The 72089-nt window shown below is 31.7% G+C and overlaps 4 protein-coding genes, 1 long non-coding RNA gene and 1 pseudogene across 9 annotated transcripts; all 6 read right to left on the reverse strand.

Moving 5' to 3' along the window:
- Positions 1 to 7003: 7003 nt before the first annotated feature.
- LOC128036000 (uncharacterized) lies at positions 7004 to 8718 on the reverse strand. The gene is made up of 3 exons (XR_008192751.1): positions 8653 to 8718; positions 8138 to 8209; positions 7004 to 7142 (listed from the first exon to the last, which is right to left on the reverse strand). It is a non-coding gene; the product is annotated as an uncharacterized LOC128036000 (long non-coding RNA).
- A 4093-nt stretch (positions 8719 to 12811) lies between these two features.
- LOC105783982 (zinc finger protein ZAT10) lies at positions 12812 to 13918 on the reverse strand. The gene has a single exon (XM_012609710.2). The coding sequence runs from the start codon at positions 13813 to 13815 to the stop codon at positions 13024 to 13026; it is 792 nt and encodes a 263-aa protein (XP_012465164.1). The 5' UTR covers positions 13816 to 13918; the 3' UTR covers positions 12812 to 13023.
- Positions 13919 to 21271: 7353 nt separating this feature from the next.
- On the reverse strand, positions 21272 to 24263 carry LOC105784152 (mitotic checkpoint protein BUB3.2). Its single transcript, XM_012609951.2, has 9 exons — positions 24055 to 24263; positions 23846 to 23976; positions 23650 to 23732; positions 22963 to 23229; positions 22697 to 22772; positions 22466 to 22546; positions 21993 to 22071; positions 21809 to 21909; positions 21272 to 21703 (listed from the first exon to the last, which is right to left on the reverse strand). The coding sequence occupies exons 1-9, from the start codon at positions 24172 to 24174 to the stop codon at positions 21616 to 21618; spliced, it is 1026 nt and encodes a 341-aa protein (XP_012465405.1). The 5' UTR covers positions 24175 to 24263; the 3' UTR covers positions 21272 to 21615.
- Positions 24264 to 25925: 1662 nt separating this feature from the next.
- On the reverse strand, positions 25926 to 30673 carry LOC105783134 (vacuolar-sorting receptor 3). Its single transcript, XM_012608372.2, has 12 exons — positions 30110 to 30673; positions 28620 to 29312; positions 28415 to 28503; positions 28229 to 28298; positions 28074 to 28157; positions 27734 to 27810; positions 27571 to 27652; positions 27161 to 27243; positions 26999 to 27065; positions 26756 to 26884; positions 26549 to 26658; positions 25926 to 26400 (listed from the first exon to the last, which is right to left on the reverse strand). The coding sequence occupies exons 1-12, from the start codon at positions 30411 to 30413 to the stop codon at positions 26302 to 26304; spliced, it is 1887 nt and encodes a 628-aa protein (XP_012463826.1). The 5' UTR covers positions 30414 to 30673; the 3' UTR covers positions 25926 to 26301.
- An 8901-nt stretch (positions 30674 to 39574) lies between these two features.
- LOC105781185 (flavonoid 3',5'-hydroxylase CYP75B138-like) lies at positions 39575 to 44354 on the reverse strand (annotated as a pseudogene).
- Positions 44355 to 67081: 22727 nt separating this feature from the next.
- Positions 67082 to 71958, reverse strand: LOC105782947 (uncharacterized). Of its 5 annotated transcripts, none has more exons than XM_052625962.1 (15): positions 71381 to 71958; positions 70664 to 70694; positions 70016 to 70145; positions 69785 to 69865; positions 69505 to 69587; positions 69300 to 69409; positions 69086 to 69196; positions 68860 to 68966; positions 68458 to 68719; positions 68301 to 68378; positions 68146 to 68199; positions 67993 to 68082; positions 67802 to 67891; positions 67605 to 67685; positions 67082 to 67362 (listed from the first exon to the last, which is right to left on the reverse strand). In XM_052625962.1, the coding sequence occupies exons 2-15, from the start codon at positions 70680 to 70682 to the stop codon at positions 67333 to 67335; spliced, it is 1326 nt and encodes a 441-aa protein (XP_052481922.1). In that variant the 5' UTR covers positions 70683 to 70694; positions 71381 to 71958; the 3' UTR covers positions 67082 to 67332. The 5 variants fall into 5 exon arrangements, with proteins under 5 accessions (XP_052481922.1, XP_052481919.1, XP_052481921.1 ...); XM_052625959.1 differs by having other exon boundaries at positions 70664 to 70733; positions 71381 to 71957; XM_052625961.1 differs by having other exon boundaries at positions 70664 to 70804; positions 71381 to 71957.
- Positions 71959 to 72089: the final 131 nt, after the last annotated feature.

Consider the following 72089-nt stretch of genomic DNA (forward strand, 5'->3'; position numbering starts at 1 on the left):
AACCAATAATTTCCAGCCAAATAACAATCCACCAAAAACAGTCCCTAGACTTCACAAAACTAACCATTTAACCCCTAATTCTATCAAAATAACTTCAAACATTAGAATTTTCCAACAATGGCAAGTTCCACATGTAATACCCCAAAAAATTTTACAGTAAGATATTATCTTTGATATAATAAAATAAGGAAATAAAGCGACAAAAAGGGGAAATTTTGGAGTTATGTCAACATTGGGAAGTATATTATGACATATTAGTTCAAGAAAGGATTAAATCGTAAAAGTGAGAAAAGTTTTGTTGCCCAAGAGTAAATACTCAAAATTTGAGGGGTTAAGTGTAAATATGAAAAAGTTGAAGGACCAATGGTGTAAATATTTTAAGGGTGGTATGATCTAGAAACTAAGGAAACCAATGTGTAAATATTTTAAGGGTGGTATGATCTAGAAACTAAAACTAAGGAAACCAATGTGTAAATATTTTAAGGGTGGTATGATCTAGAAACTAAGGAAAATGGATGCATTAGGACCAAATTGAAAAAATGTGAAGAATTTTGAGGGACTAAATCGTAATTTTACCAAATTAAGTGATGACTCAAGGATGAATTGTAAAAGATCATAAAGGGCAAAATGGTCAATTAGAAGAGAGAAATCTAGAAGATAATGATGATTAGGGGTGAGCATTCGATCGAATCGAATCGAAAATTTTCGAGTTAATCAAGTTTTCGAATCTCATTTTATCATCTTAACTTTATTTGAAGTTTTCTCGAATCGAGTCGAGTGAGATGGAATTCGAATCGAATCGAATATATTTGTTCGAGTTAAATTTTAAAAAATAATTTTGGGTCCTTATAACCATTGTCACCCATCATAATAAAATTTGTCCACCTTAATCAAATTTTTTATTAACTTTCATCGCCTCATAATTTATTTATTAATTTTTATATATTGGTTAGCTTCTTTGCTTGCTTAGTTGTTTCAATTATCTTTAGATTCTTGTCACTATATATTTTGGAATTAAAATATATATTAAATGTAAAATATGATTTTTAATAAAATTATTTTAAAAATAAAATGTGAAATTGATACCAATATAAAATTTTAACACAAATATTTTATGGCATAATTAATAATTCAATTTTAATATAAATATTCAATATGACTAAACAATTCAATAATATAAATGATATAAAATGTGAAATTTAATTTAATAATATAAATAGTAGATATAAATAAAATTATTACTATTTATGTTTAGTGATTTTTTTTGGGATAATTTTGATTTTTTATTCGAGAGTAAAGGGTGAGAAGTAAAAGTTTTGGGGAAAAATAAAAAGTTTTGGGGAATAAAAGTTTGAGGGAAAGTAAATAGGGGAGAGTAAAATTTTGGAGGGAAAATATTAAAAAAAATTTTGAGGGGGGAGGGTTTGGGATAGATGAGAGGTGGGATGGGAAGGGAATAAAAGTTTAGGGGAAAAGTGAGAGAGAGTAAAAATTTTGGGGGAAACTAAAAGGTTTTGAGGGTTTTTGAGAGTAAAATTTTGAGAAAAAGTAAATGGGAGAGTAAAATTTTGGTGGGAAATGGATTTTGGGTAGATTGGTGGGTTGGGAGGGGAGGGGAGGAAAAATTTTGGGGGAAAGTGGGAAGGAGTAAAAGTTTTGAAGGAAAAGTAAAAAGGTTTGGGAGTTTGGGGTAAAAATGTAAAATATTATAGTTTGATATTCGAATTATTCGAATTCGAAAACTCAACTCGATTCGAACTCGGAATTCGATAAAAAATTCGAGTTGGTTCGAATAACTCGATTAACTCGAATAACTCAATTCGTTTAACTCGAAATTCGAATTTTTTTCAATTTTTTCAAGTCGAATCGAGTTTTGCTTACCCCTAATGATGATGTTGGAGATATTTTAGATTAATTAAATAAATATTAGTTTATTAATATTTTAATTTGATTTTTAAATGATATTTTTTATTATTTTATTATTTTATTTAGTATATATATAAGAAAAGGAAGATGAAGAATCATCCAACCCACCATTTTTCCCATGCACCAACATGAGAAAAAGAGAGAAAGAAAGTAAGTTTTTCTTTCTTTACAATTTGGTCCTTCCACCAAAAATTCACCATTTTCATCTAGAAATCAAAAGAATTTCCATATCCATCAAGAGAGAAAGATAACAAGGAGACTATATGGAGCTAGAATATCAAGTTAGATTCAAGAAATAGAAGTTGAAGGAGAGAGAAAATTAAGTTAAAGATTGAAATCAATATGACAAGATAAGAACATCAAGATTTTAATATATTTTTAAGTTTGATATTATTGAAAAATTATGAAAATGATGTTAATGTAAAGTTTTCGTATATATGGTCCTATGTTCTTGATATGTTAGTGAAGAGAAAATAGGAGAAAGTGATGAAAAGTAGTGTAGAGAAAGAAAATAAGGGTGTTATAAACATGGTAATAAACATCTTGCAAGAAAAGCTTTTGGACAGAACAAGAGGCTAACTTTGAAAAATTACAATAAATTATGGAAATCAAATTAGAGGATGAACAAAATATGGAATTAAAGCTTATTAAGTCTAGTTTCTCATAGAAGAAATGACGTAAGTAATGGAATTGTAAATCATGAGATATAATAAATTTGAATAAAATCATAAAAAAATTGAATAAAAATAATTAGAGGCTTAAATTTATATGTTTAAAATCCATAATGAGTCTATTTTCAATAGAAATAAACAAAACATCATCCAAATTCTGTACAAAGAGATAATTAATTTTTAGTGAAGAGGGGTCGGAATTGTCAAACATTGAAACAGGGGAAACTTTAAAGAATAAACTGTACTTATTGGCTAAACCAAAAATTCTAAAAATTTTATGATAAAAATATATGTGAGTCTAGTTTCAGATGAAATTTGCGGATCTCAATTCGAAGTTCTGTAGCTTAAGATATAATTAATTTAGTGACTATGACTCAAGTGAACAGCTTGTTATGAGTAAACAAGTAAATAGTTGTATTATGTATATATCAAGGATGTGGAATGGAGTGGAGGAGGAGGAAAATATATGTGAATATTCAGCTAATATGAGTTTATTTTAAAATAGCTAATTTACATGTTTTAGGTTCAGGACTAAATTGAATAAAAGTAAAATTTTAAGGGTAATTTTGTAAAATGTAAAAATGACCAAATTGCATGAAATGAATTTTTTATTATTTAAATTAATAAATTGAATGAAATATTAATTTAGATCAAGATTGGGTGGAAATTGAGAAATTAGAAAATTACCAAAATGTCCCTAAGTTTTGATATTTTTGTAATTTAGCCCAGTAAGTTCGTGTAACTTTAATTATATTTTTAAATGCTTGAAATATATGTTATTGAAGTGAATATGATTTGAATGTTCATTATATGAAAAGTGATGAAACATTGATATATTTGATAAAAAGAGGAAGAAATTCGATGGATCTCTGAAAAGGAATTAACGATAAAAAGGATCTAGCCCGGACGGGTGATCTTATCCTGATATAGCCTTCCCGAAGAATATGTGGAAAATGGATTTAGCCCGGACGGGTAATCGAATTAGGGTCTGAATTTAGCCTGGACTGGTAATTCAGATCCAAGCTCATTAGAGTAATTGTCATTGTAGGGGATTTAGCCTGGACTGGTAATCCTGACAATACTCTATGAGTTTATATTACAGGGGATTTAGCTTGGACTGGTAATCCCGCTGTAAGGATGAGGTTCTCTGGAGTGTGCTCTCTGAAATGGAAATGTGAGCACATGAATATGAATTGACGGACTCGGATTTGTACACTAAAAGTGTACCTCTGATAATCTATCGAATTTCTGAGAAATTCAACATGATAAATATGGAAAATAATAAGGGTAATAGAAAACATGGAATTGAATTATTATTGGAAATATATTATCGAATTTAATACCTAGTTTGGATTGAACGCGGGATTGAGTACAATCGTTCTGTGCCAAAGGATGAATTGACGGATAAGACCGTAACTGGGTTATGGCATTACAAATGTAAAGGATGAATTGATGGCAAATTACCTAAGTAAACCAAGGTTCAGAATTTGTTGCGGACTTTCGTGTTTACTATCTGTTTAGCTCTCATGAGCTTAAGTTCAGCCTTCGGGCTTCTGAAAACGATGTACTCATATCCGTATGGTGTTCTTCGAAAGTTGTTCTTCGAAAGGTAAAATATCGGGAGTTGTCTTGAATGGTAATATAATTATTTATATGATGCATTGAATTGGTAAGTATTTAAGTGAAAATATGCTACTGCTTATGAAAAAGTATTAAGATTTAAATTAAGCAATTTTCTTATGAAATGACTTATCATGTGATTAGTTCGGGAAAGGCTTTGGGTAAATGCACTAGCTTGTGACCATGGTTGATTGATATGTTTATGACTTGTGTTACATGCATATGTAACAAGCGTGGAAAGTAAAGAAATGCAAATGAAAATAAAGAAATTATCAAGAGTTAAAGTTATATAAAATCCTACTAAGTTTGGGATAATATGTTTAAGTGATACTGTGGATTTATTCACCTTGTAAGTTGATGAATATAGCTTCATGGGTATTGTGGTATTGATATTGGGTTATCCTTGATATGTATAGATTTCATATTTTAAAAGAACTAATATGATTAAAGACTACACGAGCTTACTAAGCATTCATTGCTTACATATTTTGTTTTTTATTTACCCTACAGATTATCGGAAGCTCGATTGGGTTAGAAACCTGTCAGAGATATATCACACTATTTATTGGTTTTATCGGTAATTTTGGATGATTTGATTCTAGTTATAATGGCATGTATAAGTTAATTTAGCCAACATTGGCTCATTAATATTTTGATTTTGGTTGGTTTCAAATATGAATGCTAGATGAAATGAAATGTCTGAAAATTAATTTGTAAATTTCGGTAATGCTCCGTAACCCTGTTCTGGCGACGGATTCAAGTTAGGGGTGTTACACCACAAATATCATAATTTCTCTAAATTTCCACATGGGTAATCTACTAAAGTTCCAAAAATATTAAGTTTAATTGAAAACAATCAAATTACTCCAAAAAAATTAAGCTTCAAGGCCGAATAGTGCTTACCCTTTTCTTTCTTCTCCAAATCGGCATGCAAAGAGATGAAGCTTTAATTTTGTTTCTCTTTCCTTTTTCTTCCCCCACAACTCTATTTGTTTCTTTTATTTTATTCATATTTTCATTTTTATTATAACTTTAACATAATCACTAATTTAAACATTATCACACAATTAACATATATTACATATATATAATTCCCTCATAATTATCCACTAACCAAAACTCATCAAATTAATGGACTATTTATTTAAATAGTCCCTTACTCTAATCCCACTTTTAAATTTACTAACTAATTACTAATTTATCACCCACTTAATTTAGTCACTGTACTTAACTGAACACTAATAATTAAAACTATCAAACTATCATTCAAATCACTTCTAAAATAACTCCAAATAGAATATTTATAAGTCCGATCTGCGAAGACGAAGTCCCAAAAATATGCTTCCCGACACCCCTGACTTACGGGTGATAAATATAGACTAACAACAAAATCTAACCTAAAAATAATTACTTAAATCTTTGGGTCACATATATATTTTTTGTTCAAACTATAATATACACCCATATAGGTAGTGTATTGTACTGGTCAAAATAATGGTCATAAAACATGCTCAAATTTGTCCAAAGCTGACCAAATATTGTTTGCCTACAAATTACAAATGCCACTTGCACATAAATTTTGCCAATTTGCTGAGGCAGCTTTTAGATCCAAACAACCACAAGCATCCCAAAGACTTGGTTGATTCACCTTCATTTTGCTTATCCTTACCATAAACTCATACTGTAGGATAAAATCAAATTTAGCCCCTAGACTTGACATCTTACTTAACATTTGGTTCACGTTAGTTTCCGAACTTGACAATTTTCTTTTTCAATTTGGATGCTAAATTTGGATTTCTAAATTATTTAAAAAAAATTGTGTTCTTTTAGATTTTACATATATTTAAAATTTTCAAATAATAATATATAATAATCTTAAAATATCACATCATCACATTTAAAAGATAAAATTAAAAAATTAAGTTTATCCTTAATAATTTTATTAAGTATAGTTGGCCACTTTGTTTAGCCTGCCAAACTAGAATGCCCACTTTTAAAATAGTAAATATAGTGAAGATGGAAACATTGATCTATTATATTATAAGCTTTTGTGTAACTGAGGCTGCTAATTCTTTAATAATTCATTTTTTGGCAATAAGCATAGATATTAGGTATTGATAGATACCTTAGCCAAAAGGCTGAGATAACAAAAACAAATTTATACTTATGCCACTTGGATCGAGTCAATTTGAATTTGAATTTTAAAATTTTGATAAATTTAAATTTAGATTATTTCGATTTTTATCATTCTAGTTAAATTCAGATTATTTTGGATCAATTTAAGTATGGGTTGAACTAATTCAAGTTATTAATTTTTGTCGAATCAAGTTGTGTCGAGTTTAAATTCTAATTAACCCAGCCAAAATTTAAGGCTCAAGTTAAGACTGCGAATTTAGTTATACTTCATTAATTAATTCTGAACGTAAAAGCATGAGATATTATGTTATTTCGTTCTCGAGATACGAGTATGTTTGATATTTATTTAATTATTTATTTTATATTTCATAACTCAGAAATATTAATATTTTATAAAATTTAATAACCCAAACAACGTGAAATAATTAGACTTATAGAGAGCAATATAAATCAGACATCACTGAATTAGTCAAATACTTAGATGTATTTTTTATTAATAAAAGATAATGTTAATAATTTGATTGGTACATGTAAATTAAAGTTTTAATGTAGAAGTAGCGGTCCATATATATTTACCTTGCCATTATATATGGCTTCAAATACAAACACATGTTTATATGTATATACCAAACCAACATTACATTTATAACCTCATTTACAATCCATCCACAAAATAACTATCATTTAGACATCCTAGATACATGCCGACACAAAAGATAAACATCACCACGTTTGAGTTCGGAGTCATTGTTGGATGCTGAATCGGCGATCAAAAGTGAAGTATCTAACCTGCGCATGGAAAAACAAAACTGTACGTCAACTAAAACTCAGTGGTATTTCTATAATCCGGATATTTAAAGACAAGAGATTACAAATGTATAATTGAAATATAAACACATATTAATATTTAAAAATCACAACTACTATATGTCAACTCTTTGAATTCATACATAATAGCATATCATTTCATACTATATTCAACTTACACATGCTATCATATATCATTTGTTTCACAAATATCCCAATTCTCGTACTTGCTATATAAATAGCTTTTCACAATTTGATTCACATTTCGTTTAAACAATGGGATTATCCATTCCATATCCACTTTATGAGTACATAACTCATGTATCTCATTTAATCACAACATATCTCATTTTCATGTTTCAAATCACTATCCCATTTTCAATTCTCATACAGTATCATCTAATATCAATCATAGAACTGTTTTATTTAATTATCCCTATTAACACGACTTGGACTAGGACGGATACACGGGTCCAACCAACACACCAGTTTGGCACCCTGTGCCTCATCGGATAAATTCGAAGTAATAACTGCGCCCAGCGCTATATAAATTTGACACCTAGTGTCTCATCGGTTAAATCGAAGTACATTGGCACCCAATGCCTCATCGACTTGAAGTCGAAGAAATCTCTGAACTCTTCCTATCTTATGGCATGCCATCTATATCTGTTTCAGCCTGATACAGTTAATAGGATTTAATTTCACATTTTGGATATAACCAATATCCAATACTAATTTTTCATATAATCACATATATACACGTGAATTAAATTCAATCTATAATAATCAATGTCCAACTTTCACATTAACACATATATTCATTTCAATTTAATAATCAATACATTCAGTATGTATGTACCAATTCAATCCATTTCAATCAATTATCAAAATGTCAATTACTCACCTCAACACTTACCATATGCATTAAATTGAATTATAACAATTAACAACTAAGTTCGGATTATAGAAATACTAACTGTGAATTCTGAGTTATTTGACGTCGATTTTATCTTTCCCCTGTTTAGTCGAGGATTCCGGTATGACATTAGCTACAGAATTAAAACAATTAAAATTCATCAATATAACATAACTCAATTTCATATTGAATATTTCAATTTTTACTCAATATTTGCTTAAATTTCAATTTAGTCTCTAAACCAAGACTAATTTTTATCTTCACATTTAATTCTATATTTTCATACAAATTCCACTTTAAACTAAATTTAACTTCCTATTTTCACTTAAACCCTAAATTTCAAAATTTCACAATTTAGTCTCTAATACTCAAATTTTACAATTTGTTCTACAATTTAATCTTTTTCCAGTTCTAACTTAAAATCTATCAATTTAATCCCTAATATTAAAATTATTCAACATTAACAATATTTAAAAACTTAATAATTGCTAAAATTTTAACATGAGTCGGGTAACCCTAGACACCGAGATTTCAAAAACATAAAAATTACAAGAAAAGAAGACTAAATTGACTAACCAATTAAACTTTGAAAATTTAGAAACTTGGCCGTGCGTCTCTTCTTTCTCCCTTTCTTTCTTTCTTTCTCTTTTCCTTTCTTTCTAATTTGTATGTCTTTTATTACTTTTTTTATTATACTTTAAATTATTATTATATAATATATATACATTTACTTAATTATTAAGTTTCTTAATATTATAATATATTTTAACTTTAACTATTAGAATATATAAAATAAATTTACACATATAAGTCACTAATACCGTCCACTTAATGGAATTAGGTATAATTGCTTTTTAGTCCCTTTAATTATTCTTTAATTTATAATTCAACTTTCACCCTATACACAATTTAGTCCTTATACCTAATTACTTTTAATTCAAGTAAATTCACTTAACCGAAACCTAATTAAGTACACAACTAGCTTTGTAAATATTTGTTAAAAATATTTATGAGCCCGATATACTTGAACGGAGTTCCGGGAATGCACTTTCCAACATTCCTGACTATCAGGTCGTTACAGAAGTGTTATCCATGTGGCAATCCACGTGTACATCAATAAAGTTAAAAAATGTTAATTTTTCATCCATTTTAGGGTGACTGACAAAAAACGCAAGTTTAAGGGTTAAAAAAATACAAAAAAACTAAATGAAGAGCTAAAATAATATTTTTTTTTTGTAAAGTTAGAGGATCAAAAAAATTATTATTCCAATAAATTTTGATCGCAGTTGGCAAATACAGCAATGTACGAAAACTTGGGATAGTTGCTATGCGACCCATGGCCATCCCAAGCATTATGGGCATTTGTCGTATGGTATTTGATAGGATTAAGGTCTCTATGGGCGTTAACTTTCAGTGCGATGCGTTTAGTTATTTTTTATCTCATATTACAGTATCGTTACAACTTCTAATCTCATTGTTATTATTGTTTTTATACTGATCGCAAGTAAATACACCGCCCATTCAAAAATGCCTAGAACATGTTCTGCTCAAGACATCTCAGGTTCTTATGCCGGGGATATGCCTTCTTTTCTTTTTAATAAAATTCTTCTTTTGGTGATAAAAATAATAAGATTTTGTTACCAGAATTCCACTATATGTGTAAGTCCTAGCAACGTCGCCTCCTCCCCAGTTTGTAATCTAAAAAAATAATATCTCGAGTAAAAAATCAAATATCAATCCAAATTAATGTGTAAGCAGGGACTTTAGCCCCGGAAATGAAAAATTTTCTAATATTTATAAAAATTTCAAATTTTATATTTTTAAAAAAATTCTAAAAATATATTAAAAAAAGTTAAAAGTTTTAAAATTTTTAAAATAATAATTTTGAGGACCTAATTAATGATACAAATTTATCATACTCAAATATTTTTTTATTTGAACAATTTTGAATATATATATTGTTTCAAATTTACGTGCTCTAACATGGAAGTAGTCATATTGTAACAATATTTTTATTTGACATGTTTAATTTTTTTTAATTTAACTTGAACAATTTCACTCGATTCGACTCGAATTTCATTTCACTCGACCTGATTCGAAAATTTCAAATTGAGTTAGGATGATAAAATAGAACTCAATTAACTCGAAATTTTTTCACTTGATTCGATCAAACACTCGCCCCTAAATTTATACATACGAAACTTTGATTGTGGTTCAAATGTATACATGAACCTTTAATTTTGATTCAATCATACACATTTAAAGAAATAAATGCACTGGTTTATTTTTATATTGGATAAATATAAATATTTCTGTATGCAATATATAAACATAAAATTAAATGATGCTATATCAATAATTATGTTAATGATTTATAAAATTGAATCAAATCAAAATTTTATATATATATAATTACAGATTAAATCAAAATTCACGTATAATTTTTAAGTTTATCCCTTGAATAAAAACGTGTAAAGAAAACTATGTGTGATTTACGTAACATTTTTCTCAATGTTTATTATGCCTTCCCGGTTTGTTAATGCTTTAATTATAAATAAATAAACACATGTTGGCACACCTTTTAAATTTACACACATTGTTAAACAAACATTTTACACATAACCAACTTATGAGCCTTATTTAATTTCCTCCCACACGCAATAAACACTAAATCTATATTATATTCCTCGAATTTCGGTCATTTTTAATTTAAATTCTCGTAATCTTATACGGTAAATATATTATCATATGTATTGTTATTTTAATTAATAAATTTAACAATTAATTTTTAAAGTAATAGAAACTAAATCTATAGCTCACGTATAATGCGGGGTTAATAGCTATTTAATTGTTATTGTTGGGGATCGACCCGATTAAGTAACGAACAAGTAAAAATTGCGGAAGAACGAAGAGTACAAAGATGGAGATAACAAACTAAATCTCGAAACCCAAAAAATAAAGAACTCTCAAAACGTAAACACAAAATTCTCTAAAAGTGTTATGAGTTCTAATCTCTAATGAGTGTATTTTCTAAGGTTGTAAAAAAGCTTATTTATAAGCTAAATTTATAGGTTAACAAATAAACAGAGTTTAACCGAAAAATTATTTCTCAAATTTGACTGAAATAAGAGTTATACTGAACAATTATCGTTCTGGTCAAAACTAAAATTTTGGAATTCGAGAAGTATAAGAACTGAATTTGACCAAGTTATAGATCATAGAAATTAAATCCTTAACTTACAAGTAGTATAGGGACTAACTGCTTTCTACAATTTTTTTAGTTTTTGTTATTCGAGTTTCATTAAAGCTATAACTTTAATGTTTAGGGTTAAGATGAAAAATCAAGTTAAAAACTCCGGTCCAGCATGGTCAGTATCCGATCAGGGAGAAGTAGAAGAGTTCCTGAAGTTGAAGTGTGTTAACGTAGAGAACATACGGGCGTATAAGACAACTGGAAATTAAGGATTGTTTTATTATTTACGTAGAGAAGTAGAACAGACAAACCCTAAAAGTAAACGTGTCTACCTTGAATGTTTCAGTGTTTTGTGTTTTGCCATGTCAGAATATTCAACTCCCCTTTTGACGGCCGTGTTTGTGGAAAGGAAAATGAGAAGGAAAGTAATCAGGGAAAAGAGAGAGGGACTAAGATAAGATTGAATTGAGAATACAAGGCTTCTTCCACCCTTTTTCTTTTCAGGATTAACGGTAGGAGTTTTAGGGTTGTATTTTTTGAACAATCTCATTATAAGTTCTAATCATATCTCTATTATTTTTTCTCAACTGCACTTAAACGCACTCGAATTTATGTTATCTTATATTAGTAACAATGTCCATATTAATCGAGTTAAAACTCAATCGAAAATATTATATTTCATTTTTAAGTGTTTTTTCAAAGGAGTGTTGTATTGATCTGAATTTTCAAAATACAATCCCACTAAGTTAAGTTTTAAGCTCGGAGGTGATGACTTAACTAAAATTTAATAGGGAGTATCTAACATGTCACGAATGTCAATCACCTAAGGCACGCAAAAGGCGGTGCAAGAAAAAGAGAGTATTATTAGGTGTAATTGTAGGTTTAGTCCCTTTTTTATACTTAAATTCAATATTTAATCTCTATATTTTTTTAACACTAATAAAGATGAGGAACGAAAGTGATAAGGTTAGAACCCAAATTAAATGAACATTAAGCATTCAACCCATTTGTAAATTTATTATTGATTGAATCAATATAATTTTAATTTTGTAATTCAATAACAGTTAAAAATTATTACTTTAATAATTATCGAAATCAAATTATGCAAAATGAAAGAGACTAAAACTGTAATTAAACAGATATGATGATGATGATTATGATCCACTGATCGTGCCAACATGTGCATTAAAAGCATTAAACCACATGGGGATGGGGTCGAATGATAGTTAGCCCATTTTTATTTTTCAACTGTGAACCATATCTTCCCTAACATGGCTGCCTACATCCCTTGCCTGCTGTCCCTTCGCTGTGTTCACGCGGCAAATTCTTCTCAATTTCCGGTTGGAATCTTATCAATAGAGGCAAGCAGGAATCTTGGCACTGAAAATAAAAAATTTATCTCTTCAATAAAATTCTGAAGAAGTTTAGTTCTGAACCCCCAAAAAGTTCTGGTATCGATTGACTTTTTCCTTTTCACGGCATCCCTGGGAAAGTTGAAGAATAAATAAAAGATTCATTCATATCCATAATCGTAAATGCGAGTTTCAGAAAATGATTTGTTTATATATATATGATATGAACCAATGAATTGGCAGCATCTGACTACAATATGGGGATAGATAGATCATAGTTCATGAACAAATGAACAAATTCACTGTACATAACAAATTCATCGAAAACAAAATACAAATCCCAGAAAAAATATTGAAAACTAAAAACAAGGTTATCTGAATTTTTCAATTTAATTCTAAATCTTATGCTAATGAAGAATCCAGTTTCTCTTTCTTGGCGATCAAGAAACGTGGTTTCTTGGTCGGCAATGGGCTTTGGACCTCTTCTTCATCTGGGTACATTTGACTGAACTCCGGCAAGGCCGGCAAGTTGAGGTCAAAGTCAAAGTCGACTGCACGGTGGTTGTGGCTCAACGCGCCCCCATCCGAAGAAGTCACCCCGCTAACGCTAACGCTACCGCTGTTGTTGTTATTTTTGTTGTTGTTGTTGTTGTTGTTGCCACCTTCGTAGTGGCAGCGTTTATGACCACCCAAGGCTTGGCCTGTAGGGAAACTCTTGTGGCAGATGGAACACTCGTGAAGCCTACCGCTGCTGGTGGCGGTGGTGGCGGTGCTGGTTGTTGATGGGTTATCGACGTTGGCGGCGGCGGTGGTGGTAGCGGCGTCGGCGGAAAGGGGTTTGCGGTGGCTGGCTTTATGACCGCCCAAAGCTTGATAAGAAGGGAACGCCTTGTCACAAACACTACACTTGTAAGACAACTTCAAAGCAGGCGGCGGCGGAGGCGGTGACGACGAAGAGGAAGACCGACGAATAACATCAAGATCAGCACCGGAAGAGCCGCGAGCGAGCATGATGAGACAAAGAGCGAGGTACTCTTCTTCGGTGGTGGGTTGAAGTTCAACAGCAGCAGGAGAGTCGCCACGTTGTCGCTTCGAACGCTTGCCTTTCTTCCATGTCTCGACGTAATTGTTGTCCACGTCATCGTATTTGTTGGTGAAAGGCGTCGCCGGCGAGTTCAGAGCTTCAAGCGCCATATCAAATACTTCCGAATCCCTTCGAGTTTGAGAGCAAAAACAGAGAGCTAAAAGTAAGCTTTTTTGGAGGGGTTTAATCTGTGGGGTGTGGTGTGAGAGACTGAGTGAAAAGGGTAATATATAAAGGGAAGGGAGGGTGGTAGCTAAGAGGGAAGTGAAGTGGGTCAACTACGAAGAAAAGGGAAGGAGGGTGTATTGGGGGAAATAGTGTGGGGGGATGCTCTCATGAGGTGGCGACTATGCCTTCATATGACTGCTTCCAAGTCAATTCAATGCTACTAGTAACACGCCTCCCCTTATTAATTTCCTGTAGAATTAGTGTCTAAATAAATCACATGTGAGTTTAACTGATTAATATTTAAATTTAATTTGATAATTATTGAGATGGATTATTGTATATTGCAAAATTATACTTTTACCCTTATTATGTAAAAGGAGGTTAATTACAAACGAGTTCAAATTTGAACACCTTAATTATGTCTTAAGTTGAGTATCGAGTCCAAATTTCAAATCAACCTCAAATTGGTCACTATACAAACTCGTCTCTACTTGATTACACCTCTATCCAGAATTCGAGAGTTCAATCTAATTAATACGATGATTCGAGTTTGAGATCACTCCAACCCCAACAATCCAAGTCTAACTAATGGATGTAAACTTAAAAGTGAAGAATTGATTATAACCCAATTGGGGTTAATTTACAATTTAGGGGGTACATGTGTAATTAAGCCGCCGCAATCAATTTAGAAAGGGTAAACGAAACCGCTCGAGTATGGGGGGTCTGTTAGTGCGTGTCCACCACGACTCATTTGGTCAAAATCTGATCTCAATTTGGCTTGTAAGGTACAAGTGAATTTCAAACTCTTTCCATATTAATTTTCATAAATATCTTGGCGTCTACTTTTCTATTTATTTAAATTTATTTTAAATAATTATTTTTTTATAAACTTCCCAAACTATATTACCCTAAATTCTTAATTATTTATTTATTTACTTCAAAAAAAATTAATAAATTTTGGGGAAGTTTTTAAATTTTACAAGTAGGTTAAATATTAATTCGTAACAAAATATCCTACATTACTAGAGGCGGTTGTGTGAAGACGTGAACCCCAATTGTGCAATCCCTAGCCCATTTAGACGCTGCATCTGTCTCTATGTTCGTCGTCCTTAGCACATGCCTGATATCCTAATTTGAACTTGTCAATCCCTCTTCATCCAGTTACAAATCTCCAAAACCATCTTACGAGTCCCCACCCTCCCTGTTCCAAGTATTGAATTCACTGCAATCTTGCTATCACTCTTTATCCCACGCTATTTTGATCCCATCCAAAATCGCTTGAAGTTCAGCTTTCAATACCAAGCTCACCCCTAAATTACAACTATAACCAACCACCCAATCTCCCTTACGGCCTCTCACAAAACCCTCAACCGTAGTATTACCAAACTTAGCATCAACCCCACCATTAGTATTCGACTTAACCCATCCAATCAGAGGTTTTTCCCAACACACAGAACTTCGTTGCTGTAACATCGCCCAAGACCAACTAGTCATGACAATATTATCTGTGCTAAGATGTTGGTCAGTGAATATCACCAAGTTCATACCTTTCCACAACCTTCATACGACATTAGCAAACATAATTTCCCACCTTACCCCCTTAACTAACAAATTATCATCATTCTTAGTATTTATCATAAACCAATGTTCAAAATCAAGGGTAATGAAACCATTAGACAAACCATGGGGAACTAACTTTTTCCAAACTGCTTGCGCTGATGGACAAGTTCTTAGAGCATGGTCAATATTTTTCTAACACATTGCCACACATATAGCATGACCCATCATCGGATAATCCCCTTCTGATAATTGTAATATATTTTAACCTTGACCAAAATCCCGTATAATTTATACAATATTATAAAATGTAAAAAAAAAAACATATATATATTAGTATAAACATGTATGTATATATTTAAAAATAAAATAATATCAACTTTTTAACTCTATTTGTGGAAGTGTCGGGACAAATTCAAAAAAAAAAAAATTTATTCGTTATAACTGTAAAAGCACTTGTCTTAACATTCAAGAAATCTAATTTGGCACCAGCATAAGTTCTTTGTTTCAAATTATAAATAAATAAATAAATAGGTTCCATTTCTTCTTAATTTCATCTTCCCAATGAGTCTCCATGTTGAAGGGTTACTGCGTTACTGGCCAACCAAATAATATTTAAAAAAACAAAGGGTGTTGATGACGTGGCTAAATTTAATTGGTTTAGGGTGAAATTGTGCTAGATTTTGGTAGTTTACGATACATGGCTGGTTGGTGGCATCTAGAAAGACAGCTCAATTAAAATCCCCAGAAACATCCATAATTAGCCACGTGTGGGATCTGGAAAACCCATCTTCCGTGTTTTCTAGAATAAACTAACCTACCTTCTATTTTACTCCCTTTTTGAATTTTCCAATCTTTTTCAAACATCAAGAAATTTCTCTATTAAAGGGGTAATATCAGTTTCAGTCCCTTAATTTGATGACTACTTCAATTTTGGTATTAAATTTGTCAACCACATCCATTTTTATCCCTAAATTTGGATTATTCCGTCAAGATTTAAAAGAATGATTTTTTTATACAATGTTTAAAATTATTCATAACCTCTTCTCACTCGTAAAGAAGAGGATAAACGCACTCGAATTTATGTCCTCCTACCCTGTTAACAATGTTGTTCTAAATCAAGACAAAATTTCAGAGTACCATATCATCGAACTTTTATATTTTTCAAGTTCAGAGATAAATTTTGAATTAATTGCCAAGTTTAAGTGCCAAAACAGACCCAAAAAAGTACATATTTTTTAAAAATTGTTGGTATGTATTCTTTTATCAAAAATAACTTGATTAATATAAATTTATTTTAAAAAAATTAGATATGTGTTTTAAATTTTAATTATTTAATTTGGATTTTAATTTTAAGGCTAATTTAGAGTGATGGGTATTTATGTAAATTCAGAGAGGAGTGGAGCTAAGTAGAGTGCAGTAATAGAAGAGAGTGGGGAGCAACAGTGGCTTAACAGAATGCGAAACCGACATGCCATACGGCACGCAACGCGCTTTGATTGGGTGAGACTTACACGTGTCACCTTTTTAGGTTCCTTTTTGAACTAACTTTCACATGTTTGAAAAATACTAAATAATCATCACATAACCGAACTACTAAATCTTTCGATGCCGTCCATTTATTTGGAATCTCTACTTTCACGCCACGTGGATTTCTAAATCTTCTCTTTAACACGTGGCATCTCTATCCCCCCCATTCTTAATTTCGCCAATCCACCCCAAAACTATGGTCTAATTTTTAATTTGGTCATTCAATTCCAAAACTTTTTAATTGAGTTCTCAAAACATCAATTTAAGCCCTTGTGTTAGATTAGTTGCCAATTTGGGCATTGAGTTCTAGCTCGGGTTTGACATTAAGCTTATTTAAAACACATGAATCAAATTTTAAATACTTATATACTTCTTTTATAGACGAGTTGTATCTAACATATTAAAAAAGTCAAATTTTGTTATTAGTCCCTATATTATTTTAAATTGTTGATTTAGTCTTTGTACTTTTTGAATTGGTCAATTTTTTACCTATATTTTTTTAATATTAAATTTTCAATCTTGATCCAAACTGTAGAAGTTAAAACAAATTCAATTGTATATAATATATATGATTTAATTCGGTTAATTACCCGATTTTAAATTGAATTAACTGATAATCAAAATTTCAAAAAATCATTAATCGGCCATCGACCGATTAATCTAATTAAATCGGTTCTGTCGGTTAATTCAGTTTCAACCGAACTATGAACACCCTTAACTTTAATAATTCAATTAAAATATTTTAAAGTTTATAAATAAATTTAAAATGTAAGTCATAGTTTGAGGACCGATAATGAATTTACCCCTTTTTTATTCGCACTTGGAAAGGAAGTGAGAAGTGGAGAATTCTAGCGGCTCTAAAGTGTGTTGGATTGGTTTTAAGTTGACGTGTGAGTTTGGCAGTGACGACTGATGTGTAAGCTGGTATAAATAATAGGGTTTATCCAAATTACTTCTATTTCACATTGGTATTAAAAATTAATAATTTTTCTAATTTGATCATCGATGAAATTAAATTGGGATTTCTTTAAATTGTGATTACGTTGATCATCTGAAATTTAAAGATTCATATAAAATCTAAAAATTAAAAAAAATATGTATATAAATTTTATATTTGTTTAATCTTTAGGTGATGTCATGACATAATCTAGAAATGCCCGTCATCACATTTTAGCGAAATCTAAGTTCAGTGATCAATTTGAAAGAAAACTATTGAATTTCAGGAATAATGGATCTGATTATCAAATTTATCGAACAAACTTTACACTAACCCTAAATAATAGTATGAACTTTTGAAGTTCATTATATATTTGACTTTGAATTATGTAAAATGGGCAATTAAATAGAGAAAAATATAGTAAAATCAACAAAAGAATATTTTAAACATTTTGTGTTGAAAATAAGTGAAATTCTTAAGATTCTAAAGTATGAAAACGTTTTTTAATTTTAAATACAATGCCTCACGATATGCTTTCTAATTATATGTTCTTTTTGACATAATGCTTAAAATTACTTATAGTCCCTCCTCAACCCATAAATAGGAGGACAATTTGCTTCAATGCACTCGAACTTACGTCCTCCTGTATTGGCAATAATACCCATAGTAATCGAACTAATACTCAATCGACTAAGAAATGGAAATATAAATTAGCAATATTTACAGTAGGATATAAATAGTAATGCAAAAATGATAAGATATGGTCCACGTAGACATGTCATAATTTCAGTGAGTTTTGGCCAATTGGATCAGCATTAAGGAAATATGAAATGAATGCCAACAGGGTTACACGTAAATCAAACTGTGTGCTACCTCCATGGTCTTTAAGTTACGGCATCTATGGCCTCAAACAATAATAAACCATACCATAATTTTTGAACTTAGCATTTTTTTTCCAATTTGATACCTAAACTTTGTTGGGTCCAATTTAGTATCTAACATTAACACTTTTTCTTAATTTGGTATCTAAACTTTTTTTGCCCCAATTTGGTACCTGAATGTGACATTTTTTGCCTTAATTTGGTACGTAAATTTATTAAATGTTATACAAGTTACACAAAACACTAGCAGTGTGTTTCTTTTTTTGTTATGCTACAAAAATATTGTCGGAGGAAATTCATGTTAAAAATGGGTATTGAGCTATGCTTAACAATTAATATTAAATATGAAAAAAGAGAGTTTTAAAACCCAAATTAAAAGAAATTCATTGTTTTTAATTAAATAAATAAAATAATTGAACATATAATACCAAAAATATCATATCATCTCATCATATGTTGATTATACATTGATTATTTTTCTAACTCATAAAAAGATAACATTGTTAGTATATTGGAGTAATTTGTATAATGTTTGACAAGTTCAAGTACCATTTGTTCTTGTTGTGAAATTGTGACGTTCTTTCTTCTTTTTAAGACGGTTTTAAGAGTTCAACTTACATGTGATTTTATCATTATTATTTGAATTTATTGTGACCTAGGTTGTGTGATTGAATAAAGGTAAAATAAAAATTCACATCATCACTTTAATGGCAGCAATTAACGGTACTATCAATTTCGAATCATTGATAACATTATAAAAATAGAGGAATCAAATCACACCAAATTAAAGTAAAGAGATCAAATCCCAAATTTCAATATAGTAAATAGACTAAAACAGCAATTAGACATTTTTAAATCTAAGCCTTTAAGTAATAAAAACAATAATTTAGGCCGGATCCCATTAGTCTAAAGTACCAAAAACAAAACCGCCCAGCTCTGGTCTAACAAGAATCGAGCTTGGTGTGTAGTAAAAAAATGAATTACAAATTTTTGAAAAGGTTTACTTTACAAGTTTGGGATTTTTGACAGGACTAAACTATAATTTTACCATCTTTTGAAGCCAAGATCTTTGATCAAACCTTATCGAAACTAAAGGAATCATGGGAGTAATGAAGAAATGTAGTAGTCAGCAATGTTTTAGAGTGAAAGCATTAGAAAAATGTATGAAGTAAAAGGTGATGAGGTCATTCCTCACATAATCACTTGCATCACATGTGAAACCTAAAGAAGAATGGGTTGCTAAAGTTGATGGGTCAAAATGTGAAATTTGATTTTCATGGAGGCTTTTGGATCCATAGACTTTGACCAAATGGGGGTTTTGTTTAATCGGGTTTTAAGGAGACCTTTTTGGTATTAATTTGACTAAAAATCCCATTTGCATGTAATATTATATCCATACATAATTTACTTGTACAAATGAATCTGTTTGGATAAGGGAACACCACCCATCTTACCCACTCTACATCACAGGCTGCTATGCAATGGATTTGACCTAATGTATTATTCTGTACTTGGGTTGAATTTTAAATTAGTTGGACTAATAAAATGTCTTGATTTGAATGATAGTGTAATTTGAGGATTATTGAAAAGTTTTGAAATTTATAAATCAATTTAAAATTTAAGAGAGAATATACTTTAAGGTGAAAGTAGAGTACAAGCTCCTGTATTCTTGAAAATTGAGCAAAACGATTATTTTATATATTATATATCTGACCCATTTACCCAAACCCACTTCTTTTATCAAATATTCTAAATATTTCTAACAGAAGGAGATAATTGAAACGTTTTAAAGTTTATGTATTAATTTAAAATTAAACCCATAATTTAATAGTTATATATGCAATTAACTTTAAAGGTAATAATAGTACTAAAAAAGTTTAAGGTAAACTACACTAACTATGAGCAAGCCTTGTTTTAATTATTTAACTAAAAAATTTATAATTTTGATCACTAATATTTTCGAAATTGTTTTTTTTTTTTATCAGCTGATGGTTAAGTGACCAATGAAACTATGATGTGATTAGGTCTAATAACAATTTAATCCTTAGCTTTTAAATAATGAGGTCTTGACCATGTTGAAAAGGTTGAGGCTCGAAGATTTTTATCCAAATTTATAAATTTACCATGAGTGAACTTTGTCCAAATTTACTATAATGTAAATCACACTTGATTGTTGACTTCCGATTTGAAGTCAACGAATTTATTAGTCCAAGTAATATTTGGGGCTACTGGGTTTAGATGGTTAGGGTTCACAAAAAGAGAGAGCTCGTTTTCATTGTGGTTAAAAATATTCGCTATTTGGCTTGGTTTTTTCTTTAATTTATAAAAAACGTGTTCAATGAGAAATTAAAAATTTATCAAAATGTGCTAGCAGTTTACTTTTCTTTATGCTACAAATCATCTAGTAATATTTTTCAACAGAAAGTGGAATATGATTCAAAAAAAAAAAAAAAAACTGGAAATTTTTTTATGTGCTTGGTAAGATTTATGAAAAAGTGAAGAAAAAAAATTAACTCATTTCATTCATTTGCTTGGTAGAATTAGAATAATAAGATTTAATTTCATTTAAGAATAACGCACGCTTTAATCTCACTAATTTTCTCTCCTCCTATCATTCCAATTTGGAATGATTTGCTTTTACACGCTACGATGAAAAATAATAAGTTTTCTCTTTTTTCTTTCCTCTCACTTTTCTTCTTACCAAGCATACTCAAAATGTACTTTCTTTCTACTTTTCTACTTGACCAAACACACCCTAAGATCATCGAAGACTTACAAAGTGTTCAACATATCACATTTCTCAAATTACCATAAATTATATAGAGATCCTTACTTGGCTATGCCGGAGGGTTAGGGTACACTTTTGGTTTCGGCTTCACTTCTATTTCGTTTACACTTCGAACAAAAATGGCATCCGGTTCATGTCTGCACACAAGACAAAGGATATTAAATTAGTGCTCAGATATTTCTGAACTATATGGTTTACTTTGAGGTTTTTGCATTTGAGAGAGTGAGTGGGAGTTGTCTTACGGCTTCTCCCCCTCTTCAAACGTGTAACTTGATGCCACAGCCAACAATCGTCCATCTCTACTGAACGAAAGAGCTGCAATGCTCGTTGGGTACTTTGAGTACTGCAAAAGATCATTTAAAACTGGCAGTAAACTATCGGGCTTTCACTGTGAAAATAAGACTACAGTTCAATTCAATCACTTACCTGATACAGCCTCTTCTTATTGTTTCCATCCCACACATTAACAAAACCATCACAACCTCCAGTTGCAAATGTACCATAGCTGCAGGTTGAAAATCAAAGCAGAAATTAGCAATTGTGCGCGTCGGAAGGAGCAGATATTAATTATTTTCAAGATCAATTTTTAAGCTTTCAGAAAAAATCGCTTAGTTGAGCCTAACTCGAAAGCATTACCAACAAACTGTAACCTCGTGTCTGAAATGCTAAAAGATTGGAAGTTGCTAGTAATACAGATTTGCATTTTATTTATTTCTTTCTCAGCAATATTTGAATCAAATAAGAGAAAAATGATCAATCTGTTTTGAAGGCTTCCAATTACTAATTCTCATCTGTCCATATCAGCTACTCAAACACAAACAACGGAAGGACAATACTTGCAACATCATATACTTTATACCATCTTAGCATACAAATTGAGGACTAATACAGAAACTTACACAGGATGGAATGCAATAGCATTTACTGGATATACAATGTCCCGTCCAGCCTCAGATTTCCGATGGCACTTAAAGGCATATCTACAAATGATCCAAAATATCCATTAATAAAAGCAAAAGATAATGAAAAGGGGGTAGGATCAGCTGAAGAACAGATCCAAAGTTCATGTTATACACATAACCAGCATATACCTCAAGATATACTGCTAAAAGGAAATGACAGATACGTACTTTTTGGCTTGACTGGCCTCTGAAAGATCAAAGAACTCCATTGCCACCCGCCCTTCAACCGAACTAAGAGCGTATCCTGCATAAAAACTTTTCTAATGAGAAGCAACTTTACCCAAAATAAAAATGACAGAAGAATAAATGGATTACATATCTAAACATCAACGACTAATGATTTATTTAAATGCTTGTAAAATCTAAGCCTTCCTTTAAATAGTATTTCCTACCTTATAAAAATTTACAAAAGTTTTAGAGGTTATAACTAGTACCTGTTCCATTCGGATAACATCTCACACACCTAGTTTGATATTTCAATGAAGATTCTCTTCGTTGCTCAGGTTGCGACATATTCCGCAGGTCGTAAACATTTACTTGTCTTCCTGCAGTTGCCACAACTAAACGATTTCCAACAAGAGATAATGAGTAAACTCGCTCAGGCTGTGGGTATGTGCCAACAAGAGTACGCTCCTGGCCACTTGCACCTCTGGGATCCCAACATTTCAATGTCTTGTCCCAACTGCCTGTGATAACTTGCCCTATAACAAACAGAATGAAAGATTAAGGATTCAGATATCTCTTAAATGAAACGAAAAGCTCTCCTGTATAGTACATTTCCACAACTTAAAATCCATAGGACTAGCAGCTTGATATTCTAAATAAGAACTCATATGTTCATTCATACCCAACAGGATTGAGTGGAATTTGTGATTAACATCATTCAAGTACGATTCAACTTGCACCAATCCTTAAAAAAGAACACTTTTCATCCTCTCATTTTCTTCTTCAGTTAAACCGAAGTATATAATTCTATTTTCTTTTCGACAAACTTGAAATTTCCGATGCACATTCTACTAGCAGGTATAAAAATCCTACTTTGAAGGGCCAAATCAAAGGCAAATTATCTTGAAATCCACATTAACTGAAAAGAGAAGAGAAGGTTTGTAATTTTAACCAACCTGCTGCATAAGAGTACTCTATACAACGCACGGGAGCATCATGTCTACCTAAAATATCCTCCTTTCCATGGCTAAACACTATCCTGCAAAGCTAACAGCTCAATTTTAAGCTTAATTCCAAAATTCAATTTCCAAAACATTCTCGAGAATCAAACAGAAAAAGAAAAAGGAAACAGCCAAAGCTTCATTAACTAACCTCCTAACCGTATTATCAGCGCTGGCACTAAACCCAGAGGAATCATCATGGAAGCAACAATCGAGTACAGGCCCACCGTGCATGAACTCTCCTCGTAATGAATCGGCACTCGCGTCATACAATCTCACAGTCTATTATTAAAAATCTGTTAGCTGGAAATTAAAGGAAACTTTAAAGATTTGAAAGGTATTTTGATGGTGAGGGAGCACCTTATCCCATGAGGAGACGAGTAGGTGATCGCTGTGGTTGGAGAATCGGAGGTTCGAGATCCCATCCGTCGGAGGGTTGGAGAGCTCGCGTCCCGGTGCCGGCGGCTGGGCGGATGTCATCACTTGATTGGGCCGTTGGAGAGGTAAACGGACTGACGGGTGAGAGCTTTTAGGGTTTCAGAGAGTGTGCAGTGTGGAAAGAGAGAGGGAAGGAGATTTGAAAATAAACCATAAATAAATAAGGGTTAATATAATATTTGGCCCCTGAAATTTTAATTAGGTCGATTGTGGTACCTGTAGTTTTTCTTTCACTTTGGTACCTAAACTTAAAAACTAGATACATTTTGGTTTTGAACTCGGATTTCAATTCATCGAGTTTTGATGATGTGGTACTATAACTTTTACATCTTCCGAATCTAAACACCAAAATGAACCTAATTGTTAAATTCAAATACCAAAATGAACAAAAAATTGTATAATTACTGACGTGAATTTAGTTTAGGTTCAAAGGTCAAAAATTCCATTAGCGCAATAAATAAATATATTTAATAAATTTATAAAAGGTCCTTGTACTTTGCGTTTTGATCTATTTAGTCTTTGATACTTTTTGAAACATATATCTAGTCTCGAGGTGAATATATTTTCATCAATTCTGTCAAACAATTTGATATATATTTTTTAAAAGTATACAATGACGTGGTATAGACGTGTCTTATAATTATATTAGACCCGATATAGCCTTTTCAATCAATTTACTCGCAAGGTTTAGTTTTGCACCAACAATTAAATATGATCTTGGTGATCTCCGTGACACATCTTATATGGGCTTTCTAATCCTCATAAAGCTTGGTCACAAATAGGTTATTTTTTTACATGTGGCGGTACAGCTATATTATAACGGTTTGTAAAGCAAACAATAATTTCTACTTCATCAAACCATTCAGAAATATTAGCTTTTCATGAAGCAGATCTTTAAATACCTGTGGGTACAAACTATGGTTCAACATATTAGAAAAACATGTGGATTGTTTGCTGAAAATGGCAGGCCAACAATATTGCATGAAGATAATGCTGCATGTATTTCGACCATATAAAGTGGGAGTGGGATAGGACTAAATATATTTTTTCAAAATTTTCTACATTCATGAACTTTTGAAAATGAGTGTCAATCTGTTCACAAAAGCATTGCTAGCTTCAATTTTCAAGAAACTCGTGCATAATATCAGAATGCAGTCGGTGTAAATTGGTTGCATTTGAGGGGAAGGTTCTTGTAAATATTATGTTTTTTTCCTTAGTTAAGTCACTTATTTCTAAAATGTTACGTTTTAGTCACTTACGTTAGCGTTTTGTTACGAAGTGGTCACTCTACCGTTAAACTCTATTCCCTCCCTAACGGTAGTTCTACGTGGCAATCTAAATAGATTTTAAATGTCAACTTGGATGTCCAATTGCTGGGATAAAAATAGATTTTTAATTATATAAGTTTAATTTGGACTACCACGTAGGACATCCAAGTTGGTATTTAAAACTTATTTGGACCATCACGTAAGACCGCCATTAGGAAGATGATGGAACTTAACGGCAGAGTGACTATTTCATAACAAAACGATAACGTAAATGACTAAAACGTAACATTATATAAATGATTAAAATATAATCTACCCTAAACAAATCAATAAGTGATTGAGAGAAGTGAAAGTAAATTTCGCCCTCAAATATTTGACCAAGTCCGAATCCTGAAATTGACATTATTAAAAAAATTTTACTTAAATTCAAAAAAAAACCTAACCATATATAAACCAAACAAAACTGTGAAAACCTATGCTTATAACACATTTTAAAGACCCACAATGGATCCATATTCAACTAGAAACAGAGCAAAAATGGATTCTATCATTAAAACAAAAACAGGGCACATGTTACAGATGCCTTCACGGGCAAGACACGTGTGAAGCGTAAGCCACAAGAAGTCAAAAGCACCAAAGATGGAAAGGAAGACAAATAACCTAAACAACTTTCCTTCAAAATAAAAATACAGTAAGAACAAAAAGCTCAGTTAAACCCTAAATGGCACAAAATGCATTACAAAGTTGCCACAAATGGTCTTAAATTACAAGGAACAAAGACCACCTTTCTATTCCCAATTTCTTTTTCGTCCCATATATTTTACATATCAATACTGTGGGATGCTTGAAATCCAAATGAATTAAGTGTGCAACAAGAACCACATCGATTTGAGTTGTTTGTTCATGCACGATCTTCACTTACGTGGTTTGGAACTTCGGATTGACTATCCAAAGGCATGTATTGTGCCATTATAGCTCGGATTTCGGAATCCATGTACGACTGCAAAAGTAACAAATCGTTAGGAAAAACAAAATATATGCTAAAGGGGTAGTTCAGGTTTGCCTATCAAAACCCTCTATTCGTGGCCTTGAATCGAAGCCAAGCCTCCCCATAGCTTATTTTATAATATAATAATGAAACAACTTACCCTTAATCTATATTTGTAAACAAGATATGCACCACCACTAGCCATTGCCAAGCCAATTAAAATGACCCAAACAGCAGCCCATGCCGATTTTACTTCAGTACCACTCTTACCTGTGATAGAGCAAGGAGTCGATGTCAAAACATGAACCAAGTATTATATATTTGAAAGAAAATAGGTTTCAAGCAAGTCCTAGGACCATCAACTCACTTATACAGGTATCGTGGTCCCTGATATACAGAAGATCTCCACTGCAAGTGCACTCATAGCTTCCCCAGGTGTCTTTGCAGCTACATTCAGGGCACTGGCAGGCTTTCTTCTCTTTGCATTCATCAATATCTGCAAGATGGAAAAGGCGAAACCATTCATACTCGAAGATTCTAGCTATTTGTTTGCATTCAAATACATTAGTTCCAGTCCCTAATGACCTATTGAAATCGTTCAGGAACTCACCTTCACAATTGTTGATACCATCACCTCTAAACCCGGGAGGGCACTGGCATTTAACATCTCCAGTATCCTGTTCAAAGCCTTGTTTAGAACATAAACTTATTTACGGAAGGACAGGAAGGAAATGATACGAGGAGCTTAGAGTAAACAAAGATTGCTACTAACCACACAAGCAGAGTACGTGTGTCCGTCTTGTGATTTATGCCAACAACCTCCATTGTTAATATTGCACCTTCCAGGGCCACTAGCTGAATGGCAAAATGAAAATAGCATATGAGATAATGTTATGCAGATATAAGATGATTGAAGATGGAAACAGGTGAGAAGTCACTTTTAAAGGAACAAAGTCTATTGCCTTTAGACCAGTCAATTCTGACCCGAATCCGAAAATCCAATCTGAGTAACCCGAATTCGAGCCTGACTCAACTTGATTTGACCATAAAAAGTCAACAACCCAAACCCAAACCCAAAAAATGATCCAAATAAGACCATAACTTTGTGTTCCAAACATTAACTTAGAAGTAAAAGCTAAATCAGGTAAAATGAAATTATTAACAACAAATCTCGATCCTCACCTTCACAGTGACTATATCCATCTCCTTTGAACTGCAGACCATCAACCAAGGGACATTCACAGACCCTCCCTCGAAATGTATCCTAAGCATATCAATATATTGAGAGAGTTAATGCAGTCATAAGCAAGTATAGCAGGTCTATCAAAAAAGTTCGAATTAATACCTTGCAAGCTGTGAGATTGGCTGCTTTATCTTGCCAACAACCACCATTGTTATCCAAGCATTCATTCGTCTCAACATCTGCAATGGAAGAACTCACCATCACTCTTGTTTCAAATAAAAACTGGACCATAAGTTGAACCACTAGACTTTGTTACATCTGCCAGAGCAGGCTGTGGAACTCTAAGAGCCCAGCCATCAGTAATTTCAGCAGGAGTGAACATCCCACCACACAAATTCATTTGATTTTCTCTTGGAAGCTCAACATAGCACTGTATGATGGCCCTTAGAGGGAACAGACCAAAATATTTCACTTCTAAAGAAATGTAACGGGAAAAACATACCACCGCTCAAACAAACAGCTGGTTCAGTAGTCTCTTCGAAACCAGAACAGATGGCCTTCAGAACAGCACCTTTGGCCAGCTTTCCTGTATGCTGATATGTCAGAAGGGAAAGCATCCAAAATGGGATCTTTGGAAATACAGGCATGAATACAAACCTCTGTATTGGCGATTGTTGACAACAAGCGTAGGCAATATAGTAACATCACCTCTAGATCCTTTCCCCACCTATGGACAACTTTCTATTAAATAGCTTTCCACGATTAAGAGCACCGGAAAGACCAAGGATGACAAAAAATATAAAAGAGTAATAAAATATAAACATCTAAGCACGAGATAATTACTTGGGCATCTTGTTCTTCTTTTAGAACAGGATTATCTGCATCAACATTAGGGTCTCCCATACACTTTTCAATCTTTTTACTGTCAAGCCCTGAACGGATGGCATAAGAGCATCATGAATCTGTCATAACTAATTGCCAGGAATGTTTTAATTCTTGAGGGTGCTACTATAAGTGAAATATAGGATTCTTTTAATTAACCATTTACCAAGAGATTTGATAACAGCATCGGCGCATTCCTTGTTATATTTTTTCTCCTTCATGGGGCATCTTATTTGAAAATCTGTCACGTAGTCCCACCACAACCAGGACTTATTGCTCTCATTTGCCACTTTGAAAACGCATAGCTGCCTTAAGTTTTCAATCACGACATCTTTCCCCTCATAACCGGAGCTAAAATCTTGTTCGGGATCAGGTGCACAATACCTTCCATGGTTAATGCATTGAGATTTGCACTGTTTGCTTATGGTGAAAGCCTGAGGGCAGTACCAAGTTATATAATGGGGTGTGAATTGAGTATAGCCACCTTTTTCAAGTATCTGTGCGGCACCCTTGAAATCCTTCACGAATTCCATCAGCATATCACATTTAACTCCACATTCATCGTTGCTGTTGGTCCATAGCTCGTACTCCACACGATCATCAGGGTGCGGAACAGACTCGCGCCAATCAAGATTAACATTAACCATATCTGCACCACTGATTGCTTTCTTTAGAGCTTCACCAAAAGATTTCTGAATAAGGGCAGACGGAATTGTTATATTTTCAATGTATTTAGAAGATGAACTATCCTCTTCTGGTGTGTCCATGGTTATTAAAGCTTCTTCAATATCATCCGCAACAAGCACCGCAGAAGCACCAGCCTTCTGAACATTCCAAACCTTTAAAGCAAAGAAGCAATCTGGATAGATAATAAGAATACAAAGACATTAAATGCCAACTTGGCATCAACATATTGAGAAATAAAGAAAGATTAAAAGTAAGACCATAACTTAAGTAGTAAAGTTTTAGGACAATAAACAAATTTTAAAACCTTAACACAATAGCAGCAACTGAAGAATATAAATAGGCAATTGTAAACTGATACATGTTCTTAAACATACTGAATTATTGCCTAAGATCATGTCGAAGTAACATAATTATCGAATCTGCAGGTAAACCGTAAGCCATTACCACAATGCGTTTATATCATCACCAAATACTAGCCACTTGAAAGTGAATTTATATTCATACATATATTACAGAATGTGTATTACAAAAGAGCAAATAACACATTTTCATTCCAAATCAAACAAAGGGTAAGTCCAATGATTAATCACAAAATCAATCAAGCTTGAATTAAACACTCTCTCAAGCACTGAAGTAGAAAACTTTAAATGAAACTTAAGGGTTAAAAGAAGAGCTAAAAAAAATCAACCCCAAATTTCAGAAAAACAACTAGAATTAAAAAGGAAGAGAAGGACATCCTTCGAAACAACTTCAGCAAGCAAAAAACAAGAAAAATAATTTAAAAAGGGTGAATCCTACAAAACTCAAAGCTTACAGGGACAACAAAATTAAAAGTCACTGCTAAAAGATACTTCCCCAAATGAATGAAAGAGCTAAAACCAATCATATATGTATATACATATAGGTTAAATAAACTCAATCCCATGCTAAATTTTTTTTTTTTAAAAGGCAGATTGATGAAAAGGGTACCTCCACGATCCACCAAAACAAAAGTAGGAAGAGAACCAGGCTTGGATGGAAAGGAAATACTGAACTCATCAAAAGCTTTACAACCCTTTTGGTTATCCTTAGGGTAAACCACAGTACCAGCCATGCTTCCCCCATATTGAGGTATCCCAAAGTTCCCAATTGCACTGTCGTAGGTTCCCTTAATCTTCTCCGGCGAAGTCACCGTCAAGCTGTTCTTTTCGACCACAAACCTCCCATCACTACACCCTATACACAACAGCAACCAAAAACTTAGAACAACATGTAACAATCTTCTCAGCTCCATCTCTTTCTTCCTTGTCTTTGACACTTTGGGGGTTAATGGATTTTTGGGTATATCAGTTTAAGGAAGACTGAGGAAGAATTAGAAGATTGTGTAAGAAAAACGAGGGAAAAAAAAAAGAAAAAACTTGGGTCAGTTCTGGTTTTCTTTTTATCTTTTTTCTTGGTCTGAGAAATTGAAAAAAAAAATGGAAACTGCTGGGTTGTTTCTTGACTAAAAAAGCTCGAACTTTCACTATCTTAATATCTATTACTCTTTGAAATGACTGTGGTACAAAGTATATTGATATTTTAATTCCATCCGATTATTGGTGATGCTGTTCGTTTGATCTTTTTCTACATTAGATTTTCTTATTTTTGTAGTTTACTTACCCCAAATATATATCATATATATTCTAGTAGATTGAGAGACTTTTCAGATTTTTAATATTTTCTTTTTAGGTTTTAGAAGTTTGATTGGGTTGGTTGAGTATTTTAAATTAATTTTAACCTAATTTATATAAATATTCACATTATTATTAAAAGTTTTTAGTTAAGTTAATCGATTTTAAAAATTATAAAATGATGACTCAAATTATTAATTTTATTTTTTTAATTCCATCTTCGTTAAATCACAAACAGCATAGTAATGTGATCGTTAAGCAAATCTGAAATTTGAAAATTAAAATTTTTAGACACAATTTTGGATTTTTTATAAAAATAATATTAAAATTAATTAATACAAAAATAGGGTAGAAAACAAATTGATTACAAAAATTAGGTGTTTGCTATAATAACTTTAGGTGTCACCTAGCAAATTGTCGACATTGATGAACTTTTGAAAAAAATGAAAAAATGTTTTGTTTAATTGATATCGTCAATATGTTAAGGAAAAGGCATTAAAAATCTGATTTGGTAAATGAAAAGGCAGGGAAAAGGCATTCAAAACCTTATAGTATAAGAAAATGACATTAAATGCGAGGAAAAGACATTAAGACATTAAATGCAAGGAAAATGCTATTGTCTAGTGTTAGAACCATAACCCATCTTTTTATTTTTTTTTCACTTTTTTAGTTTTTTTATGAAATTTTTTTCTTAAATTCATCAATGTCGCCCATGTGTTAGGTGGCATCATAAAAAAGTAGCTTTTTTTCACATTTTCAATTTTTTTTTGACTTTTTCAAATTTTTTTTATTGTTAGACTATTTTTAAAAAAGTTCACTGGTACCATCAATGTGTCAAGCGACACTCAAAATTATTATAGCAAACACTTCATTTTTATAATTAATTATTTTTTAATACTTTTTTTTATAGAAAAAAAACTCAACTTCTATAGTTGAGTGACTTAACTAAAACTCATTAATAGTTGGGTGACTACTTGTGTAGTTCACCATTAAATTTATAATATAATATTTAATTAATAATATATGGCTTAATATATCATTTGGTACTTGAGCTTGATAGTTTTTTCTAATGTGATCCCTATGGTATATTTGGTCCATCTGGTACTTGTATTTAACAAAGTTATATATTATGGTACTCAAAGGTGACAATGTTAACTTTTTGATATTTAATTCAAATTTTAGGATTGATTTAATGAAAGCTATTTGCTAATATTATAGGTTTGATTTTTTTCATGATTTTGCTAATAGAATAAATTTAGAGTTAATTATGAATTTGTTCAAATTTGTGTTTAATTTGTCAAATACAGTCTAATGGATGTACTTTAATTCAAGTTTTAAGGTTGATTTGATGAAGTTAATTGCTAATATTATTAGCTAAATATGTATTTTCATCAAATCAACTCAAAAATCCAAATTAAATACTAAAAATTAACATTGTAACCTTTGGGTACCAAACTATAACTTTTGTCAAAAGACAAATATTAGACTAGACTAAAAATACCACACTAAAAAATATCAAACTCGAGTATCAAATTATGTATTAACGATAATATATACGTGTTTTATTTTGAAAACATTTCATATATCATTAAATATTTTAAATTAAAATGCATATTATTTATATCAATAACAAAACTCTTTAATGAGTTTGAATCATGATTTCTAGTAACACTTTTAGTTTAATTTGGTAAGTTTGTGTCTAAATATTAATTTAGTAAAAAATAAAGTTTAATAATTGTAATATCTAATTGTATGAATGGTATTTAAATATTAATTAGGTAAAAAATAAATTTAAATAATTATAATAGTTAATACAAATTGAACATTTAACTTATTTTGTTTTTCCTAAATTTTGGTATTCAAGATTATCACAAATTTAAAATACATTGTTAAAAGTACGGGTCGTGCCTACTTTGAACATGTATATTTTATAAAATTATCTCGGACCCCTTATCAACAATTTTGACTTTGCCCCTGAAAGAAGGAGGGTGAATTGGTTTTGGGTGCGAATGATGTACAATCTAAGGATATTGATTATGATTTGTGTTTTGTGGGTGAAAGGGTGATTAACTTTGCAGCTATGGGACGTGTTTCAAGCCTAATATTGGGGAGGGCGGCTTGTATTTCATTCAAGTTTTTCATGTTCTTGATTTGAAGAGAACGTTGCCTTGGTTGTTCAACAACTGTCTTTTACTTATTCATCAGCTGGCTAAAGGGTAGAATCCTAAAGCTATTGATTTTTTATTTGTTGACTTGTGGGTGCAAGGTCACAATCTTCTGCTAAGTTTTGTCTCTCAAAGTTTGGCATATATTTTAGGTAATATAATGGGTAGCTTTTCGGATTATGATACTAGTAGTTAAAGGAACAATTTGAATAATTATATGCGTATTAGGGTTCATTTGGATATAAAAGAACCTCTTACAAGGAAGAAGTTACGTAAGTAAGGGTATAAGTTTATGTGTCTTTTAGTTATGAACGAGTGCTTAAACGAGTTTATAATCTCGTAAAAGAATCAAAGTGAACGTTTGATTCAAATATTTAAAAGGATTTTTATGTCGTCTACAATTCCAATTGGGGAGATGACTAATATTGACTATTAGAGCAATTAACTCCACAGATAGAGATATAAATGTACTCATTAGAAGAATGATACATTGGACTGGAGTCAAGTTGAATTAATTCTAGATCCGTTTGTGAATTAATTCACTTGTGACGTTTAGTGGCGAATCTAGGGGATTGGCAGCGGGCCCAACCCCCTTAAAATGAAAAATTTTTCATTTAGACCCCTTAAAAATTTAAATTAGTAATGGTAAAATTTCACTTTGGCCCCCAAAAATGATAAAAATTTGATTTAATCATTTAAAAATTATAAAGATATAGGCTATTAAAATGTTACAATTTTATTTTTTATTATCGTAAAAATATACAATTTAATTTTGGCCCCCCCCCAAAAATTTTTTTCTAGCTTTGCCCCTGGTGACCTTCATGGTGTGGTTTACCTAAATCTTGAGTTAGTCATTGACCATGTGTATGTAACTCATGTGCTTTGATATAAGTGAAGGCTTATGCTTTAAAAATGATCGAGCCCATAGCTAGTATGTTGGGTACATGACTTGTGTATGACATGGCTTTATTAGCAACAATGGAATTCATAGCTTGATTAAAGAGTTGACGATATCCTCTCATTGGCATTGTGTAGATTAATAATTATGAAACGTGGTCATAGGTTGCTTGTTCTTGAACGAGCAATTTATCACAGTCATTTGTTGACAATGATCACATTAACCATTAAGAAGATATAATGGTAATAGTGAGATAAAATAGGATTGTATTGAGTGAACGAATTTAATTCAATGGAATAAAGGATATCATATGAGAGTAACACACACATGACGAAGTCATTAGACAAAGCAGTTGGATGAATTACTTTCATAAAAAAGTATACAATAAGAAGTTTCCAATCATGGTACTTCTTGTGGACTGACTCAATGATTAAGTAAATTACGAATTATTGAAATGATGTTTTTGGACATAATTGCAATTACTAGAGCCTAATTACATATGTCCGATTGGTCCCTCCGCTAACTCAACAAAAACTCGATCGAACTGCATTTGAATCAAAAGGAAATATGAAAATAACACAATAAAGCTGAGCTTGTTATCTGAAAGTATGTCTTTCATACAAGGGACGAAAGGGGGACACAGTGGGGGAGAGGGACGGTGGGAGAGGAGAGGTTTGGGGGAGGATTTATTTTATTTTATATTAATATAAATTTATTTAATTAGATTTTATGATTTGAGGATTAAATTAAAATAATTTATAAATTTGGAAAGTTAAATTTATTAAATTATTTAGAATTAGAATCAAATTGATAGAATATGTAAGTATTGAATATTAAATGTGTTATTATACCAATTAAAAAAAGGTCTCATCATCACTTCCGTTTACCATTTACCTTAGAGTAACCAAAAAAAAATAAACGATCTAAAACATAAGTGATTAAATTGAAAATTTTCATAATTGAATGACCAAAATAAAAACACGAGACTAATTCCATAGTTTACCCAATTTTTTTTATTTCCCCACCACCCTCATGTGTGCGATATTTAATTTATAACCAAACCATTTAAAGCAAAGCTTAGTCTTATCTAATCAAATTAAAATTTGAACTTGTGTGATGGCTGCTAATTGGAATTTTCTCTTTGTTTTGAATTTTTCCTTCAAAATCTTTTCAATTAAAGCCATGGAAATTTAAATCTAGATTAGTTATTAAATGCAATAATTATTACGTAATTTTTTTTGACATGCTGTGTAGAATTATTCATAATTCTTCTGAGGATAATTTGTTTCAGCACACTCAAATCCATTTCCTCGTCCATTGACAACAATGTCCATATCAATCGAATTATTATATAAATCTTATTATGAGTTAGGTTAGCCGCCTCTATTTTAAAAATTAAAATAATTAAGTAATATATTTTTAAATCTCAGTTTATTATATATTTTGGAGACATAAAACATGTGATTAGATTTTTTTAATCATACAAAACCTGTGGATTTGATTACCCTTATTTTTTAATTATGAGATTTTAGTTTTCACACTTTTTATTTTTATTAAATATATATTCGAAGACAATTAGAATTGGTGTTGAATTTTTAATTAAATTTAATTATGTGTTTTTAATAGTATGTTAAATAGGGTAAAATTTAATAAAAACATACAAAAATAAATCTTTAACTTTAAATATTATTATCTAAACAAAAATATTAACCCATAGTCCCTCCCTAATTTTTAAATAAAAAGATAGTATGCTTCAACACACTCGAACCCACATCCTCCTACACTTACAATAATACCGATGTCAATTAAATTAAGACCCGATCAACTAATCTTAAGACTTTTTAAGTAAAATGTATTCATTTGAAGCCAACTGTGAAGAGGTTGAATACCAGTTTTGGTAATTAGTTTATAAATAAATCTGAATTAAGATAATATTTTATTTGGAATGTAAGATAATATTTTATATTTATATAATATCTATTTAATCCAATAGAGATATTTTTTAAAGAAAAGTACTGACGACCAGCCCGTCTTGATCCGTACGAATTAAATTTTAAACAATATTTTTAATTTCAACTTACTGAATTTTATTTAGTAATGTTCCCTTTTAACCAACCAAATTTCTCTGCCTCGTGTTTCATGTTTGTGCTTTTTTTTTTTTTAATCTCTCCTTTACTGTATAATTATATACTAACGATAAATTATTTTAAGGAATTTTTTATCATATTATTCATAACCTCTTTCTAATTATTTAATAATATTTTAGTAATTTTTCATATTATTAACACGTAATTTTGGTAATTTTTTATCTTAAATCCCAAACTTAAAACTTAAAACCTTGATCCTAAACTCGAATCCAAACTTCAAATCTTAAACCCTGAATCTTGAATTACAAACTCTGAATCTCGAATCATAAATCTTGAACTTGGGTTTCAAAATTCAAGGTTTATGGTTCGAGGTTCAAGGTTTTTGATTCAGTGTTTGGACAAGGACAAAGCCATGAAAAAATTTTAGGGTGGTCGAAATTAAATTGTCTATGTCTTTATAATTTTTAAATGACTAAATCAAATTATTATTATTTTTAGAGGGCAAAGTGTAATTTTACTTTTACTAATTTAATTTTTTAAAAATTTTAAAAGGTCAAAATGATAAAATTTTCAACTCCCCCTAAATTTTGACTCCGTGTTTGAGGTTTAGGGTACTAAATTTAAGATTTAGAGTTCAAGGTTTATAATTTATTAGTGTATAATTACGTAGTCCACATGTCAATAATTTATTGGAGGGGCACAATAAGAGGCACAAACATGAGGCAGGGGAATCTTGTTCCCCACTAACATGCCAATATTATGAAAGAAATCCCCCTACCTCGATAAAATTGATATGCTAGTCCCTTTAATTTGTTAGAATTTGATCATCGTATTTTATAAAAACTAAAAAGTTAGTCCAATTGGATAACACTGTTAAACATTGTTGCTAAATCGCTAACTGAAAAATTAGCAGTTACGTAATTTATATGTAAAGAATTAACAAAATTCAACAGTTCAACAATTTATGTGCTGCAAACTAGCAAAAATCAATAGTTCGTGTTCATTTATTTACCAACAGCTGGACTAGATTTTTAATTTTTGTAAACTAAAAGGACTAAATTATAATAAATTAAAGTAAAAGATCTAATCTATCAAATTCCATAAAGTAGAGGGGTGATGTTCAAAATTTGACTGCCAGTAGTGTTTATTTTATGTTTGCTTTGGATTCCGCTTTTAGTAAAAAGTCATTTTTATTAAAATAAAGAAAAAAAGTTTGATTTTATCATAATTTAATTTAAAAATAGTGTTGCTCCAAATAGAGTGGGTGAAAGTAGTTAAGTAACTATTAGGTGAATAATTTTTTTGGGCTTAATCCACTAATTACTATGAAAAAAAATATATATATATATATATTTTCTTTTTTAAGAATTGAACTGATAGTCAAATTGATCAAGCTCTAGTTTCTAATTTAATTTGTTTGTTCGGTTCAATCAAATAAAATATTAAAAAGTTTATAAATAAAAATTTAAAAATTTGAGAAAATTAGTTCAACCAGTTTGTATCAATCTGTAGATCAAGCGATTCAACCCCTATCTCCGAACTAATATCTCAATTAGTTCCCGTTCCAATCAGTTCAGTCAAGTTTTGAAAACACTTGTTTTGATCGATGGATTAACTTTTTTTATCCCATTAAGTTGAGCAAACATGCGGTGAAGCTTAAAAACAAAATGAATTGCTAGCGTCTCCACTTTGAGAGGACAAATTTTGAACATTACTGGTATTGTTAGATAATATAAAGAAGAAAAGAATAGAAAAAATAAATAAAGGGAGAAAAATAAAAGAATTAAAAAATATTCTTTAAAGTTTATATGGCTTGACAACTATTATTTAGTTGGTCTTTTTAACAGATATAACATTTTGATGCAAAATAAGTACCGAAGAATAGATTAATTGTTTGACTAACGAATGTACCAACTTGAAAAAAAAAGTAGTTTAAGTCCCATTCGTGACCAGAAAAAGTTTAGATAATAAGATAGGAAAACAAATATAGTTTAGATATTTGTGGATTAAGTCTAATTTTAATATATTTAATATAATGTAATTAATCCAATAGTGGTTTTGATTTTTATGTAAAGATTTAAAGTTAAAATTTGTTTTAAAAATTTATATAAATTATTAAAACAAAAATATTTTTATAATAATATTATTTATTTATTTAAATTAATATTTAATTGAGTTATAATATTTATAAAATTATAGATAGATGGCAGAAGATGGATACTACTCTTTGTGAGTTAAATAGTCAACCTTTGTGGATCAAATTGATTTAGATCTATTTTTTCAAAAATAAATAAATTTATTTAGTTAGAATTATTTCGAGATGGGGATTTTGGATTCAGATTTATCTAATTATTTTTATAGATTTTGAATACATATTTAAATATTGTAATTTGGACTCAAGTGGGACACTATGGATGGTCAGTCAATAACTTTAGTCCATACACATGGGACAGTTATGGAGTAACTGAATGTGACGTTGACTCTATTTACACCTACCATTATAAACAAAAATCATTGCTCGGGTTTGGGTAAAAATACGAGATTCAAAAATAGAATTGTTTAAGATTTAAAGTTTAAAGACAAGCTTTTATCAAGATTTTTTATCCAAGTCTCGCTCTGTTACATATATATATATATAAACAAAAAGAAAATATTTGGTAAACTACAAGTAGGGTCAAAAGATTGACAAATGTGTTATAAAGGTAAAATAAAATATTAAAAAAAAAGAGCAGTGAAAAGTTCTAACTCTATAAATAAGGTTGAGGTTTTATCATGTGTCAAAATCTTAACCTCGCTTGTGGAATAAAAACTTTTTACCGCTTGTGTACCAAATTATTGCCCTTAAATTTTTTAAGATTACTCGTGGAATAAAAAAGATGTATTGTACACATGTAAAATGAAAGGTGAGTATTTGGTACACTTACACTGACAATATACTTCTTATATTCCACGAACAATTTTAAAAAGTTGACACGTGTCTCTTTTTTAAATACTTTACTATATCTCGTAAAATAAATTATTAACAAAATAAATGTTAATTTACGTAAGTTTTGTAAGACATATTTGTGCCCTGAATTTGATTTTGAAAACTTGATTAAGATACTTTGATAATCTCGGTAGGGATGATAATAGGTAGTACAAGTTCAGGTATTCATAAATATTCGATTTTGATTTTGTGAGTTGGGAGATAATGGAATTTGAATATTTTAATTATTATTCATCATACATGTTAATGTTAATTCTTTAATTACTACTATCATATGGTTATTAATTGATATATTGATGGTGAATTTAAAAAAATCATTATGTGCCTTATTTATTTAGTTTTTATTTTGAAATATCAATTAACGACACCGCAATTTATTAAGTCCACTCGTAGAGTTAAAAAACTTCACTATATATAATGTTAGGTTAGATACAATGACTTTGTAGTCCACAAACACTTTCATACTATACTTCTTGATGACAACTACATATGTCTCATTATTTGGAAATTGTTGTCCTATGGCCAACTATTCTGATTCAAAATATGGCGCCAAACTATGATAAGGTATTATATATAGGTATTTCAGGAACTCAGATGCATGCAGAACATTGAGATCTATGCAAAGTATGTAGGTTGGAGGTTCGTTCTATATAACAATGCCACGAGTCGAATTGCCAAGCAAAAGGGTGCCTACATTATCATCATTGCCATCGCCTTCGTCGTTGATATCATTTGGAACCTTATTGAGGCTGAGGTCACTAAATTCCCCCTGGTGATTAAGAGCATCATCATTACCAGGTCTTTCTTCCCCATCTGCATGGGTATCAATCATTGATGGATGTATCAGTAAACAAGAATCTGAATTAAGATTATTATCCTAAATAGGAGCACTGTGTGGATTGCCACCCGAGGTCGATGCTTCTCTATAATCGCATGGTTCTACCCACCCAACATTCAAATCAAAGTCAAACTCATGTACAAAATATCGTCTATCCATAGACACTCTCGAAACCTTTATATATTGGTCATGAACTCCACACTGTTGATTTAATAGAGTGACATTGAGCAATATAGTGCGATCATAGTCTCCATGTCATCATCCTTTACAAGTTGCATCTCGCTATATTTGCACGAATTTGACGAAACTGAAAATTTGTAGAATAGTCTGGACAACTTCCTTCCACAATGTTGAGCGATTTTTTGCACCAATCTTTTCTTTGATTTCATCAAGTTTTATCCCCTTATTAAACATCATTCCTATTTGATGACATGATTCAAATATACAACCAACATCCGTATGGTGAATTACCCTATCGAAATAGATGTATACGAAGCCTATAAATAAAAATAAAAATATATATTAGTTGCTATTAAAACAATTTATACCATATTAAAAAAATAAAAAAAAATTGTATATCAAGCAAAATAAATCGCATGTCATATTAGAAATTATCATCACCATATAGTAAAATAAAAGAAACAACATCAACATCAATTAGAAACCAACATTATCAACTTAAACTTGATTTTTGAAATAAAAACAATTATTCTTGATCTTTAATATTGATTTCTAATAGTCGTAGAGACCTAAATTTAAGACTTTTGTATCTGTTTAGAACCTAAGATTTCTCCAAATTAGTTTTAACAACTCAATTTTCTCTCTCTCGATTTGTTTCAAAAATCCGAAACAACCAAAGTTGTGTTTTTTGCTGGGAAACAGGGTTATAATGCTAATTCAATGTTGTCAACAACGAAGGTGACACAATTCAAATTTTATTTGCTATATTTCCAAGTAGGCGTGCATGCGTGTAAAGGTAAAAAAAGTGGTGTCGCCACCTAATAAGACAACACCAACATTATTATACCACAATATACAATAAGGAAAATAGAAAATAAACGGGAAAATTAAATCTTTTGACGTCGCCAATTAGGATGGCGACACCAGTTAATTTTTTTTCTGTCGAAATCATTTAATAATGATGGGTGTACTTTCTGAGATGGTGTCACTTGACAACATGACGGCATCATATTTTATTATTTAAAATGATCCATTCTTGTAAAAATCTGTATTACACTCTATTTTTGTAATATGTTTTTCGCATTATTTGTGTAAAAATCCCGATTTAATGGGAATATAAAATTTGAAGAAATTTAGAGATTAAAATTTGACCTTAGTGGAGCAACCAGCGGAGGATCCCTAGAGTTTTTTATTTGCAGATATATGGGAACAAATGCAAAAAAAACCTTGTTGCCCATTCCATCTTGAATGAAAAAGAAATGATTGCTTAATCAAAATTAACATTAAAAAGGGTTTAAATATATAAAACAATTTTTTACTTATATATATATATATATATATCTAATTCGACGTTTCATAAATATAATAATTGAAAAGGTGTAAAAACTTTATATAATTTTAAATAGTAATAAAATGTTGTAAATACGGCTAAATTAATTATATATGTCAAAAAAACGTTACTTGATTAAATAAAACATTTTTTAAATTTAGAAAAATAATTTATTTTTAGAGGAAGAATATGAAAGCGCGTCTAAATGGGCGTATTTTCACTCTCTTCAAAATAATTTATTTCCTAAATTTTTTAAAAAATCGACATATATGACCAATTAACAAGCTTTCGGCATATTTGACTAATTTAGCCCTTTATATCACCAATCATTTGTTTGAAAATTAAGTTTGTATTATAATTAATATAAATAAAATAAAAAATTAAATTTATATTCTTAATATTTAAAAAAAGGTTTTAACTTATATTCTTAAAATATGTTTTCAAAACTAATATTTTTAATAAATCTGTTTGTAAACTAAATAGTTTTCAACTTTTAAAATTTTAAAACATGGGTTTAATTAAAATATTATCTTAAAACTATTTTTAAACAAATCTAGTGAAAAAATTGTAAAAATAAATATTATAAAATGATATACATATTAATAACATAGATATTTTCTATTAACTAAATTATCACCAACCAATTTAACTATAACATATAGTATAATGTATAAAAACTTACCATTATTTATTTATAAAGATAATATACAATTTTAAACATCTAGGTATCTGAATTTTTATAAATTTCTTTTGAAAGCTAACATTCATTTAATTAATAAAATTAATTTCTTAAACTTAGATTAAGTTACCTAATTAATTCTGAGATGCTCAAGTGTTCTCTTGACAATATGATCTAGTCAAGGCTCAACGTTTATGATACAATGTCATTATGATATAATGATTGTTACAGTGCGAACTGCAGTATTGAATTCATAGTTTTTGAAACAGAAGATCCATTGAAAGAGCATAGGGCTCATCTCATTGCTTACTATGAATGAAGAATAAACAAAATACTAATTAAGGGTGGGGTTGGATGGGCGGTGGGGGTGCGTTTAGCTTACTTTTTGTCCCATGCTATAATATCTAATCTTACCACCACCGCTACTTTTACACTAACTGTAGATAAACGAAATGCCCATCCAACCCTACCCTAGAGAAATTTTAAAAACTCATATTTCATAAAGAAAGTTCTCACAAAGTTTTTCTTCAAAACAACTTGACCCCTGAGAAGGATTTATAGTCTTCCTTCTCATATATTTTTAAATTTTTTTTTCCATCTATCAACTGTAGAATTAGACCATCCTGGCCCACAACCAAAGCCCACACTTGGCCCACTAGGACCTTGGTAATAGGGACTCCATAGAGGGAGTGCATAAGATTTTCCATAATTGAAATTTCCTTTATTAAAGTAAAAAACCTATTGATTATTATTTTTTGAATTATTATTCTAATTGTTTTATGGATATATTATTTTTCACTTACTATTCGTTTTTAATATATTATTTTTAATTAATAGCTTTAGCTTTTTATTTATTTATATTAAAATCCTTCAAAACTTAAAAAAAAATTACTATGCAATAATTTAATACATTTCAATTATTAAATAAAATAAATCCCTCGCATGGAAAAAAATTATTTGATGGACCCTCCCACCACATCATTCATGGTCCATTTCCAAATTTTTAATGACATTTCAGCAAATTTTTCATGTCATTGACACATAATTTTGATAATTTTTTTACCCTGAACCCCAAATTTGAATCTGAACTCAAACCTCGAACCCTAAACTCGAACTCAAACCACTTAGAGTTTAAAGTTTAAGGTTCGAGGTTTGGAGTTCGGGTTCGAATTCGAATTCAAGATTTCGAGTTCAAGGTCAGGGTTCGGGGTTCCGACTTTAAGATTCAAGGTTCATGATAAAAAAAAATTACCAAAATTATGTGTCAATGACATGAAAAAAATTACTAAAATATTATTAAATGATTAAAAATGAACCATGGATGATGTGGTGGAAAGAGTCTATCAAATAATTTATCTCGCATGGGACTCAAACTCAAACTAATATATAAATACTATTATTTAGCTCTCAATCGGATACCAACGCATTATTTGAGATCATGTTGATAAGGACTAAAAGTTGATTATTTTTACAAATTAATAGATATTATATTATTTTATATAAAATTATAAAACCAATTATCAAAAGAAAATTAAATACCTGTATTATTTGAGAGCAATTTGATAATGCAAGTGTCTGCCCACCTATTATCACATGAGTACTTGGACATTTCCATCCTTGAAAGTTATACGATCAATTAAATAAGTGCATAAAACATAGTAAAATCAGTAGAATTTCAACTTAACCATTTTTACTAAAATTTCATTCACAATTTACATAATTTTTTACAAAAATACTTATTATATAGATATTAACATAGAAAAAAAAGCCAACCTACAACATAAGTTTATTACAACGAAGAATAAAGCTCTAAATTGTTCAATCTAGGCGTCGGAATAGCAATCAAGGGCGTTGATTTCTCCAAAACAATCCCAAATTTTTCTGTAGTGTCTGGCTTTTGACCAATCGGAACTTCCCAATGAAACATGTGCAGCAACGAAGCCAAAGTATACATCAACATCCTCTCCCCAAGGTGAAGCCCTGCACATATTCGCCTACCAGACCCAAATGGAATATAATGAAACTTGTTCCCATAGAAATCCAGTTTATTAGCATCATCACCAATAAAGATTCTCCCAAAGTTGAGGATCCCTATGCATGGCCCAAGCATTCAAGAACAACTTGGCACCTTTTGGGATGGTATATCCACCCGCGGTGCATGTTTGGGCAGGACAACGAGGTAGCAACAATGGAGCCGATGGGTGCAATCTCAGTGTCTCCTTGGCGACTGCTTGCAGATAAGGTAGTTTGTGGATGTGGTGTTCTTCAACGGGGTTGTCATTACCGACTACTCGTGTCAACTCTTCCTGGGTTTTCTTCATTACTTCGGGGTGTAGCATTAGTTCCGCTATTGTCCACTCAAAAGCAGTGGAGGTTGTGCCGGAGCTCCCAATCACCATGTCCTGTTAATTGAACATATGCACTAAACTACTAAAAGGGGCGACTAACTACTCAAGTTTTGCGATGGGGTGATTAGAGGTGTTTCTGAGCAAAGTTTAGTATTAGATTAAGTATAATATTAATGTATTTTATATTTGTTTAAATTCAGTTCGGCTCAAGATATGAGCTTAAAATTTTGTTTATATTTGTAAATGATTAATCAAACACATTTTAGGATTGTACATATTAATTTTTTAAAATATATTATTTTTAATTTCACATTTAATATATATTTCAAATATTTAAATTTTTTATATAGACAATTTAACAATTTTCTAATGTTTACATTAAAGTATTATATATTTACTATAAGTTTAATTTTTTAAGTTATAAATTACATAATATAATATATTATAAACTTAGGAAATTAATCAGGGCGGGCTCAAATTCGAGCCCGACTCATATTTTAAATGAGCTTAATTTTTTTTGCTCAAACCCATTTTTTAGGCGTAATTTTTTTTATCTAAAATCTTTTAAATTTAGACAAGCCTTTAGGATATGACGGATAGCCCGACCCTTGAATAGGTCTAATGATGATTAAAGTTGAGTTTGATTCAGTTCAATTAGTTTCTTTAACCATTGTGATAAAGCGGTTCGATTTTAAATTCTTTTATATTAATTTGAGTTTTTGAATTAGTTTTAGATATTATTGAATAAAGTGTTCTTTTTATAACTATTTAAAAAAATTCAAGTAATAAAAATAACTAATAATTCTTTAATTTTTTTGAAAAATAAGTTTTCTATAATGGTTTTAAGTTATTTTACTATTTAAAATATAAATATTTATTTTACATCATTAAAAACTAAAATTAATTATAAATTAAATTTTTCAAAAGAGTTCGAATATTTTTAATAGAAATGCTAACTAAAATATTTATTTTTAATGATATTGACTTGGTAACTTGCATGGGCTGTTCACATGTATTTTATATTGACATGACACTATTTGTCTTATGTTCTACATGCTATACCAACAAATAATTTAAAAATTATAAAAATATTTAATAAATAAAAAATTCAAAGTTAATATATATATATATATATATATATATATATATAAAGTTCATAAAAATTCAAAAAAGAAGAAGTATGAAGTACACATGGATTATCATGTTTAAGAATTTAATGTTTTAGTCTGTATTTTATTAAAAACAACAATAGAGTTGAAGGTCAAATTTAGTTTAAAAAGAATAAAGACTAAATTGACAAAAAATGTAATCATTAAAGGCTTAATTTGCTATTATGCCAAAAAAATAGACTCGAAATAATAATGAAAGGATAAATCATACTATTAGGAAGGCTTTGATTTTTGGTCGGGGAGCGACTTCCCTATATATATATATTTTTTTTTGGTGGTGGAAAGCAAATTAAACTAACTATTTAAAGCCTAATTTTCAACTAATTGTTTCCATGTATTCCTAACATATCTTTAGTTTCTATAGAATTTCCTCTGGTTGGCTCAAACCTATGCTCTATACTGTATTATTTTGCCCAATTTATTGAGATTTTAATGGTATCTAGAAGGCTCCAAGACAGGCCTTAAAACACAAAAAGATTTTAGTTCTTCTATAAGCGTCATACTAACAAATCAAATAATGTGGAACAAGGGACACCATTTCTTTCCAACCACCCAGAATTTTCTAAATTTATCCTAACTCATTTTAAGAGATTTCTTTAAAAAAACTGCGCTTGGTGGTTTCTCGGCACAAAGTACTTCCAAACATCTTTAATAGTCGGGCACACTCTAAAGACATGTAAAATATTTTCTGTCTCATGCTGACATACTGGACATTACATACTCCGTCCAATGCCCCTTCAAACACGCTCTTAGTTGGTAAGCAATCTTTGTTTACAGACTAACTATAGGAAGAAACGAACGCGGTGTGGTCCTTGATATTTCCAAATAGCCCTCTATTTAGTGCCTTTTTTGTTCCATGTAGTTGTTTTTAACGTATGGTACGCATTGTATCTTTATCTTTGAACTCCAACAAGAAATCTAGAAAGTCCTTACTAGTAATTTTCGTACCTTGTCTTATAAGAACAAAATTATTTTTAATTCTTTCATCTATCACAAAATTGAAAATTTGTTCTATCAATAGTGATGTCATTTTCATATCTAGATACAGGAAAATAGGTTTTTAGCAACGTTTTTAGCAGCAAAGAGATCTCTTTGTACCCATTGAATGTCAAAACAAGCCAGAAATGGAAAAAAATCTAAAATATTCGGTTTTCCCCATATAACAAGGAAACCTGACATTGCATCTCGGAGCTGAACATTGATGTTAGCTCTAATGCCTCCTTCAAGCGTGCCATCCCAGAACATGCTCGTTATCATGTTTATAATAGTTGAAAAAGCTAGCAACTCGACATCAATGGCTGTTCCATTCTTTCCATACACATCTCCAACAATTTTCTTAACTTGGTTTCTCCAAAGAGCATAAAACGCATCGAGGTTGGCATCGCTTTGCATCTCATGGACGAAGATCCGATGCAACATGCGCCGCTCAAGACCTTAAGGAGCGAATGCGATATCCTTTTCACCAAAAGAGAAAGCCAAGGCTGCAATAGTTAGGTTACGGTTGGCGAACGTGATGTCTTGGTCACGTACTACTTGTTTTGCCAAGGTGGGGGATGTAACACCCCTTACCCGTATCCAACACCGGAATAGGGTACTAGGCATTACCAGAACACATACATTTGTAAACGTATTTAACCGAGTTATAAAATTTCTTCTAAATTAAAACTTTTAAAATTATTAACATGCTTTTATAACTCTTCACAATATATCCTCAAAATATTATAATCTTAATAAATAGAGTCTAAGAGACCCGATACATACTCATGCAATTCAATGCTTCATTTCCATTTCATTCAATTTGCAATTTCTCATGCTCACAATTTAAATCATATCACTAGCAATTTCCATTTAATTCACGTACAATTCAATGTCACTAAGTTTAACACTAATACGTATTTACCATTTAACTCAACATTTATCGATTATACCATTCATTAACACATTTATGAAATTCTCAATTTTGCAATAAAAATATCACTTTAGCTTAAATAACAACATCATCCTGGTATAAATACACTACCACTTATCCATTTACGTTAATTCTTTTGGGCCCATTTGTCACTTACCATCCTTAATCAAATTAGGGAACGGTTACGAAAAATTGAGTACTTCACTTCCACTTTGCCATAGTATAAATATGGTCTTACGTATGATCATTTATCACTTGTCCCTGATCAGATAAGTGTAGCTAAGCTACCACTTATCACTTGCCACTTGTCACTGATCAGATAAGTGTAGCTAAAACTACCACTTATCACTTGTAACTTGTCACTGATCAGATAAGTGTAGCTGAAGCTATCACTTATCACTTGTCATTTGTCACTAATCAAATAAGTGTAGTTGAAGCTATCACTTATCACTTGCCACTTGTCACTTGTCACTGATCAGATAAGTGTAGCTGAAGCTATCACTTATCACTTGCCATTTGTCACTGATCAGATAAGTGTAGCTGAAGCTATCACTTATCACTTATCACTTGTCACTGATCAGAAGTACTCAAATCTGACGTTCCGTTCCATTTGATTATTTATTCAGTTTTCGCATTATTATTTTATTTTCAATCCATCAACAAATATATATCATTATACACTATATAATTCATGAAATTAACCCTTAATCGTTAAATTTCAGTCATATGAACTTACTATTTCATTATCTTTCCACACTCGTTTTCTATGCACATCACACAAGATATAAACATATCATTCAACCATAGTAGCAAGCTAGTGTATTTAAACATAACTCTTTTTGGAACTAACCACATGATAAACCATTTCACTAGAGATTACATAATTTAAACCTTACCACCCTTTTTATGATCACAAGCATATTTTCAATTAGGCACTTATCATTTCAATGCATAACTTATAAATTTAACGTGACATAATCTAGCCACTACTTGGCCAAAGCCTAAGCATGTACACCAAATATGTTAGCAAAATACACATATAGCATAAGCATTATAAGCATGGATGAGCACAACATTTATTCATGTATCACGCTTACCAACATGTGTTAATTCATAAACCATTCATGACATTATTTCATACCAAATCATATACCGAATATACCATACACACATACTATGAAACTTTATTTTCACACATGAGCTTAAACCATGACCAATAATGCACAAATATAAGCATCATTTCTATTTCATCGTTTATCAATTATAATCAAGCATATGACCAATTATACACAAATCATTCATATATTTCCCAATTTTCCTCCTCCTCCTCCCCATTCCACATCCTTAATGTATATAACACACTTAAACAACATTAACTATAATTTAACTATTCACTCACATGTATATTCAAAGTTGTTTATCCGAGTCAGAGTCACTAAATTATTTTTATCTGGAGGTACAGAGCTCCAAATTAAGATCTGTTAATTTTCCCTGAAACTAGACTCACATATTTTCTTACAATAAAATTTTTAGAATTTTTGGTTCAACCAATTAGTACAGTTTATTCTTTAAAGTTCCCCTGTTTCGCTATCTAACAACTCCGACCACTCTTCACTAAAAATGAATTATCTAATTGTACAAAATTCAGATGATGTTTCCGTTTATTTCATTTGAAAATAGATTCATTAAGAATTCTAAGCATATAAATTATAACTCATAATTATTTTTCTTCAATTTTTGATAATTTTCCAAACTCAAAATAGGGGAACCCAAAATCATTCTGACATTATCTCGCAAAATTTATTATATCTCATGATTTACAATTCCATTGCTTACATCGTTTCTTCTATGAGAAACTAGACTCAATAAGCTTTAATTTCATATTTTATTAACCCTCTAATTCAATTCCCACAATTTTTGGTATTTTTCAAAGTTATACTACTACTCCTGTCCAAAACTGCTTTAGTGCAAAATGTTGATTTCCATTTTGCCCCAAATTTCACAGTTTATACAATTCGATCCTTTCTCAATTAACCCCTCAATTAATCTAATTTTCTCAATTAATACTTGATTAAATGCTAAAGTTACATATTTTATGTAACTAAATTGGTTAATTTATGATAATGCACCACTAATTTTGCCATCTTTATTGAATTTTGTGTAGGAATGTAATTTGAGGCTAAATAGAAGAAAAAGGAAACAATTGGGCTGGATTGAAGAAAGAAGCGAAAAAGGAGGGCCAAAGCAGAATTTTTCCAAGATTAATTAGCTGAAATTTTTTACTTAGTGGGAGATTATTTTGGGATTTTTTTTATTATGGGATATTTTTTCCTTAATTTCCTATGACTAGTTGGCTCCTAATTTAGTAAATCCACTAGTATAAATAGAGCTTGTATTGTTCATTTATTGATCAATAAAAAAATATTAAGCTTTTATCTGTCAATTCTCTCATTTCTCACGTAGCCTTTGTTGTTTCTTTAGTTTGTTTTCCTTCAATTTATTAGTTCCAGTAGCCTACAATCCATTTCACCTTTATTTTCAACTTTTCACAAATTTATTTATTGTCTTTAGTTTCTTTAACTTTCAATTCCTAAAACTTCCAGCTTGTTACTACTTACCATTTACAACTCATTTTTCAAATTCCCTTTTTCAACCACCCCACTTTAATATTTTTTTTTTCACCCCCATACTCAATCACATCACCCATCTTTTCACCCTTTCGACCTTATTTAATTTATCAAATACCAACATGCCCCAAACCTTAGCCAACTAAACACATTTTCAGCTTTAGGCCGAAATTAGCCTCGTCAAAACCCGTGAGTTACGAACCCGAGCCATTTAACTCCTAAAATTCCAGTATTTATTACTTCTCCGGATTAAGAGTATGATTTTATCAACTCATAAAGTTAGATCAATACCAAGTCAAAAAGACATCGTTTGATTTAGTGTGGTTAGACGTACAGTTGGAATTCCGAAAGGAACGTTTCTAATCGGTTTTCTGTGAACACATTGGCGTGCCAAGTGGAGATTGCTATTTGGGTCCGTCAAGGGAAGTAGTAACCGAATTTAAATTTCCCACGCGGTTGAGGGCATTGGTTCGAGCTAGGCTCTTCTAGAACACAAAGCTACCGGAGTTCTAAATCACGAACGTTTTGTGGTTGTTCGATCGGTAAGAATTAGTTATTGGACGTTCCATAACTAATTTACACAAGGAAGAGTTGGTGTTCGAGGCGTCCTTGGTAGCTATAACTAGCTTATTGGAAAAGATGAGTTCATCCAATTTCGAGGATCGGTTCAAAGACGAGGAAAATTCGTGCCTAAAGCTGAGCTCATTCTAATTAATTTTTCTTAATATTTATTTTACGGTTTTTATTATTATGTTTTCAACTTTTACTTTTGACGTTATTTTTCTGTTTATTTCAGGTTTTCAAATTTTTATCCCCCCAAACGTCTTGGGCACGAGAGCTGCCCCGACATAAATCTGGTCAAACGAGCAACAATTTACAGTAAACCAGTCTCTAAGGGGTCGACCCTACTCCCTATACTGCATAATTTTACAAACTAAGGCGTAGGTTTATATTGGTGGATTCAACACCCATTAGTTTTGGCGCCGTTACCGGGGACTGGCAACACTTACAAATTGTTTAGATTATCTTCATGCCTAGATCTTCATCCGGAGATCTCGAATACGACCCAGAAATTGAAAAATCAGCACGAGCGCGACGTAAAGAGACGGAAGTTCTTAAATGTGTAGAAGTAATTGAACGTGGAAAACAAGTCGAAGTGGTTGAACCTGAGACCAAACCACTTTGTGAAACAAAAGAGGCGGAAGACAACCTCGGTGAACCAGAAAGGATGGCGAACCGAACCATTCGTCAGCTAGCCGCTGCTCTCAATGATCAAACACCGTTATGCATCAACTATCCAACCAGAGAAACCCCGTTCGAGTTGAAGTCAGGCATGATCCACCTTTTGCCCACTTTTTGAGGCTTGAAGAATGAAAATCCACATACCCACTTGAGAGAATTCCACATGGTCTGCTCAAGCATGAAACCACAAGGAGTAACCGAAGATGAAATCAAACTTTGGGCTTTTCCTTTTTCTTTAGTTGATACAGCAAGAGAATGGTTATTTTACTTACCCCCCGGTTCTATTACAACGTGGGATGACTTATCTCGTGTTTTTCTTGACAGATTTTTCCCAACATCGCGAGCAGCTGAACTTAGGAGAGACATGGTGGGAATTCGCCAAATGGAGAGTGAATCGCTCTACGACTATTGGGAGCGGTACAAAAAACTGTGTGCAAGTTATCCTCAACACGGTTTGACTGAACAATCACTTCTTCAATATTTCTACAAGGGTTTGCTCCTTATGGAGATGAAGATGATTGACGCTGTTAGTGGAGGGGCGCTTGTCAATATGACTCCTCAAAGGGCAAGAGAACTGATATCCACCATGGCGGCAAATTCTCAACAGTATCGACCGAATTCAGAACCCACAAGATGGGTTAATGGGGTAAACGTTTTATCCTTAGAAGATAAATTGGATAAGCTTACTAATATTGTTCAATTTATGCTTACAGAAAAGAAGAATCGGACCCAACTGTGTGGAATATGTACTACGTCTGAACATCCGACGGATTTGTGCCCAATCCTTAACGAAAATTCAACGGCACATGTCGATGCTGTCGGAGGTTTTCTGGGACCTCCACAAAGACGCTATGATTCTTTCTCCAACACTTACAATCCCGGGTAGAAGGATCATCCCAACTTGAATTACGGAGCTAACCCCCAATATAATCCATCGTACCAACCAAGACCTCCGCAACCGCCACCCAAGCCGAGCACATCTCTAGAAGCTGTTATGGAAAGACTTGCCGTCGATGTTGCGAAGTACCAACAGAGGACAGACGCATCAATACAGGAGTTAACTAATCAAGTTAGTAAACTCTCGATGGCGGTTAATCGTTTGGAATCTCAAGGTAAATTTCCTTCCCAGACGGAGCCGAATCCTCGGCAGAATGCAAGTGCAATAACTCTTCGTAGCAGAAAAATTCTGAAACCAGTTCCCGACAAAAGTCATGGGCAAGACAATAAACGGGAAAAGTAAATCTCTGATCTTAAAGCCAAACCAGAATCAAAAATTTAGAAACCAATTGTGATGCCACCTCCTTTTCCAGGGAGACTCGCAAAGGATAAGAAAGAGAAGGAGGAAAAAGAAATCCTCGAAACATTCAGGAAAGTGGAGGTAAATATCCCTTTGCTCGATGCTATCAAGCAAATCCCTCGTTATGCGAAATTTCTCAAGGAATTGTGCACTAGAAAAAGGAGGTTAATAGGTAACGAAAGAGTAAATGTAGGAGAAATTGTCTCCGCAGTACTGCAAAAGAAAGTTCCGCCCAAATACAATAACCAAGGTATGTTTGCTATTTCCTGTGAGATAGGTAATGTAGACATTAAGATAGCCATGTGTGATTTAGGGGCTTCCATTAATGTTATGCCTTATCCTATTTATAAGTTGATTAACGCGGGTCTTTTGAAAAGACAGGAGTAATAATCCAGTTGGCGGACAGTTCAGTCATCTATCCCGAAGGGTTGCTTGAAGATGTCCTTGTTAAAGTTAACGAATTAGTTTTCCCTGCAGATTTCTATATTATTAATACAGAGGATGATAACTCAACTAATTCGTCTGACATTTTGCTTGGAAGACCGTTCCTAAATACCGCAAGCGCAAAAATTAATGTTCAGAGTGGAACATTGACAATGGAGTTTGATGGCGAAATTGTGAAATTCAATGTTTACGAAGCCATGAGTCATCCTAACTCATTATCAAATATTTCCAGTATCGATAGTATAGATTGTTTAACTCAAAATTATTCTGAATATCATGACTTTGATGAGTTGGAAACTGTCCTTTACAGAAGCATTGACATGGATGTATTGAGTCGTCTCGAGGAGTTAGCAGTTATAGAAGATCCGTTGCGAGAAATTGTCAAACACTTGGAGACGCAACCATCGTTGACGAATTGAGGTAACCAATTTGAACTATTACCTTCCCAAATTAAAATGTTGCCTTCAATTTTGCAGCCACCAACCTTGGAGCTTAAAGCGTTACTGGACCACCTCAAGTATGTCTTTTTGGGAGAGAAAGACACATTACCGGTAATAGTGTCAAACAGACTAACCAAAGACGAGGAGGAAAGTCTAGTTCGAGTTCTGAAGGATTATAAGGGAGCTATTGGTTGGACAATAACTGACATAAAAGGGTTAAGTCCATCCACTTGTATGCACAGAATTTTTATCGAATATAACACGAAACCAAAGAGAGATGCTCAGAGGCGCCTTAATCCACCCATGACGGAGGTAGTAAAGAAGGAAATCCAGAAAATGTTGGATGCTGAAATGATATGCCCGATCTCTGACAGTGATTAGGTTAGCCCGGTTCATGTCGTGCCCAAGAAAACTGGCGAGACAGTGGTGCAAAATTCATCAGGAGAGCTAGTTCCTACCCGAGTCTAGAATGGATGGAGGGTTTGCATTGATTACAGGAAGTTGAACGCAGCTACCCGAAAAGACCATTTTCCACTTCCTTTCATCGATCAAATGCTCGAGCGATTAGCTGGTAAGACTCATTATTGTTGTCTCGATGGATATTCAGGATTTTTCTAAATTCGGGTGGCACCTGAGGATCAAGACAAAACAACTTTCACATACCCCTTTAGAACGTTTGCGTATAGACGAATGACGTTTGGACTCTGTAATGCTCCGGTCACTTTTCAGAGATGCATGGTTAGCATATTCTCTGATTATGTCGAGAAAATCATTGAAGTCTTCATGGATGACTTCACGGTGTACGGTAACTCTTTTAACGAATGTCTCGATAATCTTGCTAAGATATTACAAAGATGCCTAGAATTTAATGTTGTTTTAAATTATGAAAAATGCCACTTCATGGTTGACAAATGATTAATTTTAGGTCATATAGTTTCCTCAGAAGGTATTGAGGTCGATAAAGTAAAAACGGATATTATTAACTCATTACCTTACCCCACATCTGTGAGGGAAATTCGTTCGTTTCTTGGGCATGCAGGATTTTACAGACGATTCATAAAAGACTTCTCGAAGATCGCGCAACCGCTTTGCATTCTGTTACAGAAGGATAAAGAATTTAAATTTGACCAGACCCATAAAGATGCACTTGACGTATTGAAGCAGAAATTGGTCTCTGCCCCTATAGTGCAACAACCAAATTGGAACTTCCCGTTCGAAATCATGTGTGATGCAAGTGATCGAAGTGTGGGAGCTGTTCTTGGCCAAAGAATAGAGAAATAGCCTTATGTTATCTACTACGCTTCGAAAACCTTGGATGCTGCCCAAAGCAATTACACAACCACTGAGAAAGAATTATTAGCTGTTGTGTTTGCTTTAGATAAATTTAGATCTTACCTATTGGGAACTAAAGTGATTATTTCTTCTAATCATGCAGCTTTGAAATATTTGATAGGGAAGAATGAGGCAAAATCTCGACTGATTAGGTGGATTCTACTTCTACAAGAATTTGATTTTGAAATCCGGGATAAGAAGGGATGAGAAAACTTAGTAGCTGACCATCTGAGTCGATTACCGATTCCAGCAGATGACACACCATTAAAAGACAACTTCCCAGATGAAAACCTGTTTTCAGCAAATACGATTCATGCTTGGTACGCAGATATAGTAAACTATCTCGTCACAGGTACTATACCTTTAGAATTACCAAGGTCTAAAAAAGATAAGATTAAAAAGGACGCTCGATATTACATTTGGGATGATCCTTACCTATGGAAGTATTGCTCCGATTAGGTAATCCGGCGGTGTGTAGCAGAAATAGAGGTACAGTCTATCCTAACTTTTTGTCATTCTTATGCATGTGGAGGACACTTTGGACCTAAACGCACCGCACATAAAATTCTCAAGTGTGGACTATTTTGACCAAACATATTTCGTGATGCCTTCTTATTCTGTAAAACCTGTGAAAGATGCCAAAAAGTCGGTAACCTTAGTCGTCGAAATGAGATGCCCCTTACTCCTATTCATATTTGCGAAATTTTTGATGTGTGGGGCATCGATTTTATGGGTCCTTTTATTTATTCTTTCGGTAATTTCTATATACTCTTAGCTGTTGATTACGTTTCTAAGTGGATAGAAGCAAAGGCTACTCGCAATGATAATGCTAAAACTGTGGTTGACTTTCTTAAAAGTTCTATCTTTTCCAAGTATGGCACCTCACGAGCACTAACCAGCGACAGAGGAACTCATTTCTGCAATAAACTAGTAAGTGCACTTATGGAAAAATATGGAGTGACTCAACGAATTGCCACTGCCTACCATCCACAAACAAACGGACAAGCTGAAGTGTCAAATCGAAAAATCAAGTCCATATTGGAGAAGACTGTTAAACCTAACAGAAAGGATTGGAGCTTGAGACTAAATGACGCACTTTGGGCTTATAGGACAGCTTACAATGGACCAATAGGCATTTAACCTTATCGACTTGTTTTTGGTAAACCGTGCCATCTCCCGGTCGAATTAGGGCACAAAGCATTTTGGGCAGTTAAGCAGTGTAATATGGAGATGGAGACCGCATGAAAAGCTCGAAAGTTGGACATTCAAGAACTCGAGGAAATTAGAAACGATGTATACGAAAATGCTCAAGTTTATAAAGAAAAGACGAAGGCGTTCCATGATAAGATGATCACTAGGAAGTAGTTTTCAATAGGACAAAAAGTTCTCCTATACGACTCCACCTTAAAAATTTTCACTGGTAAGTTTCGATCCAAATGGATAAGTCCATTTACTATCACTAATTTATTCTCAAATGGTGCAGTGGAAATTCAAAGCGAAGGAACCCGGAAGTGCTTTAAGGTGAATGGTCAACGATTGAAACCCTTCTACGAGAATTTTCAAACGCACACGATTGAGGAGATTGTTCTCGAGGAGCCCAGAATTTGAATAACAGGTCGTCGAGCTAACGACGTTAAACAAAGCGCTGTTGGGAGGCAACCCAAAATTTTTTTTCCTTTATGCAAATAAATTTTTTTGGTAAAATGGAAAATGAAAATGCATGTCAAGGATTAGTTCTGTCTAGGGAAAGACTTGGTACTTAAGTATGTCCATTGTGACTCACCTCTCTTTCCTGGGAACTTACCTGATGCATTTATCACGACTATTTTACCAAATCTCGTAATCTTGGTTTTTAATAATTTATTTCTTAAGTTTAAAACTTAGCCAATAAATTTGAAAAAAAAAAGAAAAAAAAACATTTTAATTTTAATTTTCCTATTATTATTAATTATTATTTTATCTAATTTTTGTTTTTATTCTATTTTTACAGGGAAACATTCCAAGACAAAATTTAAATTCCACATGTCAACCTACAAATTCTTTTTATTTTTCAGCCAATGCCCACTCTACATATCCATCATTTTAAAAAATCCTTTTACCCTAAGCTAGCCCATTAACCCAAACCTAACCCATCATACCTACCCAAAATCCAAAAGAAAAAAAAAGACCTTACACCCATCAAATCAAACTTTTTCACCTAGAACAAACCCACTACCCCATATTAACTCTCCACTTTTACCCCCACCTAATTGTCTACTCCTCTCAAATAAATAAAAACTTCACCACCAATCAAATCCTACACCTTTCACCCATCACATCCTAGCCTTCTCTTTACCCTAAAAAAATAATAAAACTACACACAATCCCATTTCCCCCCATTTGACCGGCCAAAGAAAAAAAAATCTTTTTAGAAAAAAAATCTTTTTCAAACTCTACCTTCTTTCTTTTATTCCCCCTTTCTTTCTTCTTCACCTTCAACACTGCTATTTTTTTCTTTCCTTTACCATCTTCAAAACAGACCTCACAGTAAGCCATTGCACCACCCCACCATGGTACGTACCCGCGACCGCGCAGCGCAAGAACCACCCTCAGTGGTAAACCAACGTCAAAACCGTTTTCCCGCTCCAACCTTTGTCACCATCGACCCCGACGAGTCTCCTCCATCTTCACCGCCGCAACCGCGCCGCCCTAGAAGAACCACAGCCTAACTCTGATCGCCGTAGTCTACCCGCCTCATGAGCCGCCTGTTTCGACCGATCACCCTTCGAACAGCCCTATCGAACCACCTCACTCATCCGACAGCCAAGACCGCTCATCTCCCCGACCAAACATCCATGCACGTCAATCATCACAACGGAGACCATCGAGAAGAACGCTGCGATCCTCAAACGATGGTGCTGAACCACATTCAACGCAAAGACAAACTCGAGGCCACCAACAAGCCACCTTTTACCGGTTCATCAACTCCAACGGCAGACGATGCCAAAAATTACGAAAATGAAACGGAAAATCAGGACACTGAGTATCATCCACGTGAGCGAGGTCAATTTCGACAAGGAAGAGGATTCATGCCCATGGAGAACAGATTTCACGGGAATCAAACATTTACGAATCCGGCACATCAAGCGCAATTTGAACAAATTCAACATCGCCCTCTTCCAGTATGTAAGCACGTCGACTCATTCTCATTATATTCTTTAGATATTGAAGAATCTGTTAATCAATATTTTGATGCTATTGGGTGGACTGATTTTGCTGTTATTGATGAACTTGCATATTATGAGTTGGTTTTTCAATTTTATTCTACATTTTACTTCAACCGTTCTGCCAACACCAAAGATACGCCTCATGCTGTCAATTTTCGCTTGCTAGGTGTACATTATAATCTGTCTATTTCTGAGTTTAATGTTGCTTTGGGATTTGTTAATGAGGACTATTTAGCAACTGATGACTATTATGACTCTTTTCTCGACATATCACCTAACTTTGATGCTAATGAAGCCTTGGCATTGTTAACTGAAATGAGACAGATTTCGTACGATCTGAAACGTTGCAAAGACATAGGAATTCATAGTCCTGCACTTCGATATATACACCGATTCCTTGCTTTCAATTTTTCGGGACGTAATGATGCGTCTGTTTCTTTAACTAGGACTGAATTATTTTTTCTATGGTGCATGCATTCGAGAAAAAAGGTAAATTTAGGATATTGGTTTGCTATATAGTTTCAGCATGTTTTGCGATCGAATCGGCCACTTATTTTGGGTACTTACATCACACGTTTAGCCTCTAATTTGAATCCATCAGCTGTCAATTTTAGTTCTTTGAATTTGGCATACAAAATAGATTCTTTAGATACATACTGTTTAGATTCTATGGGGTTACTTGCCGGTACCCCTTCTTCTTTTTATTTTGTTCCTCTAGGTACAAGAACAGATCGGTCGCATAGAGTGTTCAGACGAAGACACCAGCACGGACCAGAGCCTCTAAATTTTGTCGAATCTCGGTTAACCTGAATCGAAGAAGGACTCGACTCTTTACGTACCTTAGTGACAGACATTCTCACACATCTACGAGACTATCCTCCACGACGTTAAAATACATGAGAAGTTTATTTTTCTTCTTTTGTCTACTTACTTTTACCTTATATCCTTTAATATTACATTGGGACAATGTAAAATAAGTAGAGGGAGGGAAACATAAATTGATTCTAATTTGCTTATCTGTCATCGCTATTTTTGCATGTTTTTGGTAAAAGATAAATTTTTCTTTTAATTGGGATGGTACACTTATGGTTTGACCGATTTAGCTATTTAATTCTTTACACATGAAACTTTTCAATAACCTAGACTTAGTGGGTAAGAAATTTTTGGGAATTATGAGTTTGCTTGATTGCCTACCTTTTATCATATGTTTTATCTGTCAAAAAAATAAATAAATAAATAAATAAAGACTCCTCTGATACGAATGTTAAGAGAGAAAAATTTGGGTTGTGCATCGGGCTGAGTAACCGGAACGTGGTGCTTGGGTTGTCATCACATCTCGCGTAAAAAGGTTCGTGTGGCTGCCCAATTTCTTTGCACTCACTCTGCTAACAAGTTATCATGAGTAGGGCGAAATAACCTACTTAGAGACGTCCGAGTTGAGTAACCAGGACATGGTGCTTGGGTTGTCATCATGTCTCGTGTCAAAAAAATTAGATAATGTCCTAAGTACAAAAATAAATAAATAAATAAAATAATTAGAGGTAGGCCTATCAAGCTCTAATAAATTCCAAAATATATTTAATTACTTCTTAGGCTAGGCTATTTGAGATGTTAATGTGTTAGGATTAAATTGTTGAATTGTGCAAACCATGGGGGTCAAGTCCTATTTTGGAGAAAATTTTTCCTTTTGCAGATACATACAAAATGCTCGAGGACTAGCATAAGCTAAGTAGGGGGGATTTGATTAAATGCTAAAGTTACATATTTTATGTAACTAAATTGGTTAATTTATGAGAATGCACCACTAATTTTTCCATATTTATTGAATTTTGTGCAGGAATGTAATTTGGGGCTAAATAGAAGAAAAAGGAAACAATTGGGCTGGATTGAAGAAAGAAGCAAAAAAGGAGGGCCAAAGCAGAATTTTTCCAAGATTAATTAGCTGAAATTTTTTACTTAGTGGGAGATTATTTTGGGATTTCTTTTATTATGAGATATTTTTTCCTTAATTTCCTATGACTAGTTGGCTCCTAATTTAGTAAATCCACTAGTATAAATAGAGCTTGTATTGTTCATTTATTGATCAATCAAAAAATATTAAGCTTTTATCTGTCAATTCTCTCCTTTCTCACGTAGCCTTTGTTGTTTCTTTAGTTTGTTTTCCTTCAATTTATTAGTTCCAGTAGCCTACCATCCATTTCACCTTTATTTTCAACTTTTCACAAATTTATTTATTGTCTTTAGTATCTTTAACTTTCAATTCCTAAAAATTCTAGCTTGTTACTAATTACCTTTTACAACTCCTTTTTCAAATTCCCTTTTTCAACCACCCCACTTTAATATTTTTTTTTCACCCCCCATACTCAATTACATCACCCATCTTTTCACTCTTTCGACCTTATTTAATTTATCAAATACCAACATGCCCCAAACCATAGCCAACTAAACCCATTTTCAGCTTTAGGCCGAAATTAGCCTCGTCAAAACCCATGAGTTACGAACCCGAGCCATTTAACTCCTAAAATTTTAGTACTTATTACTTCTCCGGATTAAGAGTATGATTTTGTCAACTCATAAAGTCAGATCAACACTAAGTCAAAAAGACGTCGTTTGATTTAGTGTGGTTAGACGTACAGTTGGAATTCCGAAAGGAACGTTTCTAATCGGTTTTCTGTGAACACATTGGCGTGCCAAGTGGAGATTGCTGTTTGGTTCCGTCAAGGGAAGTAGTAACCAGATTTAAATGTCCCACGCGGTTGAGGGCATTGGTTCGAGCTAGGCTCTTCTAGAACGCAAAGCTGCCGGAGTTCTAAATCACGAACGTTTCGTGGTTGTTCGATCGGTAAGAATTAGTTATTGGACGTTCCATAACTAATTTACACAAGGAAGAGTTGGTGTCCGAGGCGTCCTTGGTAGCTATAACTAGCTTATTGGAAAAGAGGAGTTCATCCAATTTCGAGGATCGGTTCAAAGACGAGAAAAATTCGTGCCTAAAGCTGAGCTCATTCTAATTAATTTTTCTTAATATTTATTTCACGATTTTTATTATTCTGTTTTCGACTTTTACTTTTGACGTTATTTTTCTGTTTATTTCAGGTTTTCAAATTTTTATCCCCCGAAAGTCTTGGGTACGACAGCTGCCCCGACATAAATCTGGTCAAACGAGCAACAATTTACAGTAAACCAGTCTCTGAGGGGTCGACTCTACTCCCTATACTGCATAATTTGCAAACTAAGGCGTAGGTTTATATTGGTGGAGTCGACACCCATCAATACTTTACCTAGACATTATAAGTTATTTCACAACTATTGAAATTCAGAATTTTTACATATAACCCTAACTTCAAACTCTTTTACTATTAGGTCCCAAACATTCACTTTCTATTCAATTCTTTCAATAAAATCAGCATATGAACAATTTAAAGCTCTAATTCCATGCTAAATCATCATATACTTCCAGCATGTATTCATAGCAACTTTCAAATTCTTTCATAGAATCAAAAACTAATGAATAAAACAAGTGGACCTAGTTGTAAAAGTCACAAAAACACAAAAATTTCAAGAAATAATCAAGAATTGAACTTACTTGCAGTAAAAATTGGAAGAACCAGCTTAAGGAAACCCTTCTATGGTGTTTTACCTGATGAGAATGCAAAAAAATAAAGAGAAATCTAGATAATTCCACTTTGATCCTAACTTTATTAAGTAAATTTTGTAATATTCCAATTTTGCCCTTAATTCTCCTGACTTTGTTGCTGATTTCATGCCTTTGTCGCCCAGCCCCAATAGACCTTGGGTCTATTTTCCTTTTAAGCCCTCTTCCTTTTATCATTTAAGCTATTTAATCATTTCTCATAATTTTACATTTATTACAATTTAGTCCTTTTTGTTCAATTAATTATCGGAACTTTAAAATTTCTTAACGAAACTTTAATACTAACTTTTTAACACTCCATAAATATTTATAAAAATATTTATGGCTCGTTTTAAAATCTCTGAGGTCCCGATACCTCATTTTTTATTTTAATTATTTTAATATTTATTTCTAGTGCACTATTCACTATTTCAAAAATTTTCCTAACTTCACATTTAACTTATACTCACTAAATTAATAATATTTTCTACCCATTTGTCAAATTTAGTGCTCTCGAATCACCGTTCCGACACCTCTGAAAATTCAAACCATTACATTTTTCCTCGTCGAATTTGTGGTTCCAAAATCACTGTTCTGACTAAACCCAAAATCGGGCTGTTACATGGGAGCTTATTAAGACGATTATTTCTGTCCTATAGGAAGTTTGTAGATTGGACCGTAGATGTTGGCCTATTCCATGAAGGTTTGGTGGATGTTTCTGCTGAGAAATGGGAGGTAGCCGAGGAGCGGTGCGCCGTAGGGGCCAACTGGCAACTTAACCTTTGAGCTCATCAGCTTATTGAATGATAGTGAAAGCAAATACACGGCTACTACTATTGCTATCAAAGCAGTATAAAGCGTTAGTACTACCATTGCAAAAGAAATTGAATTGTATGCAACATGGCAATCTACTTTACCCTTTAAATAATCACATTTGGGTTTATCGTTAGTAATGTTGGGGGTTGATCGTTAGTAATGTTGGGGGTTGACCCGTATAAATAATAAAAGTGAAGAAAAACGAACAAAAATATTTTACGTGAAAATTTTTCTAAAGAGGATAAAAAATCATACGCAAAGGAGGTTTCAGTTTTTCACTAATAAGTAAATAAATTAGAGTATAATATGAAGAAAATAAACTTAAATGTATAGCCTGTACATCACCTAAAACCCCGAATAAACAAAACCCTAAATCTCATAGGACACTGACAAAAGGAGTATAAAATACTCTCCATAGTTATCACAAAACTCTCATCAAAATTCATATGCAACTACATCTTGTTGCCCTCAAGGAAAAACCCTTACTGATTGGCATATCAAAACAAAGATGCAATGACTCCAATCATACTAAAATATACATGTAATAATTAGAGTCCAATTGAGAGAAACAGTCCTGCTTAAAGTCTAAAATGTGATTGTCAAATAAGAGAACACATTGTAACATCGCAACATCCCATTTGCCTCATCATGACGTCGTCCCGACGTCGGGCCTATTTTGACCCTTCTTCAATTGCTCGTCAACTCTCGTTTAAGATGCCTACAACGTGTCCAATAAATACGAGGTACACCTATGATGATGGTTTTGAAATATAAACAAAAATTCCTTAATTCAACCTGCCTCAACAGCTTACCAATAATAAATGAAATTTATATTTTTGTATTACGATTTACATAAATTGCAGGTATGCAATCTGCTGATATCTCTAATTTTAGAAATTAAGACAAATTTACTGTTAGACATTTCTCATCCAAATTTGTAGCAGCCATTTTTTTCTATTTTTGTTATTGCAAACAAAATTTTACAACTTTTAGAAAATGAAAATTATTTTAAAAACAAAATATTTTTCAAAATCAAAGGAAGGATTTTGATTTTGGAGATTTTGAAAACTTGTTTCTTCTCTTCTTCTTCTTCTTTTCCTTAGTTACTTTCATAAATTTCTATAATACAAATTCATAAATTTGCAGATATGGTTTTCTTTTTGAATTTAGATATTATTTTGAATATTCCAATTATTATGTATAACTATTGATTTCTCATTATTCAAATCTACCTTACTTTTATGAATAATGAATTTGAATTTAAATATCTATTGTCATAATGTTGTCTACGTAAGAATACAGGGGCCTAGTAAATATAGCTAGACACGGAGGACCTAAATTAACGTAGAGTCACCACTAACCAATTAGGGCTAAGTTGATTAGCCACCTATCGTCAAAAAAATCTAGAATTAATACTATGGAAAAATCTTAAAAATTTAGACTCGATCTCATCACCAAATTTCAGGTTCAAGAGTACGATTACATGTGGGGAATGTTATAGCACCCCCACAACGCCTATCCAGGGATAGTCCTACGGGGTCTTAGGAGCTAGATTTTTTTTTATTTAAGCATATTAATGTTTTAATTAGGCTAAAATCTTGTGGATATTTTAAATAAAAACTCTAAAAAAGACCTCCGGTTTACTTGTAACTCAATTAAGATGTGTTCACTAAACTTATCTAATTTGAAACTTAAATTAGATATTTTTACTTTTAACAGAAACCTAAAGGATACCTAAATAATTCTAATAAAATACATTCATTTCCTAAAATTAATTCTATTTTAGAATTCTAATTTTTTTAGAAATTACCAATGAATTAAGAGAAATATTTAAATAGATTAATAATGTTGAACCTATCAAGATCTTATGAAAGTATCCTATGTCGGGTTTATGATTTATCTTACTTTAAAATTCTTGATCTAAGATTTAAATTAGTCAAAATCTTAAAATAATAAATCTTAAATAGCATTTATTAGCTTTCTTAAAAAATTCTAAAATAAAATATTTAGAAAGACCTACTCATTATTTACAATTCACCTTCAAAAATCTTTAGTTTTAATCTTAAATAAAGTCCTAAAAATATTTACATATTAACTTAAGATTCTAATCCCATACGATATTTAAAATTAATTTAAAACCCTAAAAATAGAAAAATGACCTAAAGTTCGTTCTTTTAAAACGAATAGTAATAAAATAAGAAAATTAATTAAATTGACTAAAGTTAATGAAAAGTTAAAATTCTTTCAAAATGACAATAATAAAACGAAAAATTAAATAAAAGAAATAAATAAGACATTAACATAATGATAATAATAATAATAACAATAATACACATTATTCATAATATAATAAAAGAATCAAAGTAACATAAATAAATAATATTAAAATGTATGTAAGGGAATGTGTAAAAAAATGGCATGAAAATAAATAAAACGAAATAAAAATAAATAAAAATTATACAAGTGTGAATAAATATAAAATATTAAAATAAAATGCATAATTAACATTAAATATATAATGTATAAATGCAAATGAAATGAAAGATATAAGTGTAAATTATTTAAAAAGATGAAAATAAAATGACATAACTTGATTTTAAGACTAAAAGATAAAAATGTGAAAGACAGAGAACTGATGTAGCAATTAATTCGCTTTTAATTTTTAAATTTTGAATTAAATCGAATGTTTAAATAAATAAAAGGGTTACTAGTGTAAATAGGTCAAAGAGTGAGGGCAGTGGTGTAAAAAATGAGATATTTTCTGTAAAATTAAAAAGTAAGGGGGTGAGAATAAATTACCCGTTTTTGGCACCTATAAATGAGAAAAAATTATTTATTCTTTCATTTTAACCTCAGTGTTTTTCAAAAAAAAAAAAAAAAACTCTTCTCTTTCTCTTTCAACTTCTATGTTGGCCATGGCTCCACCACTGGAGAACCCAACGGCTCTCCAGCCTCTGGTGGTGGAGCCGCCATGTATGGTGGCCGAATTTTTTTTTACAAAATCAAAGTTTTATTTAGAAAAAATCATTAATTTTCTTAAAAATCAAAACTTTATTTCGAAATAGTTAAAAAATCAAAAAATTATTTTAAAATTTTAAACTTTCCTCTAAAATGACTTAAAAACATATTTTTATTTTTCAAAATCTAAATTTTCTCCTTTTTTAAAAAATACTATTTTTCTTAAAATTAAAATTTTATTTTGAAGTAGTTGAAAAAAATCAAAACTTTTTTAAAAATTTAAACTTTTCTTTAAAATAACTAAAAAACAGATTTTTATTTTTCAAAATATAAACTTTCTCCTTTTGTTAAAAAACACTATTTTCTTAAAGATTAAAGCTTTTACTTTGAAATGATTGAAAAAAATCAAAACTTTATTTTAAAATTTTAAACTTTCTTTTAAACTAACTAAAAAAAGGAATTTTATTTGTTAAAATCTAAACTTTCTATTTTGCAGAAAAATTCAAAACTTTTTCCAAAATCAAGCCATTTAAAAAAAAACCCTTTATTTTAGAAAGGGAAGAGAAAAAACAAGATTTTTGGGGCTTCCTAGGGGAGGAGAACCGATATCCGGTGACGTCCCCTTTATCTAAATAGTTAAAAAAATCAAAAATTTATTTTAAAATTTTAAACTTTCCTCTAAAATGACTTAAAAAACATATTTTTATTTTCAAAATCTAAATTTTATCTTTTAAAAAACACTATTTTTCTTAAAATTAAAATTTTTATTTTGAAGTAGTTGAAAAAAATCAAAACTTTTTTAAAAATTTAAACTTTTCTTTAAAATAACTAAAAAATAGATTTTATTTTTCAAAATATAAACTCTCCTTTTGTTAAAAAAAATACTATTTTTCTTAAAGATTAAAGCTTTCACTTTGAAATGATTGAAAATAAAATCAAAACTTTATTTTAAAATTTTAAACTTTCTTTTAAAATAACTAAAAAAAAGGAATTTTATTTGTTAAAATCTAAATTTTCTATTTTGCAGAAAAAATTCAAAACATTTCCCAAAATCAAGCCATTTAAAAAAAAACCTTTATTTTAGAAAGGGGAGAGAAAAAACAAGATTTTTGGGGCTTCCTAGGGGAGGAGAACCAACGTCCGGTGACGTCCCCTTCATCGAAACCCAAAATCCGATCCCTCGTAACATGTCTATGGCAAAAAAAAAAAGATAGAATAAAAGAAAAAAAAAGAAATAGAATGTTTATAGTTGTTAAGACCAAAAATAATGAAAAGCCTCCTCTTTTTCATTTCATTTTTATATATTATCTTTTTTAATCTTGTTTATTTGTAAAAAATGATAATAATAATATTTATTAATAATAATAGTAATAGTGATGATAATAATAATAATTTGAGCCTTTGACAGACTCAAAAAGGAAAAAATAAAAAAATTAAAAAAAAATAAAAGTCTCAAATCTAAAATTGGGTAGGCTCCAAACGGCCCAAAAGAAAACAAAAAATTAATTGAGCCCTCAATCAAGCTCGGACAAAAAATGGGTGTCTACATCCATTATCCGACTTAAACTTTATTTTTGCGGTTCTAAACTCATTATCTACTTATTTTTTCCTCTTTTTGCGGATATTCATTATCTAAATGTTGGATAAAATGGAAAGGCACATTGTAAACTTTAGATACGATATTATTGAGAAAAACATAAATCGTAGAACAAATATGAAAAATATATATATAAAAAAGTAAAAAATCAAACTTTATTATGGCAGATATGCAAACAAATACAAAAATCTTACTGCCATTCATATCAAGAATGAAAGAATAAATAAAAAAATAAAGGAAAAAAAACTTGTGAATGCCTCTTAAACAAGTATTGCGATGATGATCCTCTAATCAAAGCTATAATTTAAAAAATGCTGCAGCCTGCAAGAATAAATTGCATCAACATAACCTCAGCTCATCAGTAATCAAAGCAATCAATCTCTCTCTCCTGCATATGAAAAAAAAGCATATTCAAACAATCAGTTAAGGAGAAGAACATTGCTCAAAGAAAAATCTTGTGATATTACAACTTTGGAACAGATATTCATAGGTTGTCTAGACGTGGTAAGCTGTTAATGGCAGTTATTACAACTTTTTCTGGTAATTCAGTTATGTTAAATTTGCATATTGCCTAGCTTCACAGTGACTAGCTTTTTAACAAAGTGCAGTAAAGCATCATAAAGAGATTACCTTTAATGATAAGTCTCGCTGTTTTTTAAGTAATTGAGTCCTTGCCTTGCTCAAGTGGGAATTGGGAGACATGGTCTTTTTCTGTAAGGGAGTGAAAGATTCAAAAAAACTAGTACAAAACTCATCTCTTCATTCATTGAATAATTGCAGAGGTGAATACATCAGAGTAATAACAATAATGAGACAACAAAAGTCACCTTTGCTAACTGCTTGTCTCTGGTTAGCAATGGTAGCAGAGAGCAATCATTGTGTCTAGCAACCATAGGTTGGAAAAGCGAAATAGTAACCTGTAAACCACCAAGAATTAGGATGATGGATATCAAAGCAAAAGCAGTATACATGCACATGGAGGTGTATGAACCATTCAAATGAAAACAAGTAAACTAACCTCTTCTCTTTCGGGCACATATAGTACATTGCCCCAAGCATTCCTTCTTTCCGGAAGGAAGTCGAAAACACTATGGAAGTTTTCATTTTCCTGTTCATGAAACAAATAAGTTAAAAGGATAAAAAGGGATGAATTTAAAATCATTAAACCTACCATCATATGCTTCACGAATCCATCATTTCCTAGAAAATGCTTCAGAAACTTTAGCTGCAACAGGAAACAAACAATTTAGCTTCTTTGCAACATACGCAGACAATAAAATAAATTATTAAACCAATTATCGAAGAAATTAAAAGGAAACTAAATACCTGTACTTTTTGAGACCATGTTGATAAAATGAGTTTCTGCCCACCTATTGTCACATGAGTATTTGCACATTTCTCATCCTGAAAGTTACTAAGACTATTATGACAGTTCAAGATACAATCTATTAAATATATGAATAAAACAAAGTCAAATCAGTACCTCTAGGAAATCTAAAGCAGCCGAGGCAGAATTGAACCCTGTTCTTGGATCTTGACTAGAAATTCTTTCATTGCCTGTTTCTGACAACCGGCTTCTGAGTTGCTTTATAATGTTGTCCTTAAGTTCTTTGTTTGAATCCTTGGTTTTACTTGAGAATTTCTCCAGACAGTTGGATTCAAATACTAAAGCAAGAGCCTCACATGCTGCTGCACATAGTGCTTCATCGTTACTGTCTAATATGTTGGAGAAGTATGTAATTGCCCTGCATCCAAATTTGCAGATCTATCAATGACATTTCAAGTTTGTTTGTAGATGGAAAAGAAAAAGAAAGACGATCACTATCTAGAGGTTGTAATTGTTAAAAATTTACAATAAATGAGACTTTTTAATTAAAAGGCTCACCCTTGCCAATTTTTGTGACTTAGCCTCCACCCATCAATGGTAGAAAGAAGAAAGGACCAAGCGGATATCATGGCAGTTAAAACGGCTGGTGAATCTTTCCTTTCAATCTGATGAGACATAGAAGGAAACCTATCCTTTTAGGCTCCAATTTACAGTTAACTAAGTTTAGGAATTGACTAAGAAAATTACAGAATATATAGATAAAAATATCAGTTAAAATTCATACACTAGAGTCAGTTCCAGGATTAATTAAGTCCCAAAGTAACTTCATTACTGATTCAGTCTCGTCCGAGTTGCTTGCACCGAAAAATGTAACAACAGTCAAGCAACCAAGAATCTGCGCAATACAAGAAACTTATAACAAAAGCCCGTGAAGCATAATCATGAAAGAGCTATCCAAAAAATCAAATTGCAATTAATTATCTTATCACCAGTGTTACCTCTAAGGTTTTAAGCTTGGGTTTTAGTCCTCCCTGGGAAAGTGCAGTCAGCACATCTTCATATGCTTCGTGCACCTTCTCAACTGAAGTAGTAATCATTGACAGCAATCCTACAAGAAGAATATGTACCAAAACCATAAGCTAAATTTTAAAGTTGAACAAAAAACATCTAATAATATTTGCACTTCATGAAGGATGAACCTACCAATAATATGTGCTGCTTGCTTCATCTCTGTAGGCGAACCCTTTTTAATGGAATGCAAGCATTGATACACTAGTGTTACAAAGCTGCAACAAGACGATTATAATTGTGAGCATTACCTGGTTAAAATGTATTATCAGAAAAGAAGATCAAATTTGCAAGTCTTAGAGACAATGGTTAGGTACTTCTTGAGAATGAAGTTCTGACTACTAAATTCTTTAATGTGAAGTTATTTATCATTTACACATTTATATAAAAACCCTGAAAAGGAAGTAATGCCTACTTCAGTTCTACAAAATTTTGCTCTATGTTGAGAGTTAACGCCTTGAGAATTGTTGAAAGTGCTTCCTCTCTCACCGATGCCCTGCGTTTTAGAAATAAACCAGAAATAGTTTTAAATCGAGTTGTGATGCAGTGTTAGTATCACGTTGAAACCATGTAAACAATTTGAATCTAATGAGTTACTAAAAGTAATTCCGAAACACCAATTTCAGACAAGAGACGTATGATATACCTTTTTCCTGACAAATCTATGAAGTAATCATGAAGAGTCTTGCGTGGACCCTGGAAATTGTGCAAATCACCTCTAGCATCATCATCATCATCAAGTAGAATGCCTCTTTTTGATCGTTGACCGCCTTTACCTACAATTAATGACATCGATAATATAAAATTGATTAAGATCAATGAAAAAAATTGTAAAACTAAACCATATATCCAATGCATATGCATAACTCTGCTATATGCCTATATATATATATATATATTCAATGCATAACTGTTTGACTTCATTCATTCAAACAACTAGCATTAGTTTTCAACATATTTTCACAAAATTTCCTTCTTACCACATTATCATATAATTTCATGGCAAACATTAACAACTCTCCCTCTAGATATACATATAATAAAACATAATTATCACTTATCACATTAATCAAAAACATAGGGTTCGGATGCTAGCCGCAGTATAGAAGCAATATTTGAAAACGAAATTTCATGAAACACCATCAAGATACATCTAAAAGCACAAATTACAATTGCAGGTTCATATTGCTTACAAGCTTCTGATTTGATGTATTCAGGAAAAAGCAAAGATAGCAATGACAGCTTTATGATGTTGGAAATCTATGAGAACTCCAAAAAGGATAATGAAACTTACTATTTCTCCTCTTGTCCATTATTTTCTTTGACTGAAAGAGATCAAGTAAAACCCCAAACTTTTACAATTGCTGCAAAGTAAACGTTAACTACTGCATAAACTCTAAACTTTTACTTATGCACTTCTGGAAAACTTCAAGTTCTGAAACAAATACGAAACCCAACCTCACTTTTATACTTAGCTGCAGAAGTTAACCACCGACTTAAGAATCCTTTTTGCCAAAGGTATTAAGTGTTCTAATATATATCTATCACTACAAATAACCATTCAATTAAAAAAAAATCAGTTTTTTAATCAGTTTTTAGTTTTAATTTATTTATAAAATCTTTAAGTTTTTTTTTTCCTTTTTGCCAAAAGTATTTAAGAGTTTTAATAAATATCTATCACTACAAATAACCATTCAATGCAAAAAAATCACTTTTTAGTTTTAATTTATTTATAAAATCTTTTATAAGATTCTTTTCCTTTTGCCAAAGGTATTTAAGAGTTGCAATAAATATCTATCACTACAAATAACCATTTAATTAAAAAATCACTTTTTAGTTTTAATTTCTTTATGAATAATAAATTATGATTTTTTACTCAAAGTGGGTAGGATGAATTATAATTCGATGAATGCAGAAGACAACGAAAATTGCAATAGAAAATTGTATACTCTCCAATCAAAGAAGCTGAAAAATCTATGAAAAAACTCGAGAAAGATTTAATGAAACTTACGCTTTCTCCTCTTGTCCATGCTTTTTAGGGAAAAAAAAACATTCAACTTCTGAATGAAATAGGACTCCCAAACTTTTCTGTTAGCTGGAAAGATAGTTACTGCCTTGATGAAGCTCTAAACCAATAAACCCAGAAAGCCATTTTTTATTTGTAACCTAATTGCCCACTTTATCACCAAAGTCAAGTCTCCATCTTTCTATCACTTTCATCTCGGTTGTGAATCTGAGATCGTAAGCTCTTTTGATCTTCTTCTCGAATTGTAATGTGATTTTTTTTCTCTCGTGATTGTAATCTTGTCGTTGAGTAAGGTGGAATTTTAGATCATCCACCTTCCTGCCCGCTTAGTTGTGTTTTTTTCTAGACAATGTTCATGAGATGTTCGGCAAAATGCTTCTAAGGAAGATTGCAGCCTATGTTGGGGATTGTTCTACTGTAGAATAACGTTGGTTAAAGGGTATCGACGGGGGCTATATCTCAACATATTGGACCCTGGATTTTAGGTAACTGGTTTTAAAAAGGCTGCTCCTAAGTCAAAATCAACTGCAAATATTATAGTCTTATTATGCATAATTGTTATCCGTGGATTTATTCTGGTTATAGAAACCTAATTTTCGAGTCTTTTAGACAAAAAAAATATAGACGTTTCATATATAATAATAATTACAATTATTCACTATCCAAATAGAAAGTGATATAATTTAATGAAGGT

The sequence above is a fragment of the Gossypium raimondii genome, chromosome 13 (assembly GCF_025698545.1).
Source record: "Gossypium raimondii isolate GPD5lz chromosome 13, ASM2569854v1, whole genome shotgun sequence".
Taxonomy (NCBI): domain Eukaryota; kingdom Viridiplantae; phylum Streptophyta; class Magnoliopsida; order Malvales; family Malvaceae; genus Gossypium; species Gossypium raimondii.

Excerpts from the sequence above, each read along its gene's own strand:
- LOC105783982 (XM_012609710.2), bottom strand. The coding sequence starts at position 13,815 with ATGGCGCTTGAAGCTCTGAACTCGCCGGCGACGCCTTTCACCAACAAA.
- LOC105783134 (XM_012608372.2), bottom strand. The coding sequence starts at position 30,413 with ATGGAGCTGAGAAGATTGTTACATGTTGTTCTAAGTTTTTGGTTGCTG. Across the intron at positions 29,313-30,109 it reads TGTTTTGGTGGATCGTGGAG|ATTGCTTCTTTGCTTTAAAG; the intron begins GTACCCTTTTCA and ends TTATCTATCCAG. Across the intron at positions 26,401-26,548 it reads TTTACAAATATAGATTAAGG|TCGTACATGGATTCCGAAAT; the intron begins GTAAGTTGTTTC and ends TTACTTTTGCAG.
- LOC105782947 (XM_052625962.1), bottom strand. Across the intron at positions 69,410-69,504 it reads GCAAGCAGCACATATTATTG|GATTGCTGTCAATGATTACT; the intron begins GTAGGTTCATCC and ends TTCTTCTTGTAG. Across the intron at positions 68,200-68,300 it reads CATGGTCTCAAAAAGTACAG|CTAAAGTTTCTGAAGCATTT; the intron begins GTATTTAGTTTC and ends TTCCTGTTGCAG.
- LOC105784152 (XM_012609951.2), bottom strand. The coding sequence starts at position 24,174 with ATGACATCCGCCCAGCCGCCGGCACCGGGACGCGAGCTCTCCAACCCT. Across the intron at positions 22,072-22,465 it reads GCTATTGCATTCCATCCTGT|CTATGGTACATTTGCAACTG; the intron begins GTAAGTTTCTGT and ends TTCAACCTGCAG. Across the intron at positions 21,910-21,992 it reads ATAAGAAGAGGCTGTATCAG|TACTCAAAGTACCCAACGAG; the intron begins GTAAGTGATTGA and ends GATCTTTTGCAG.